At 43.9% G+C, this 72,089-nt stretch overlaps 1 protein-coding gene across 1 annotated transcript; it reads left to right on the top strand.

The window, feature by feature from the left end:
• Positions 1 to 31,228: 31,228 nt before the first annotated feature.
• On the top strand, positions 31,229 to 57,978 carry LOC146798478 (uncharacterized). The gene is made up of 3 exons (XM_085625742.1): positions 31,229 to 31,303; positions 42,477 to 42,562; positions 57,257 to 57,978. The coding sequence occupies exons 2-3, from the start codon at positions 42,526 to 42,528 to the stop codon at positions 57,796 to 57,798; spliced, it is 579 nt and encodes a 192-aa protein (XP_085481868.1). The 5' UTR covers positions 31,229 to 31,303; positions 42,477 to 42,525; the 3' UTR covers positions 57,799 to 57,978.
• Positions 57,979 to 72,089: the final 14,111 nt, after the last annotated feature.

Raw genomic sequence — 72,089 nt, 5'->3', positions numbered from 1 at the left:
CGACTTTCTTCAGTGCCGGTTCCATGAGCTCCTCGTTCTCGCTGGAGGTCATGCACAGAGTGAAGATTGCAGTGGCCTCTCCCATTTAGGAAGTATTTCGCCCCTCCTCCACTTCGGGAAATTCTGACGTCACACGCTCACCCTGCTGAGCATAGGTTTGCTGGTAGTTGCAGTCCAAACGGAAGTCATTTAAGTAAAGGGGACAAACAAACACCAAATAGTGTCCCGATGAAACGGTAAGGATTTTAACACCAGCTCGAGTGCCCAGGAGGATGACAAAGTTCACCTGCAGAATACCTTTATCAGGCAACACACGAAGCCTCCTTTCTCCCCTGTGCAGACAGGTAAGTCCATAATGGAGATAAGAACTGCTGGGGGAATAGCGCGTTATGTATACTGCAAGCCGAAGGTGTAGGTTCACCGCGCTACTCCAGACCGAAAGGGCGTGTCGAGGAACAGCAACCCACTTGCTGGTAAACATAAGAAAAGGGCTCAATTCTCACTTGGAAAAGAAAGCCCGACACAGCTCCAGGGTTTCACAGGTGACTTTATTGATATTTCTGCGTGATGCCGGTAGTCCATGAAACGCTTAGGCAGACGCGTTCCAGTCCCAATCGACTTTCTTCAGTGCCGGTTCCATGGGCTCCTCATTCTCACTGGAGGTCACGCACAGAGTGAAGATTGCAGTGGCCTCTCCCATTTAGGATGTAATTCGCCCCTCCTCCTCTTCGGGAAATACTGACGTCACACGCTCACCCTGCTGAGCATAGGTTTGCTGGTAGTTGCAGTCAAAACGGAAGTCCTTTAAGTAAAGGGGACAACCAAACAGTGTCCCGATGAAACGGTAAGGATTTTAACACCAGCTCGAGTGCCCAGGAGGATGACAAAGTTCACCTGCAGAATCCCTTTATCAGGCAACACACGTAGCCTCCTTTCTCCCCTGTGCAGACAGGTAAGTCCATAATTGAGATAAGAACTGCTGGGGGGGTAGCGCCTTATGTATACTGCAAGCCGAAGGTGTAGGTTCACCGTGCTACTCCAGACCGAAAGGGCGTGTCGAGGAACAGCAACCCACTTGCTGGTAAACATAAGAAAAGGGCTCAATTCTCACTTGGAAATGAAAGCCCGACACAGCTCCAGGGTTTCACAGGTGACTTTATTGATACTTCTGCGTGATGCCGGTAGTCCATGAAACGCTTAGGCAGACGCGTTTCAGTCCCAATCGACTTTCTTCAGTGCCGGTTCCATGGGCTCCTTATTCTCGCTGGAGGTCACGCACAGAGTGAAGATTGCAGTGGCCTCTCCCATTTAGGATGTAATTCGCCCCTCCTCCACTTCAGGAAATACTGACGTCACACGCTCACCCTGCTGAGCAGAGGTTTGCTGGTAGTTGCAGTCCAAACGGAAGTCCTTTAAGTAAAGGGGACAACCAAACACCAAATAGTGTCCCGATGAAACGGTAAGGATTTTAACACCAGCTCGAGTGCCCAGGAGGATGACAAAGTTCACCTGCAGAATCCCTTTATCAGGCAACAGACGTAGCCTCCTTTCTCCCCTGTGCAGACAGGTAAGTCCATAATGGAGATAAGAACTGCTGGGGGGGGTAGCGTGTTATGTATACTGCAAGCCGAAGTTGTAGGTTCACCGCGCTACTCCAGACCGAAAGGGCGTGTCGAGGAACAGCAACCCACTTGCTGGTAAACATAAGAAAAGGGTTCAATTCTCACTTGGAAAAGAAAGCTCGACACAGCTCCAGGGTTTCACAGGTGACTTTATTGATATTTCTGCGTGATGCCGGTAGTCCATGAAACGCTTAGTCAGATGCTTTTCAGTCCCAATCGACTTTCTTCAGTGCTGGTTCCATGGGCTCCTCATTCTCGCTGGAGGTCACGCACAGAGTGAAGATTGCAGTGGCCTCTCCCATTTAGGATGTAATTCGCCCCTCCTCCACTTTGGGAAATACTGACGTCACACACTCACTCTGCTGAGCATAGGTTTGCTGGTAGTTGCAGTCCAAACGGAAGTCCTTTAATTAAAGGGGACAACCAAACACCAAATAGTGTCCCGATGAAACGGTAAGGATTTTAACACCAGCTCGAGTGCCCAGGAGGATAACAAAGTTCACCTGCAGATTACCTTTATCAGGCAACACATGTAGCCTCCTTTCTCCCCTGTGCAGACAGGTAAGTCCATAATGGAGATAAGAACTGCTGGGGGGGTAGCGCGTTATGTATACTGCAAGCCGAAGTTGTAGGTTCACCGCGCTACTCCAGACTGAAAGGGCTTGTCGAGGAACAGCAACCCACTTGCTGGTAAACATAAGAAAAGGGTTCAATTCTCACTTGGAAAAGAAAGCTCGACACAGCTCCAGGGTTTCACAGGTGACTTTATTGATATTTCTGCGTGATGCTGGTAGTCCATGAAAAGCTTAGGCAGACGTGTTTCAGTCCCAATCGACTTTCTTCAGTGCCGGTTCCATGGGCTCCTCATTCTCGCTGGAGGTCACGCACAGAGTGAAGATTGCAGTGGCTTCTCCCATTTAGGATGTAATTCGCCCCTCCTCCACTTCGGGAAATACTGACGTCACACGCTCACCCTGCTGAGCATAGGTTTGCTGGTAGTTGCAGTCCAAACAGAAGTCCTTTAAGTAAAGGGGACAACCAAACACCAAATAGTGTCCCGATGAAACGGTAAGGATTTTAACACCAGCTCGAGTGCCCAGCAGGATGACAAAGTTCACCTGCAGAATACCTTTATCAGGCAACACATGTAGCCTCCTTTCTCCCCTGTGCAGACAGGTAAGTCCATAATGGAGATAAGAACTGCTGGGGGGGTAGCGCGTTATGTGTACTGCAAGCCGAAGGTGTAGGTTCACCGCGCTACTCCAGACCGAAAGGGCGTGTCGAGGAACAGCAACCCACTTGCTGGTAAAAATAAGAAAAGGGCTCAATTCTCACTTGGAAAAGAAAGCCCGACACAGCTCCAGGGTTTCACAGGTGACTTTATTGATATTTCTGAGTGATGCCGGTAGTCCATGAAACGCTTAGGCAGACGCGTTTCAGTCCCAATCGACTTTCTTCAGTGCCGGTTCCATGGGCTCCTCATTCCCGCTGGAGGTCACGCACAGAGTGAAGATTACAGTGGCCTCTCCCACTTAGGATGTAATTCGCCCCTCCTCCACTTTGGGAAATACTGACGTCACACGCTCACCCTGCTGAGCATAGGTTTGCTGGTAGTTGCAGTCCAAACGGAAGTCCTTTAAGTAAAGGGGACAACCAAACACCAAATAGTGTCCCGATGAAACGGTAAGGATTTTAACACCAGCTCGAGTGCCCAGGAGGATGACAAAGTTCACCTGCAGAATCCCTTTATCAGGCAACAGACGTAGCCTCCTTTCTCCCCTGTGCAGACAGGTAAGTCCATAATGGAGATAAGAACTGCTGGGGTGGTAGCGTGTTATGTATACTGCAAGCCGAAGTTGTAGGTTCACCGCGCTACTCCAGACCGAAAGGGCGTGTCGAGGAACAGCAACCCACTTGCTGGTAAACATAAGAAAAGGGTTCAATTCTCACTTGGAAAAGAAAGCTCGACACAGCTCCAGGGTTTCACAGGTGACTTTATTGATATTTCTGCGTGATGCCGGTAGTCCATGAAACGCTTAGTCAGATGCGTTTCAGTCCCAATCGACTTTCTTCAGTGCTGGTTCCATGGGCTCCTCATTCTCGCTGGAGGTCACGCACAGAGTGAAGATTGCAGTGGCCTCTCCCATTTAGGATGTAATTCGCCCCTCCTCCACTTTGGGAAATACTGACGTCACACACTCACTCTGCTGAGCATAGGTTTGCTGGTAGTTGCAGTCCAAACGGAAGTCCTTTAATTAAAGGGGACAACCAAACACCAAATTGTGTCCCGATGAAACGGTAAGGATTTTAACACCAGCTCGAGTGCCCAGGAGGATAACAAAGTTCACCTGCAGAATACCTTTATCAGGCAACACATGTAGCCTCCTTTCTCCCCTGTGCAGACAGGTAAGTCCATAATGGAGATAAGAACTGCTGGGGGGGTAGCGCGTTATGTATACTGCAAGCCGAAGTTGTAGGTTCACCGCGCTACTCCAGACTGAAAGGGCGTGTCGAGGAACAGCAACCCACTTGCTGGTAAACATAAGAAAAGGGTTCAATTCTCACTTGGAAAAGAAAGCTCGACACAGCTCCAGGGTTTCACAGGTGACTTTATTGATATTTCTGCGTGATGCCGGTAGTCCATGAAAAGCTTAGGCAGACGTGTTTCAGTCCCAATCGACTTTCTTCAGTGCCGGTTCCATGGGCTCCTCATTCTCGCTGGAGGTCACGCACAGAGTGAAGATTGCAGTGGCTTCTCCCATTTAGGATGTAATTCGCCCCTCCTCCACTTCGGGAAATACTGACGTCACACGCTCACCCTGCTGAGCATAGGTTTGCTGGTAGTTGCAGTCCAAACAGAAGTCCTTTAAGTAAAGGGGACAACCAAACACCAAATAGTGTCCCGATGAAACGGTAAGGATTTTAACACCAGCTCGAGTGCCCAGGAGGATGACAAAGTTCACCTGCAGAATACCTTTATCAGGCAACACATGTAGCCTCCTTTCTCCCCTGTGCAGACAGGTAAGTCCATAATGGAGATAAGAAATGCTGGGGGGGTAGCGCGTTATCTGTACTGCAAGCCGAAGGTGTAGGTTCACCGCGCTACTCCAGACCGAAAGGGCGTGTCGAGGAACAGCAACCCACTTGCTGGTAAAAATAAGAAAAGGGCTCAATTCTCACTTGGAAAAGAAAGCCCGACACAGCTCCAGGGTTTCACAGGTGACTTTATTGATATTTCTGAGTGATGCCGGTAGTCCATGAAACGCTTAGGCAGACGCGTTTCAGTCCCAATCGACTTTCTTCAGTGCTGGTTCCATGGGCTCCTCATTCCCGCTGGAGGTCACGCACAGAGTGAAGATTACAGTGGCCTCTCCCACTTAGGATGTAATTCGCCCCTCCTCCACTTTGGGAAATATTGACGTCACACGCTCACCCTGCTGAGCATAGGTTTGCTGGTAGTTGCAGTCCAAACGGAAGTCCTTTAAGTAAAGGGGACAACCAAACACCAAATAGTGTCCCGATGAAACGGTAAGGATTTTAACACCAGCTCGAGTGCCCAGGAGGATGACAAAGTTCACCTGCAGAATACCTTTATCAGGCAACACACGTAGCCTTCTTTCTCCCCTGTGCAGACAGGTAAGTCCATAATGGAGATAAGAACTGCTGGGGGGGTAGCGGGTTATGTATACTGCAAGCCGAAGGTGTAGGTTCACCGCGCTACTCCAGACCGAAATGGCGTGTCGAGGAACAGCAACCCACTTGCTGGTAAACATAAGAAAAGGGCTCAATTCTCACTTGGAAAAGAAAGTCCGACACAGCTCAAGGGTTTCGCAGGTGACTTTATTGATATTTCTGCGTGATGCCGGTAGTCCATGAAACGCTTAGGCAGACGCGTTTCAGTCCCAATCGACTTTCTTCAGAGCCGGTTCCATGCGCTCCTCATTCTCGCTGGAGGTCACGCACAGAGTGAAGATTGCAGTGGCCTCTCCCATTTAGGATGTAATTCGCCCCTCGTCCACTTCGGCAAATACTGACGTCACACGCTCACTCTGCTGAGCATAGGTTTGCTGGTAGTTGCAGTCCAAACGGAAGTCCTTTAAGTAAAGGGGACAACCAAACACCAAATAGTGTCCCGATGAAAAGGTAAGGATTTTAACACCAGCTCGAGTGCCCAGGAGGATGACAAAGTTCATCTGCAGAATCCCTTTATCAGGCAACACACGTAGCCTCCTTTCTCCCCTGTGCAAGCAGGTAAGTCCATAATGGAGATAAGAACTGCTGGGGGGGTAGTGCGTTATGTATACTGCAAGCCGAGGCTGTAGGTTCACCGTGCTATTCCAGACCGAAAGGGCGTGTCGAGGAACAGCAACCCACTTGCTGGTAAACATAAGAAAAGGGCTCAATTCTCACTTGGAACTGGGAGCAGCTTTTCTTTGGATATATTTTGGTCTTGCTCGGACCGAGAGGTGCCCCACGGCGGAAGAGCCGGTCCACAACGTAAAAGATGAAGAGACGCTGCAGTAACTCACGGCAACACCACTAAGAGAGAAGTCCAGTTACCATTATGCACTTGTTGCCCACGCCCATTGGGCGGAAATATTTAAATCAGCGCAGCTGCGCTGTGAACATTGTTGCCGTGCCTCAATGCTGCCTGTGCCAGTGATCAAGGGAGATCGCTCCCGAAACGCGTATGGAAAAGAAAACAAAGGCTGAAGTACAAGTTTGGCTGCACGCTGTTTTATCCCTGTGAAAGCTCCAATAAAGGGTATTCAAACACGAAGTGCGAGGCGCCTCAATGCTGGGAGCAGCTTTTCTTTGGATATATATGTATAATTGATGGTTATAAACAGACTTGACGCCATAAGTACAACATACATTAAGGTACATACGGCATCAATTTTGATGAAAACGGTCATCATCTTATCTGATATGGTTACCGCTTAAGTTTGTTCGGTTAAGGAATCGACAACTTAAATAGTATGTATTGTATTATCCGGGCCTTCAGATTCTTTTGTTGGCAATGTATACACACAACTGAATTGACATGTTACAAGATGGCATCACTAGTTTTGTAACACTGAAGCTGTCCTTTGTCTATGTTTATGGCACACAGAGATGTTTAAATGACGGCTTCTTACGGTGTGCCGGTAACACCGAAGAAGGCAGACCGCCGAAACGCGGTTGTTCTGGCAATAAAGACCCGTGTACACGCTACCCGTGAGTGCTTTTATTTCTTTACCAAACTAAGAGATACTGGAGCGCTAATATATATATAGAAAGAGCGGGAGGCTGCAGCAGCAATGATGTTTACAGACAGTCTACCACTAGCTATTAACACACGGGGGAGACTCAATACCAATGACAGTACCAGTAATAGTACACTAAAAGAGAAGTTCAAAATATTGGAAAAAAAGCTAAAAAACGAGCAGAGTAAATGGTGGGAATCTAAGTCCCTACAAGCCTATATTGACGTTAACAGGATCCCAAGAGGACTTTGAATTTTAACGGCTCCGAGCTACGAAAACCCCAATCCGGACCTCATGAAAGAATGGGCTGAGAGCAACTTGGAATCGTCAAGACGCCTTACTCTAATCCTCATCAAATACGCGGATATAGACAGAGCCAAATTGCTAAAAGAAATTGCCACAATACATGAAGAGTTGGAAACAATTGGTGAAACAGAGGAAAAAACAAAACTCACCAATGAAATGAATGCCAGAATCAAGAAAGAAGAGTCTGTGATCAGGGAAGGAAAAGCGTTCAAGTTTCAGCGAGACCGTAATGATTACGAGCTTGGCCAAATATTTACATTTTCAAAAAAATATGATGCCCTGCGTGGTCCTTCGTCCAAGGCATATTCCAAACACAAGGCGCCAAGAAATAAAGATCAAGCTGATTCAACTATATCTGATATCAGTTCAGCAGGAGAGAATGACTCAGATTCAGAGCTCCGTGGTGCGGATATGCAGAGTGGATTAGTGAAACCCTCTCCAGGTGAAGAAATTGTTTTTTTATGCCACGAGAGGATGCAATCGCTAAGACCCCGACCACAAAAGAACTACAACGAAAGCACACCAACTACAAACGCAGGCAGAGGAACAACGCGAGGAAGAGGGGCACCCTATCCCAACAGAAAGAGGGGCAGGGGCCAATGGCAGACCAACAAACAATAACGTGCAATGATTCCAACCGGACTATAGTTAACCTGACCCCAATGAACCTCACACAAGAAGAACAAAATATTCTTAAATTAGGACTTTCCTTTGCTCCTCAAACTAACTTGAACTATGCTTCAACCAGAATAGACATTTACAAAGCGGTTAGAAAATTAAAGCTCCACAAATTCCACCTTCTTAATAACTACAAAAAAACGCCAGCCCATATCCCAAATGTTACGGATACAAGCGAGGCTTCAAACCCAGGATTCTCTCAAGACATTCTGGAACTTTGGGAAACTGAAGGAGCAGGATATTCTGACACCCCAAATCAAGCAGTAACATCAACACTTCCCACTAAACAAATAGCACCTAAAACCTCTTTTAAAGTGCCATCAACCTTCAGCCCTATGATGCCACATGATGCAATAGACATTTTCCACGAGAATGTTATTGTTCAATTGAAAAATCTCCAGAGACGCATCATCAACAATAAACGACATTTCAACACAACCACTTATCAGTATGAAGCGTTAGTGGCCAAACTCAGCAAAGAGAAAAATATCATAATACGAGGAAGTGACAAAGGGGGCAACATCGTCCTGCTAACCAGAGCTGATTATGACAAGGAGGCCTACAACCAGCTCAATGACAGACAATGTTATGAACGTATCAATGTTACAACTTTGAAAACAACACAACAAGAGTTTTATCACAAACTGACCAGATGGAGAAACAAACAATTGATATCAGATGATGAATTGAAATTTCTCAAGAACAATCACCCAGTTACTCCATTGATCTACTTTATACCGAAAGTCCACAAAGATGAGAAGAAACCCCCCGGCAGACTCATCATTTCTGCAAGAGGGGGGCTGTTGGAAAAGGCTTCGCAGTATATTGATTATTTTTTGCAAAGTCACGTAAAAACTCTTGAGTCGTATATACAGGATACAGGTGACTTTTTACTCAAAATACAACAGATCACATGGATGAACGACGATTGGATGTTGGCTCTTGATGTGAATTGCACTCTATACTAGTATTATACACACAGATGGTATAGCGGCAGTGAAATACTACCTTACACGCAGACCTGAACAATATCAAGATCATAACTCCATGTTGTTACAGATGTTGGAATTTTGTTTATGCAATAACATATTTATGTACAACAATCTTCTGTACCGCCAATTTCAGGGTGTGGCCATGGGGGCCAGTTTTTCTCCAAACTACGCCTGTTTACACATGGGGGCTTGGGAGGAACTGGTCCTCAAGGTCCAGCACAAGCAAATTTTCAGTACCAATGTCATTGCCTGGTACAGATACATAGATGACCTTTTTGTTGTTTGAAGGGGTAGCAAAGAACAGGCAGAGAATTTCATCGCCATGATTAATGTAAATCAATTTAATCCAAAATTCACGGCAACTATGAGTCAATCAAGTATAGCATTTTTGGACACTGAGGTATTTATTTCCAACAACACAATCCAAACCAGGTTATACAGAAAACACACCGCAGGCAATACCATCCTTCACGCAGGGAGTGCACATCCCAATCATCTTATCCACAGTATTCCATACGGTGAGATGCTTAGATTAAGGAGAATATGCAGCAGCCAATCTGACCTAGAGCTCGCACAACAAGCAAGTAGAATCCGATTTTTGGAGAGGGGCTACAGTGCACGAGTCATTAATAGTGCCGTAATGAAAAGTATGCAAGTAGAAAGACAAAAACTCCTTGATACCTATAGAACCTCTGATTCACTGGTACCCGTTAAAACGAACACTATGTTACCACCAACAGCTAGTCCATTTAGGATTATCACGGGGTACAATAGACAACATTCAGACCTTTATAAAATCATCAATCGGAATTGGCCCATTATCCTCAGTGATCCAATCATCGGCCCTACTCTTCCTCACAAAGCTTCTATCACCTACAGTAGGGCCCCCTCCATGAAGGACCGTTTGGTCAATACCAGTCCCGAAACAATTGAAAGAACCACATGGCTTCAGACCAATAGCGGATTTTTTAAATGTAAAACCTGTAAATCCTGTATCCATGGTTCTAATACAAAAACTTACAAGGATGGCTGTAGTGACAGAGAACATCCCATTGATAAGGTTTTAACATGTAAAACAGAATTTGCCATATACGTTTTACAATGCCCATGCCAACTCAGATATGTCGGCTGTACGAAACTTGCCGTACACAAACGCATTCTACAACATCTCAGGGCTATAACAAACAAAGATAATACTTATCCAGTACCCAGACATTTTAAGGAGCACCACCATAGTGACAATAAGGGCTTAAAATTTTACGTCATTGATGCAGTGACGGCAAGCAGACGCGGAGGAGATAGAGAGCATAGACTCCGCCAACTTGAAACACGATATATCTTGCAGCTTGATTCAAAACACCCTGGGGGATTGAACATCACAGAGGATCTCTACACCTGCCTACCTTAAATACCATCCAATATTAGGTAGGCATCTGTGTCTTCACTATAGATTTTTATACCACTTGGCAGGACCTAGAGGTGACCTACGGCCCCTCAAATTCATTCATATTTATTTATTTATTTATTTATTTATGTATTTTAAACAGCCAAACAATTTGGTGAAGAAAACATGACCTCTTTCTGATATACATATATTATATACCCCCATCGTTGCTGCCAGTCTATATAGGGTGCCATTCGAATTTACCTGTTTCTAATACCAAGTCACACTAGCACCCATTGTACATACGATGCCCTTCTCCACTAGTTTCCCAAGTATTTACTCATGATATTATTTCATGTTAGGATGAGGGCTCTCACCATATAGTATTTTACCTTGAGAAAACATCTCTTAGTCCTCTCTTATTTTGTGAGTTGTTGGATATACCTTCCTTTGAGACCTGCCCACTTTTACCAGTGAGGCAGAGAACATTGAGCATATTTACAGGTCTCCGGCTGTCTTTTACATGTTTTTTACTTGTTTTGTACATGTGTTTTACATGCTTTTTACAGTCTTCTCAAACTTCAGTCATTAGATACATTGGGCAATGTCCTGTTATCCGATCTAGTCAGTTCTTTGATTTGAGTACACCCCCCAATATGTGATTATAAGATTATCATCGCTACTATAATCACATTTACATATATTTTTACTTTTTTATATTTCTTTATTTCACAGGTGCGGCTCATTGGTTACACATTTCACTTTGCACATTTGCACAAATCTTACATGTGACTGTACATATGACATTAGTTCTAATTTACGCAGACTTGCTTACAGCGTTACCCTTAGGGATTTATCCCGCAACAGGTTTACATAGTCCTGAATATGTAGATGGAAGGCTACTGTGATGTTTTCTGTTAATATGTTCCCAATCAGATTACACACAAGACGGGATTTTTTCATCGCAAGTAAGGTGCATTTTAAACATTAGGCCTCATCATAAGAATTGTATTATTGTAGATTCATGAAGTATTTCATCTCATGATCTTTCAGATGTCCCTATGTTTAGCACCGTATCCTTACTCTATAGCTGTGGAATAATTGACACACGTCGACAGGCATTGGCACTTTGAATTGAATGTGTCTTTATGATATATTTAGGTGGTTGCGCTAAGCAGTTATAACAGCAATATTTTGCACAAGTAAAAGAATATACATTTATTTATTCTTTGTAAAATTGATTGTTATTTGCACTTACATCGATTTTAAATATGTTATATTTATTTTATTTGATGTACATACCAATACAGGTTTTTAAATTATTTATAATTCAATTACCGTGCGCTTACTACTTTCAAATGCGTTGTTTTGCACTAATATATCAGTCAAGTCTGTTATCGATATTCATGTGTAGGCAGTCACATGATCAATTGAATGTTTGCACAGTCACTTTAAAAGCCAACTTTTCATTGGTTCATGTTGTCATGTGATCAAGGCTCGGAGGAGCCGAAACGTTATGGCGGCAGAAAGGCACAAAATAAAATAATCAGCACTCAACTTTGGTCCGTGTCCGTTTATGCTGTGACGGTGAGGAGTGGCATTCGCAGCAAGCTTACGGATTCATTCATATATATATATATATATATATATATATATATATATATATATATATATATATATATATATATATATATTATCTACTGGCGGTCGCCAGTAGATAGTTATAGTTAGGACCGTGTTTCCATAGGAAATCCGCAACATTGTATTTTGAATAACTTTGGTGCCGATTGACGAATCCTCGTGAAATTTTCAAAATAGGTGGGGCGCTCCACTCCGCTCCTACCCTGAAAGTCTCAGGGGGATTCGTCAAGCGGGGGCTGAGAAAAAGGGGGGTCCCAAAACGTGTTTTCCCCATGCATTTTTCCATAGGACCTTTAGTCCAAGCTACAGCCCGAACGGCTGAACAGAATTACTTGAAATTTGGCAGAGAGGTAGTCCTCAGGTCAGGGATGTGCCTTTTGCAGGTCTGGTGTAAATCTGGTCAGTATTTCCTGAGAAAATAGCATTTAAATCAATATATATATCTATAGGCGCTCTCCGAGCGAGTACGGTAAGCTTACCGTACGCGCACGCTGCCGTGCGCGACCTTAATTCTGATTGGTGGTTACATGACTGTAAACATTCGAATCGGTCGAAATCAGGAAGTGTCGGCCGCCATTTTGTGTGTCTCACACTGATAAACAAAGGTGTAGAACGTGAAAAGGGGGCAACGAAGAGAGTTGCAGATCCCCTAGCGTTTGTCAGGGGGTCCAAGAAGGTCCCAAAAGTATGAAAAATACATTTTAATTTTTTTTAAAAAAATTGCGGGGTGCGCGTACGGTAAGCTTACCATACGCGCACGGCAGAAAAAAAACAATAAAAAAATAGAAGTAAAAATCAAATTTAAGTGTTTAGATATTAGGGGGCTCTAAAAAGAGCCGTTGTGTTTATGAAGTGTTTTTTTTGTGGTACCTACAAGTAAGTACCGATGCAGAGTCTAAAGTTCAAAGGAAGACTCTGTTGCCTTCATCAGTGAAATGTACACCGTCTCCTCTATAAATGCCTTGCATGTTGTAACGCAAGTTGTTGTGGTACATAGAACCCATACCATAGTCTCTGAGGTAAGCAGAAATAGATTTGTTGACGTGCTTTCTTGCTTTGTCAATCTGTGGACAAAATTGGTTGGACCAGTTCCACTTTTGCCTTTGGCATATATTAGAATATACAAAGGCAGATTGAGAAAAAAGCGACATTAATTGCACAAAGGTGTCCTTAACAAGCATTTTCAGACCTACCCCAGTTAAAGTGCCTAGTTCATTTCCACCACAGTGCACGATAATAAGGTTAGGCTGTTGGAGGTGTAGAAAAGATTTCACCAAAGGCATTAATTGGTGCCACTTTAACCCTCTCTGACCAATCCATTTAATGTCTACATTTGGCAAAGCAAGGTCTTTCAAAATACCTCTTTTTTTCTGCATACTTTTCACTCCAGAAGACATAGCTATGACCTACAATCCACACTGTGAACATCTTTCAAGGAGATCTGGATGCACTCAGAAGGTGTCTTTCAGTAGAATGGCAATATGAAAAGAAAGATAGTTGTAAAATGGAGGCTAACATACTTTTTTTTTTTTTAAAAAGAACTGATTGGCTGATTCAAACCATTTTACAGTTAAAACTAGGCTGTATGTTTAGATTTTTACAAGCATGTTTTGTATTGGCTCAGAAAAATGTGTACCCACAGAACATTACTTTGGATTTGCTGTTAGGTTTGAAAAGTCAAGCACTCTTGCTCTAAGGATTAGAAACATTGTGTGCTGAACTTCTGACCTCTCTGCTCACAGCAGTGTTCCATGACCTGTTGCTATGGTAGCAGGCAGAAGTCATGTTGGGGGAAGGGATCATTTGGAAAGGGTTGAAATTTGCAACCAATAGAAATGTGTGTTTCCATTTGAAAAAAATGTGGGAAGGACTGTGATTTTACATTAACATGTATATGTGTGAAAAAAGGGAAACATTGCCATTTACTGGTTGTGGTGAGAGGAGAGAGGTGTACAGCTCTGAGATTCTGGGTCTGATAATCTGCTGTTTGAGTGCCACATTTCTTTCTCAACTAACTAATTTTAAAGGTGAGATATGAGTTTGAGAGTGGATGTATGTGGTGATTTTTTATATAAATATTAGAATTGTCATTCTTCTTTTAAAGTTGTGTTTTACATTTTGTGTTTTAGGAGATATTTAACTGTCTTGAACTTGTAAGATATTATGGCGTATGTCTTCACTGTAAGTTAAGGTGTACTGGTATCACTGAGGAATACTGTTTTGTGCCTAGAATCACATCATGAGTCTGTCTGCACACAGGATTTGTTGTCAGAGATTTAATTTGTGTTGCTCTTGTTTTGTTAGCCTTGCACTCGCAGAAAAGGGGCAGTTTGTTTTCTTAAAGTGTGATGGTTAGCATTCAGCAGAAATTAGTTACTCACAAATGAGAGGCAAATGCAAACACATTTGAAAATAGCATGGTACATTTTCCTACCACTTTAAAAGTTGTGTTTTACTTTTTATGTTAAGGAAGATATTTAACTGCCTTGAACATGACAGATATTATGGAGTATGTCTTCACCATAAGTTAAGGTGTACTGGTATCAACCAAAAAAACTGTTTTGTACCTAGAATCACACCATGAGTCTGTCTGTACACAGGAATTGTTCACAGAGATTTAATTCACTTCCGCGTAACGTGCGCGTGTAAGAAGCATGCGCTTACGCGTCGCGTAGGAAGTACGGACGCGTCCGCAAATTGCGTAAGCATGCGCACACGGAGTATAAATATTACGTACGCTCACCGTACATAAAGCGAAGCGTGCGCTTACGGTAAGCTTACCGTACGCGCACGGTAAAACATTTTTTACACAAAATTTAAAAAAAGATAAAGCTTTGGTGAAGATATTAACTATGTTATACAACTATACCTAACCATTTATTTAAAAAAGGTGAATCTTTCTATATTGAAGAATGCATTAAATCCATGAATATATACATAGGTAGCATAGTGTTTAAAGGAAAAAAGAAAAAGAAAAAAAATGATGTAAAAAACCAAGCAAATTCAATGAAAAAACCATAGGTTTCACACACATTATAGTTAGGAATTAGAATTTAAAAAACCATGCAAATTCACAGAAAAAACCATAGGTTTCACACACGTTATATTTAGGAATTAGCATTTAAAAAACCTTGCAAACTCACTGAAAAAACCATAGGTTTCACACACGTTATAGTTAGGAATTAATATTTAAAAAACCTTGCAAATTCACTGAAAAAACCATAGGTTTCACACACGTTATAGTTAGCTGGACATTTCTCTCGTAAAAAAACATTGAAATTCCCCCGTTATAGTTAGTTCAGCTAACTATAACTCACGCACCCGCAATCCACTGCTGATGACGTCACATATTACATCACTCATGACATGGTCAGTGACATCACTCATGACATCACTGATGACATCTCAAATGACATCACTGATGACATCACTGATGACGTCATCAATGTGAAAAATTACCACATCTTCTCACACCCTTATAAAACATTTGATATACCAACTCAAAATTACAGAGTTCCATTCTCATATCCATAAATAATGCAATACCAATAACTGCATACCCACATATTAACTTTTAGGTCTTCAGACACCTCCAGACACTCACCTGTAAAGTCACTCATACTTACAGTCACTCCATAAAAAAGTATCATATGAATTTATACACACACCTATATAGACACTCACACACTACCAATCATCCATAGAGGTACTCTCACACCTAGTCATTCATACAAATAATCACACTGCCATTTACTCACCTATGCAGTTATACACACTCAAGTTCCCTTGCTCACAAAAATAGTATCACATTTTTATGCTCTATTAGAATCATGGACAAAAGCACATACTCATCCATACAGTCACTGTCACAATCACACATTCTCACATCTAGCCACTTATATAATGCATTTCACATATGTAGTTAGTCACAAATGTACCACTGAGATATACATTCAATCCATAACACAGCCATACATACACTCACTCAACCATACAGTCCATCACAGATGCACTTTTAAAAACATCCACTCATAGAATCACCCACTCACTCATCTATGCACAGAGTCACACACACCTTACCCACACAAACACTCAGGAACTCATACAGATACTGAGACAAGCAATCAATAACTCATATAGACACTTATATAGCTATTCACAAAACCCTGCCGCCACTTATACACCAACACACAGACACATACAAACATTTATACAGTTTAGTCACTAGTCTGAAGTAAGATGCACTTAAACGACTCACTTATCGAGTCAGTTACGCAACACAGAAAATCATCCCTTTACACACTTGTACACCCACTCATTCTTTAACAGGCCTTTCCCTATATATATATATAAAAGATATTGAACATTTTAAGAAAATCACACATTCACTGGATGACGTCATCAGTGATGTCATGAGTGATGTCATTTGAGATGTCATCAGTGATGTCATGAGTGATGTCACTGACCATGTCATGATTGATGTAATATGTGACGTCATCAGCTGTGGATTGCGGGTGCGCGAGTTAAAGTTAGCTGAACTAACTATAACGGGGGAATTTCAATGTTTTTTTACGAGAGAAATGTCCAGCTAACTATAACGTGTGTGAAACCTATGGTTTTTTCAGTGAATATATATATATTATCTACTGGCGGTCGCCAGTAGATAGTTATAGTTACAACCTAGTTTCCATAGGAAATCTCAAAATTCTATTTTTGAATAACTTTGGCGCCGGTTGAAGAATCCTCACCAAATTTTCAAAACTAATGGGGCGCTCCGTTCAGCTCCTACCCTGAAAGTCTCGGGGTGATTCGTCAAGCGGGCGCCGAGAAAAAGGGGGGGTCCCAAAACACGTTTTCCCCATGCATTTTTCCATAGGACCTTTAGACGCAGCTACAGCCCGAACGGCTGAACAGAATTACATGGAATTTGGCAGAGAGGTAGCCATAAGGTCAAGGAAGTGCCTTTTGTGTAAATTTGTTCAGTATTTTCTGAGAAAATAGCATTTAAAAGCATATCAATATCTATATATCAATATCTATACGCGCGCACCGTGCGCGCACCGTGCACGCACCCTGCCGTGCGCGAGCGCAATTCTGATTGGTTGTTAAATGTCGGTAAACATTCGAATCGGTCGAAACCAGGAAGTGTCGGCCGCCATTTTGTCTCTCGCTGTCTGAGGGGGTGAAAAAAAAAGGTGGAGAACTTGAAAAGTGGGCAGAGTGGACAGTTCCTGACCCCCTAGCCTTGGTCAGGGTGTCACAGAAGGACCCCCAAGGCAAAAAAATCAATTTTTTTTTGTTAAAAAATCGCGAGGTGCGCGCACCCTGCGCGCACGGTGTAAAACCTGAAAAAAATAAAAAAAATAAAAACATAACTTAGCATTTAAAAAAACATACAAATTCACTGAAAAAACCATAGGTTTCACACACGTTATAGTTACGAATTAGCATTTAAAAAACCTTGCAAATTCACTTAAAAAACCATAGGTTTCACACATGTTATATTTAGCTGGACATTTCACTCGTAAAAAACCAATGAAATTCCCCCGTTATAGTTACTGCAGGCAACTATAACTCACGCGACCGCATTCCTCTGCTGATGACGTCAGATATTACATCACTGATGACATATGTGTCTTTCTGAAAAATAAATATTTGTAATATATGTATAGCTAAAGATTAATGGAAGAAGACATGGGTAAATAAGTGTCTAAATACAGTGATGTAATATCTGACGTCATCAGCAGAGGATTGCGGTCGCGTGAGTTATAGTTGCCTGCAGTAACTATAACGGGGGAATTTCATTGGTTTTTTACGAGTGAAATGTACAGCTAACTATAACATGTGCGAAACCTATGGTTTTGTAAGTGAATTTGCAAGGTTTTTTAAATGCTAATTCGTAACTATAACGTGTGTGAAACCTATGGTTTTTTCAGTGAATATATATATATATGCATATTATCTACTGGCGGTCGCCAGTAGATAGTTATAGTTAGGACCCTGTTTCCATAGGAAATCCGCAACATTCTATTTGGGATAACTTTGGCGCCGGTCAACGAATCCTCGCGAAATTTTCAAAACTAATGGGGCGCTACGCTCCGCTCCTACCCTGAAAGTCTCGGGGTGATTTGTCAAGCGGGGGCTGAGAAAAAAGGGGGGTCCCAAAACGCGTTTTCCCCATGCATTTTTCCATAGGACCTTTAGACACAACTACAGCCCGAACGGCTGAACAGAATTACTTGTAATTTGACAGAGAGGTAGTCCGCAGGTCAAGGAAGTGCCTTTTGTAGGTCTGGTGTAAATCTGTTCAGTAGTTTCTGAGAAAATAGCATTTAAATCAATATATATATCTGTAAGCGCGCTCCGTGCGCTTACGGTAAGCTTACCGTACGCGTACGGTGACGTGCGCGAGCGCGATTCTGATTGGTTGTTAGATCAAAGTAAACATTCGAATCGGTCGAAACCAGGAAGTATCGGCCGCCATTTTCTGTCTCTCGCACTGAAAAACAAAGGTTGATAACATGAAAAGGGGGCAACGAAGAGAGTTGCAGACCCCCTAGCGTTCGTCAGGGGGTTCACAAAGGACGAAAAAGTATGAAAAATAAATTTAATAATTTTTTTTAAAAATCGGGGATTGCGCGTACGGTAAGCTTACGGTTAAAAAAATTAAAAAAAATAAAAAAAATTAACAATCACATTTAATTCTAAGGACCCCCAAGGGAGAAAAAAACAATTGATATTTTGTAAAAAATGGCGTGGCGTGCACGGTACGAAATGCGCAAGGTGGGCGCTCGGTGCGCGAAGCGCACCGAGTGCCCACAGAGCGCGCACGGTGCTTGAAGCGCACCGTGCGCGCAAAAATTAACAATAAATAGATAACTTAGCATTTAAAAAACCGTACAAATTCACTGAAAAAACCATAGGTTTCACACACGTTATAGTTAGGAATTAGCATTTAAAAAACCTTGCAAATTCACTTAAAAAACCATAGGATTCACACAAGTTATAGATAGCTGTACATTTCACTCGTAAAAAACCAATGAAATTCCACGTTATAGTTAGATCAGGTAACTATAACTTGCGCGACCGCAATCCACAATGTGTCATTTGAGATGTCATCATTGATGTGATGAGTGATGTCACTGACCATGTCATGAGTGATGTAATATGTGACGTCATCAGCAGTTTATTGTGGGCGCGCAAGTTATAGTTACCTGATCTAACTATAACGTGGAATTTCATTGGTTTTTTACGAGTGAAATGTACAGCTATCTATAACTTGTGTTAAACCTATGGTTTTTTAAGTGAATTTGCAAGGTTTTTTAAATGCTAATTCCTAACTATAACGTGTGTGAAACCTATGGTTTTTTCAGTGAATATATATATATATATATGTATATATATATATATATATATATATATATATATATATATATATATATATATATATTCTTCTATTTAATGGTTCTAGTGTGATTGATGGCTTTGCAGTGTTATTAAAGAGAAAGATTGTATGTACACTTCTTTTTTATTGTTTTATTGTTTCTCTATATTAGAGATAAAGTGGTCTCTTAATCTCTTGGGGCCCTAACAATATTGGCCCATATATAATTGGTGGGTCCTGGCTACTACTGTTTTGTAAAAAATATTCTCTAATATTAGATATCTTTTAATTCGGGACCAAGCCATAAAAAGTTTGCATAAATAATAACGCTAACAAAAATCATCATATGTACAAACTTATTGCACATAGGGAGATACATATAAAACCATCTTAAAAAGGAAAAATAGTGGCTAACAATCATTATTAATACAGTCGATAATGGCCATATTACTGCTATATAATAATTCTGTTTCTTTATAAAATGAGAATATACCTTCTTGTACAACAAACAGTCTAAAAAGACAAGATATCACATTATAGATATAAAACATATTCATATGTCAATCTAAAAAACAGTTAATAAAAATACTGCATCAATCAATATCCTGAGTGTAAAAAAGGAGAAGGCAGACACTAGACAGCCAATTTGAGTTTTGCTCGGCAGTTTAGTTAATAGAATTAGGTTTTATCTATGGCCTTCTTTCTTAGTTTCCACACACAATGCAGATACAGAGATACTGTAAAGGCTAGTTGTTCACTAGTGTCACACTTGAAGAGTCTCATGGCTTACCGATAGTGTCTCAGACCCATGAGTTTACATACAGCTATGAGCCATTTATTTCGGGCGAACCAATATCAAGGGCAGAAAAACATAAAGTGGAACTCCGATTCTTCGATATTAGGGCAGTTAGGACAAAATTTAGATGGAGAAGGCAGACGGATCCATGCCGAAGTATTAATTCTCTGGGGTAGAAGCCCACATCTGAACTGAACATATAGGCGTTTGGATTGGAAAGGGTATATTCTATCCATATAGGGTTCAAAGCTTGGGAGACACTTATGATTCAGGAACTGGCCTGTCAGGGTACTAACTGGGTATGTTTCCAATGTTTGGATCAAAACTGCCTTCCAATATAGCTGTTTTGCTTTTTGCTCATCGCCCTTATGGATCGACTCAGGGGACGTCCATTGTTCATCCATGCCTATTCTACGTGATGTTTCTTTAATATTTTTCAGCCATGGAGTGTACAGTGACCTATCAACACCTATTGGGTCTCTAACGCAGTCTCTATAGGTTCCTAATTCTTGCATAGACCACAATCTAATCCAATATAGCAATAGGTTTTATTAGGATTGTTAGGTGTATGGGACTAACTGCTAGGTCAAGTTGTAATGGGGTGGTGGGCGAGCTTTGGGGAAGTTAAATAGGTTCTTAATGAACTTATTTTCACTCTTAGTTAGGGACACCGAAGTAGCATAGCCCCATATCTGTGCTCCAAATATCGCCAATGGTACCACGGCTGCTCTATATACCGTAAGAACAGGGGACATCGCACCTTCCGATGCGGCCCTGTATTTTCTCTCTATTGCTGAGGCTTTCTGATGGAGTATGACTTTGCTTTTTTCCAGCTGCTGGTCCCATGTTTGGCTGTTGCTTAGCCTCACCCAAGTTAATCGAAATGGGACACTTTTCCTAGAGGAAATCCCTCAATAAGCATGTTGCCTCTATATTTTTTGAGGGGGTTTATAATCATAACCTTAGACCTGAAAATATTTAATTCAAGTCCTCTGTCCTTGCAAAAACTATCAAAAGCATTCAATTCTGTTTGCAGGCCCAGAGGCGTACGAGAAACCAACAAGGTGTCATCTGCAAACATCAGGATAGGGGTAGGGACACCAGCTAGTTTAGGGGCATCATTCATGCATTCCTTCAGCTTCCTCGCTGCGCCATTAATAAATAAACCAAAAAGTGATGGATACTAGGACACACCCTTGTCTGACTCCTTGCTTGATCTTTATCCTTTCTGTCAGATTACCTACGTTGTTCCATCTAACTCTTGTGTAGGTGGTAGCGTGAAGCTCTATCAGTATTCTTAGTAGCTCTGGGGGGATAACATATCCTGCCAATACTTCCCACAGGGTTTTTCTTGGCACCAGGTTGAATGCTGCTCTCAGGTCGATGAAAGCGACATACAGATGGTCACGCTTCAAGGTGACGTATTTCCATGTTATCAACTTGAAGCAGAGGACCTGGTCCAATGTGCTGACCTTAGTTCTAAAACCTGCTTGCACCTCATCAAGGATGTTATTCTGTTTGACCCATTCGTTCAATTTGAAGAGGATCTCTCTGCAAAATATTTTTTGTGTAATGTCTAGCAGGCTTATGGGTCTGTAGTTGGAGGGGTTTGTCTGTTGCCTTTTTTATAAACAGGTATTATGATGACGCCATGCCACGTTGGAGGAATTGAATTGTATTTTAATATACTATTGAATAGGACATTCAAATATGGACACCAGATGTCAGGTTGGGAAAGGAAAAGGTCACCAGGGACACCATCCATTCCTGGGCCTTGTCTTTTTTTTTGTTAGTTTCACTGCTTGGTAAGTTTTTGATAGAGTAAAGGTAAGCTGAGCTTTACCTATAGCAGGATTTTCCTTCTCATATTGCATTGGGGCATGGCCATAAACCCCGTCCCAGGAATGATTATTACATTACTTTGTGAATGTGCGCCACTAGATCTAGAGCTTTTCCAGGTTTTCCAGCACCTTAAACTGGTTAGAGCACTCAACCTTAATAACTAAATGTTCCTTGTTCGAACTGGTGGGTCGTCACGGGACTTGGGAGGGTATGAGTTATCGCATGGGCTAAGATTTTCAGAGGCTGAAGCTATGGAAGGCACGGCTGAGTGGCAAAGTACGAAGCTATACTCTTTGATGATTTTTGGCCGTTCCCCATCCTGCTCTTCTTTTCCCCTTGGCTACTTAGGCCAATGTTCTTTGGCTTAGGGGCTCGCAAACCCTTGACCTCTTCAATGGGTTTGTCGATCTCGTCAAGGGTACAGTTTTCTGCAGCATGGCTAGGGATTTTTCGTAGGCTGCCTGCTCCCCGTTTTTCTCTGATGATTTCTCTACCCCATTTTGAGTAGTAAGGTGGCCCGACAAAAAAAAGTACAATTAAAGAATTAACAGTGTAGACCCCCAGTACTTACTGTTCATGGTGGAGTGCTTAGTGAAAGAGCCAAGGATGGTGGTCCTGCCCTGCCTCTTCCCGGTGCTGACGGGCGCAGGACGGGCCCGCCCTTGTGCCAGGCTTTGCCCGGGTTCGGCCTGCGCATGTCCTGTGTCTCTGGGTAACTGCAGCATTCAAGAGCGCGGTTGATGCTCCTCCCTCCAGAGAGAGTGAGGACTTGTGGGGCTTGAAGCCCCCCCACCGGACCCGTAGGCAACAAGGTAGCTGCAAGTGGCGTCCTGCGCCGCGGGGTAACTGCAGCGCTTAAGAGTGCAGTTGATGCTCCTCCCTCCAGGGACAGTGAAGACTTGTGGGGCTTAAAGTCCCCCCACCGGACCAGCAGGCAACATGGCAGCGGCAAGTGGCCTCTCTAATATTAATTTGGGTGAAAAGTGAATCCATTATTGTTGTTTCCCTAGGTACTTCCTATACCTAGCTGCCGCATGTGTTGCAAGAGCTTTCTCCATCAGGATGCTGAGGTCCGGCCTATTAGGCTCCACAGGCACCATCTAATCTTCTGCGGGCAGTGCCAGATATCTGAATTTGCCTCACTGCAAACGAGAGAGAGCATCCACCACTAAGTTAACAGTGCCAAATTCAGGCCCTGACCTGAGTTCAATGTTGGCCCCACCTTGGCCTCCACCATGTGTTTCAGCAACCCCCACCCCTTGGGCACGTTTTTGATACCCCATTGCTTATCAGCTGGACCTCTCCCTGGTTATGAGACCAGAATGTGATCTTTCTATTACACACCTTCTGGCTCCATAATGTAAAGATACCCCTGTTGGAAACAGTTCTAGCAGGTTATGCTGTTTATAATGCTTGAAGCGTTCCAGCTTTGCACCATTTATCTTCTGTGTTTTTTCCCTTTAATCGTCTCCGTTTATGCACATTAGGGCACCTTTGATCAATGCACGGGTATTTGCTTCTTCACTGGCATAAAATGTCTTAAATGTTCTTAGCACAAAATATTTCAATGTAGTGCCAGAGCATGTTATTGAGCCTTGCTTTACCAGTTTGTTTTAGTAGCATTTTATTGAACATTACACTGTTTACCTTTGAATTGATAAAGTGAGTGAGGTACTGATAAAAATAAGTCCGAAATAAAGCGTTACCAGAAAGAAGGATCCGGGAGTGGTAAGCACGAGAGCCTGTGCACCACAGCTGTTACGTCATATCGTCCAAATCAGTCAAATCAGCCCATGCCTCTGTGGGCAACACAGAACAAAGGGGCTTTGTTCTCAGTAGAATTGTTGAATGTAATTTACAATTTTATTTTATTTGCCAACGTTGTTTTACTTCCTTGCTTACTTTGCTGTGTGTGTGAAGCGCCCTCCAGCTGCTTGATAAATCGGCGTTCCCAGCACTGAAACATGATTTTAACTTCTGCAGAAACGCCTTGGGTATTGACACAGGAGGTTGTGTCACACTAAAGCGATGGGCGTTTCTGAGTAATCAGAAGTCAAGCCTCACACTTATCTTTGGCACTTCACCAATATAATAACAAGTACGCTGCATGCAGGGCCACTGGAATTGCAAGGCAGCGGGTGACCAAATTGTTCATTTGGGTTGACTAAAATATACAACAAAAAGCAAATTATATGCCATAATGAGCCCATTCTGCGGCACTATGTTTTCCCTACTCCTATCTGGGTAAGTTTCACCTGATTAGTACCAATTTGACACTATATTTCAGCAGCCAGCTACAGAAAGGCGACCTGTTGACATCTGCCAATAATTTGACAATTCATGGCACCATCTATGCCAGCTTTTTGTAGTACCTTTTGCTCAGTTTGAGCCAGAAACTATTTTAGTTGGAATCCGCTATTGACGGACTATGTGGCATTTACAGTAAACCCATAATTATATGGACAACTCAGCAACCATAAAATTGCATAATTCCTCTGTTCCTGATTATTTGTTACACTAACAGCATGTGAAGAGCAGATTTCTGACATTTTGTATTGTTATAGGGCTCTTGGTATACATGCCAACATTTGGAAACAAATAAGACAGGAATTTAGAAAAAATTATAACGGCAATGTCATCTTACCTTTAAGTTACCTAGACGTGGAAGACGTCTTAAGCAGGAGACAGCTGAAACTAGGCCATTTTTTTCATTTAAAAATCACGGGCCATATGTACTAATCCCTTGCGTTGCCATTGGTTACGCAAGGCGACAAAGGTCAATGCAAGAGCTTAAGTCAGATTTACTAATTCATACAGAGTCAACACATCATTCAACTTGAAAGAATATGAAGAAAAATAAGACTGCACCATGTATGAGCCCACCATATGTTTCAGTAAACGGGCACATCCTCAGAAACCAGCCACCCGCTGTAAATCATGAAAATAGCCCTAATATCACAGATCATGGCTGGGCTTCCATACAACACCTTTGCATTCAATGCATATTATATGAAGGAAAAGGCAATAACTCTATAAATACTCAGCTTCCAGGGGTACTTCTGACACTAGGGAGTCTTGCTTAAATCTACAACTTTTCTTTGTATATCATTTTACCGTTACTACTTTGTAAATATCATTTTTTCCTAAACCCATATTAGTTATACTGAAAAATACCTTTGAAAAAAAATGACAGCTAAAAAGAAACTCTGGTTTCTGAGATGGCAAACATCTCTCAGGTTCCAGAAGTAATGTTATCTATATGCCAACCCTATTATACTAAGAAGTGGCAGGAGACTCAAATTCAGTTCTTTAATCCAGAGTGGGAAGCTCTCCTTGCATAGCCTCTGTGTATAGTGCCTGATATCTTGGGTTAGACAAAAAATGCCAGAGTTCTGCTCGCCGCAATCTGTACATCAGACCGAGGCCTGACACGCAGGTGCCATGCATAGAGGCATCTGTTAAACAGCATTGAAATGTATTTCACCAAGGCACCTCCCTGTCAAATTCCCCTTGAGGGTCTAAGTTAGAGTACCCATCAACTGCTTCCTGCTATAGCCCCTCTTCCCACTTTGATGCAAAACCGAGCAGCAGCACCTTTCTCCAACACTGCACGCTCATGGCGCTTAAGCCAAGGACCGCTCATCTCTTAGTGCTTAAAGCTGGAGCATAATGCATCACACCGCACAGGTACCTAGAAAGAATTCGCTGAGAACTCTTTCCTTGACATGTAGTATGAAGCTCCTCCAGTCCAGGTAAAGAACAGTGCACACCGTCAATGTCTCTGTGACATGCTCTTCCTTGAACATGAGAGAATGTATCTCAAAACGGATGAACCACCACTCAATTTCCCAACCACCAGTTGAGTTCTCATCTGCAAGCATTGGAAATGGATAAAATATCCCTCTTGGACCCCAAAATTCCTCATTCTAACACTTTTTCTGTGTGTTTTTTTTCTGCTTTCCTGGTACACCATCACAATGCTAGTAATCCAGTCCTTCTCTTGTCGCAGTACTCAGGGCTACTTAATGCTGTATCTTTCTACATAGCAGGCTCTGGAACAACAAAAAATCTTCCTTCTTTAACCATCTAAACATCTTCTTTTTCACATTTTTTCAGTTGCTTTCCTGAGGACTCACTAGTAAGGCCTGCTTCACAATACCATACCAAGCATCACTGCCCTACTGGACAGGGATACCTTTTACGCTCCAATCTTCTGTGGAATTCCTCTCCCTAAAAACTGACAAAGAAACCTTGAAGGCTTTAGTTGCAGTTCTCATTGAGTTGGATGCAGCTTTCTTCTTCTGCAAGGCTGGCAGAAGGATGGTCACTGGTGGGGACTTTTCTTGTTTTTCTTGTCCAACATCTTCTCTTGGTCTTCAATTTTGGTTTCTTTAGTTCCTTGTTGTACAGTGCCCTTCAGTTCTCCCTGTCATCACTGTTGTATATGTGGTAAGAGGTTTTCACGTGTTCAGGTACAACATAGAGTGAGTTTATTTGTAGTTACAGGTGACATACACATGGATTCCATTTAACCCCATCAGCAGCTACCGAAGTTACCACATCCGTCTCTGGGTCCTTTCTGACCTGCCCAACAGACACTGGTGGAATGAGGGAAAGGGAGCATTCTATACACAGGGACTATTTCATGCACTAGAACACTAACCAGGGCAGAGACATGATATTATAATCACCCAGCTAAAGAACTGTATTACAACCACCCACCACCCAAGCACGGTTGTCGAGGAACTATCTCAAAATAAACTCATCAAAGACCAAACATGTACTGTTTGCAAATGATCGGGTCAGACATGGCTGGACGAATGGGACCTGTAAGACTTGACTTTAGGACCCATAGAAATTAAAAAATTTAAAAACTAAAAAACCGTCTGGAACTAATTCGCCCTGCTACGAAGAATAAATTAGTTCCTCCAAGAAAATGAATTTGGGAAGGTCTGTGCAAATATCCTTACCCTCCCACCTCTATAGTGGCAAGCCTTGCTTGTTGATTCCCGGATACAAACAGGCACTTCGTGACCCTGAGATTTAAGCGACAAATTGTCAATGTGTTTCTCCAAATTACCTTGCCATAACTCGGTTCACTGCCCCAACCTGCGAGGCAGGCTGCATTCTAAATCCTAATTGCGTTCCTGTAGGGCTTAACTCTCAGTCACTATACATCCTTTTGTCTGATCATGTCTCAGCTGATATTTAGATCCTTCTAACTTTCATAATTCACCATATGTCCTATAATGCTTTTTAACAACATAAGGAATTGGTATATAGTCTAGTTCTTTGCGTTGTGCCAACTTCACTTCTATCTCAGAACTTGATCACTCTGTCAATTGAACTCTCGGCTACTTAGCTTCAGTGGTCACCGATCCCATGTTGTTGGTAAAGTATTCCGTAATATCCACCCTTATTTCTTCCTTAAAGGCCTCGTCAAGTAAGGCATACGCCGGGTGGCGCAAGCCATCTCGGCTACTTGGCTTACTGCAATTAATTAAATGATGCTCTTTGGTCCACTGCTGTCCCGAATTGAGGTCTTCTTAAGCTGAACAAACCACGGTGTTCTGATTTTCTGAGGATTTGCTGAAATTAATATACACCGCAAGACAAGAAAAAAAGCACTGGTGTGTCATGAAAACAACGTGGACACAAAAATGAATATAAAAAATAACTTTAGTTGTAGAAATCTGAACTGAGTAAAGCACAAAGCACTTATTGCAATAGACCTGGGTAGTTCTCAAGAAGCAGTAGTCAGAATTGCTGATATACTCATGGCAACATCAACTTTTACTCCATCTGTCCCAGCTACCTGGCCTTTTTAAAAGAATTTCCATCTTTTTTATTTCCAACATTTCTACCATCGCTCACCATTAGAGCCCTTCCACACAGTTTCATCGCCAAATTTCTTCTAGCGTCAATCGCCCCCTTGCTCTTTTTTAAATCTTCTTCGGTGGAGGGAAATATCTTAAACCATTTAAGGAAGACATAGTTACCCTTCTTCTCAAAAGTCCGGCTTAAATTCTATGGGCCAGACGTACAAAGCATTGGCCCCAAAATAATGGCTGCAAACTACAACTAGTATTTTTATAACCAGTGTGAAATTTTACAAACCGACCTAAGCACCAATAGGTCCATTCACAAAATTCTGAATCATAGTGGGTTGCAATCTAATTTACCTCACCAGTATTCAGAAGCTAGGACGCAAATTACAACTCACTGTGATCGGTGGCCATCACAGACATGTCTGTGAACATTTTAAAAATATTTTTTAAATGCAGCCTGTTTTCCTTGAAAGAAATGGGCTGCATTTTAAAAAAAGTTTTAAATTTGATAATAGTTGGCTTGATAGTGGGCAGTGGTACTCTGGGCCACTGCCTGCTCCCCAGAAAACCTTTTGTTTATATTCACAAAGGGTTCCAATGGAACCCCTTCCCTTTTGCGATTGGTTTACCCCCCCCATGTTGGGAGTCAGTAAAATTTCAAAGTCTTCCAACTGGATTTTAGGCACAAAAAACGTATACATATTATAACAAATCAATATTAGAAAAGGGCGCCCTAAACACATACCCTCCAAATAGCAATTCCCTATGCGCTTCTAAACCCATTTTGCGGTTTGGTAACCTGTAACTGTATCAAAAATCGGTTTACTACATTCCAAAAGCCATTTAGCAAATTGCAGGGTTTGGGACTCATAAATGGCTTTGTACCTGGAGCATGGAGCAAAGCAACTCTGCACCTTCTTGGAAAACCTCTCAACCCTCAATGATGCCCATTCTGGATTCCACCCTCGACGCAGCATGAACGCCAAACCTGTTGCCTCTGTAGAATACTTTTGTCTTAAGGTGCACAAGGACAGTTTCAACACTGTTATTCTGTTATATCTATAGCAGCATATGACACTGTCATTCATGGGCTGCTGTCAAACAGGCTTGGTAAAATAAGTCTAGGCAGAGCATTGCAGAGCGGGTTTTCATATGTTTTGTTCAACTGCACAATAAATGTAATTCTTGGACATTTTTTGTCTTCTACTTCACCCATTATGTGCGGTGTGCAACAGGATTCGGTTATTTTCCTTTACCTCTTTAGCATGTGTGTATCTCCTTTTTCAAACCTCATTTGACTCTCAAGTTTGTAGCTACTCTACATACAACCATCTGCAATTCAGGCTCAGTTGTCATTGCCTGGGTGACTGGAGCTCTGTCAATGCATGCTTGGGGTCAAGAAGTAGATGGTAAGGCATTAGTTGAAATTGAACTGCGAAAAGCTGAGATCTTGGTTGTGGGTGGAAGCATATCTCCAATGCAACACTGACGTAGGCCTGTGGAACTTGGCTTCTGTCCCATTACCTTTCCTACTGTTAATCGGGCTTCAAGGTTGACTGCAACGCCTATAAGTTCACCTAAATAATTGCCGTAGAAAGTCAATTTGCACCTATCAGATGGGAAAGCTACCCAAGATTCTTCCCTTATTGACAGTGCGGGGTCTGTAAGATGCTGTATCCTCTCTTAAGACTAGACTACTGCAGTTCACTCTACCTTGGCATTTCAGATTGTTTTATGAGACACATTCATATCTTACAGAATGGTCTTAAATTTGCTTCACTGTCTACCAATACATGCTAGAGCATTCTTTAAGACCCCCTATTTGCTTCATCGCTCCATATACAGAAGAGAGCAGGAGCTTCTCTGTCCTGGCCCGCATCTTATGAAACTCTCTCTCTTCCTTGGTAAGGCTGGAACCTAACATCTGGAGGTTCAGGGAGGTTTTGACGGCCTGGTGGTTTAAGCAAGCTTTTGATTAGCCTGGGTCCTTGCTCATTTCCCTCCAGTGGCTGTATTAGCTATGCGATGCATTTTATTGGTTAGCGCTGGGCGCCCCAGGCAATTGTGCCATATTAGCATGAATGCGCTGCCCCCAAGGCAGTCGCAAACTTGTGTTGCCATGGGGTTAGCATATTCAGGTGAAAAACGGAGATGCTGCTTTGAAGCCACTCTGTTTTTATACAGTGCAGGTGGCAACCTACCTGCCCTTTTAGAGGAGATTAGAGATCCCTGTGCAGGTGGGTCCAGTGAGTGACGGCACCCGCCTACAAGGCGATGTGTAGGGAGTCCATGGAACCCTGATTGCAGAGGGCTGCAATCAGGGGGTGCACTGACATGGCGCCTCCTGAGAGCTTCATTGTGTCTTTGCCCGCGTCTCTAATATGGTGCGGGCGCAGAGACAAAGGGCTCCCTCATTTGCATAGGTTCACGCCCCCATGCAAATGAGGGAAAGCTGTCTTGAGGAAGCCCTGGCATTGTATGTGCGCCAGCGCTTTCAGTATTACAGAAAGGGCTGCACAAGAGTCTGCGGCCCCTTCTGTAATAACAAGTGCCCCGGTAGCAAGCAAAGCAGGTGCATATGCCCGTTGTGCCCCCTGGGCACTCCTATAATATGGCCCCTGGTTGTCACAAAGCCAAGAAACCCTTGTCTGTACCTGCTCTCTATAAGTTTTCATAACATAACATAACCTGCAGTTCTTTCAATTTTCTAAAATCAAAACCTAATCGGATACACTTTTTCCATATCTCTCTGCTATGAGCGCTCTATCATCCTTTACGTTCCATGCTTTAGGATTTCCTCCTTGGTGGTAGCTCCATTTTAGTTTTGGGCCTCTCCTCCTTCGGAGCAATGCAAACTGACACCTCTTCTGCTGTCTAGCAAGAAACTTAAAACTCTTCCCTTCTGCCAGTGGGTCTAATTCATTTTTTGATTTTTTGGGAATGTATTTATTTGTATTTTCTTGATCATATGCAAAACCACTTCAAATATACAAAGCATCTTATTTCTGGGTACATTACAAGTAGGGTCTAATTCATTTTTAAGTCTAGCCATTTACATCTGGCAAGCTCCCTAACGCCAAGAGACCTGATAGGTGCCAGGGGGCTTTACATGACTACTACAGCCTAACATAACATAACAGCATGCACTGGTGGAATCTTCTCAGCATACTATCCGTAAGATTGGAGAGTTTCCATTGCCGGGCTCTCTTCTAGACTTAGCACTTCTTGCAGGAATTGGAGAATGACCACACAACTCTTGTCAGGCCCTAAAAGTTTAATCAGCCTGTAGAAAGTAAGCTGTGTACACTATGCATCCGATCACACTGACACTAATTCAGTAGGCACGATTACGGGAATTTTATCAATGCGATAAAGCGATTGTGTGTACTTTTACTATCTATTTCCAGCGAAATATCACATCATTATTAATGGGTCAACAGCCAAGAAAATTCGATTGTGTAAGCATTGAGTAGTTTATTTAACATTGCATCTTCAAACAGGAATGGGCTGGGCTCTGCCTATAAAGCTCCCATGGATTTCCACTGAACTGGTGGCAGGTCTTCTCTCGAGCCTCCTGCTTTCAGGTGAGTGTCCTCCCTAATCCTGCTGCCAGCCTCACCTCGGCTGAAATTGACTCATTTAGCTGCCCTGTCTGACATCATTCTGCTAGGGGCTTCTGTGCTTCCATCCGTCACTGAATTCCCTCTCACTGTATTTAGTTGGTTTTTGGCTATAACTTTTCGAGCTCTTCCCGACATACTTTGAGGGGGATTTACTATGATTTTGCTCCGTGTCTGCATCACAAAAGTGGCGCAAAACGGCGCAAAATCTTTTTTCCTAATTAACTTTCCAGTGCTAAACTTGTTTAGCGCTGGAAATAGCGTAAAAGTAATGCGAAGCAGCGCATTGCGTTACTTTGCACAGTGGGGGCGTGCCAAGGGTGGTGCATGGGCGTTCCCATGCAACCACCCAGGCTTTGTCACGCTAAGCCCAATTTACTAAAAACAGTAGATTTGGTTTAGCGTGAGAAAACTGCGCCTTTTTAAACCAGGCGCAAGGAAGGAGAGTGCTTTAATTTCCCCTTCCTTTTCCGACTTTGCATGCGTGCTACACTGTGCAGCACGCATACAAAATGGTAAACGCTTTCCCTTGTGTCTAGGATAGTATTTTGTACAGGAAAGGTACCCTTCCTGTACAAAACCTATGCTGGTCCCACACACGCACACCTTAGCGCTATGGCGCTAAGGTGTGTGCGTGGTGCACAGCAGCTGTAATCAGCGCCAGCGCAAGGAAAAGGGGAGGAGAGAGCCATATCTTTGAAGATATGGCGCTCTCCTGCTCCCTCCATGTCGCGCAAGGCAGCGCAGCGTCACGGGAGGCTGCGTTGCGGGGAGATTTGTTAAATTTCCCCCACTGTGTTTTACCAAGTAAAATGTATCAGAAGTGCTTTTTGCAATAAAAAAGACAAATAAATATAAAAGTGCATGGGGCAACACTTTTCTTAGGAGCCAGCCAAATACTGGGTGTGCTGCCTACCAAGGGGGGTTCATCTTAATTTCCCCACATGCCACTGTCGCTCACCTCAAAACGCTTCCTCTCTTTTTATTTATCTCTAGTAGATTATTCTCATCCCTCCTTTCTAACTTTGCTTCTGATTTCCTATTTTTCTTTTCCTCCTTCTTTCTCCCTTTGTCTCTTGCTGTGGCTCAAAGTCTGATGATAAAAATCAATCCCTATACACAAATATTAGAGCTTGTGCCCACCACCTGAACAAGTTAAGTAGTATTAGATTCTTCGCTAAACACTGTTGGGCCTCATTTATGAAAACTGTGGCATAGCTGTGACAAAACAACGTTGCAGCAGTTTTCAGTGCACCCTCCTTGCGACACGATGGATGTGCTGTATTTAATGTATGGCGCTCCATGTCACAAGGATTCACAGATACGTCAGTATGTCTAACGTATCTGTAGGCGTAAAAGTGACGCATTGCTGGGGTGTGTCTGAAAATAGACGTAACTCCAGTAATGTGTCCTTTTACATGGGGCAAGCCCCAGGTGAAAGGGCCTGCGTCAGTCCTAGTGGTGTCCTAGAAGTGTCGCACTGAAATTTAATAGATTTTAATGCACCACTTCTACGACCCTTTATTGTGGGGGAAGGCCCACCCTTTATACATTGTGCCTGACACAGGTATAATGTAGTGTAGGCCTTGACAAAGTGGCGCATCTGCTTAGATGCGTCACTTTGTAATTATGGCGCAACGTTAAGCATTATTTACGCTGCTGCAGCGTCACAAAAAGTGATGCAACGGCGGCGTACAAGTGTCGTAGGCCTTCATAAATAAGGCCCTGTTCTGTTTAAAAGATGCCCTTTCACATTTTCTCACCCACACTGATTCTAAATCTTCCTCCTCTGATATCTGTATGATTTACTTTTTCGTTCATTCGTTTCCTTTCTTTTCGTCTACTTATGTGCTCTTCCTCTGCTGCTGAACGGTGGCACCTATTTTAAAATAAATACAGTCCTTTCCTTCTGGAAAACATCCTTAATCCACTTTGTCTTGCTAACTATTGACACATTAATCAACTGTTCCTCATCAGGGTCTAAAATTTTACACTGGGACCCTCATTACAAGTGGCCCGTGAAATGGGATGGATTTTCACCAACCCCTTGGAATTATTGATACCCCAGGAGGTACTGTTGACTCCAACGGTGGGGAAAATCTTGCCCATTAGAAGTTGTATCATCAAGGCCCACTAAGAAACGAGAAATTACCAGAAGGATTGGTAATTCTGGGTTCAATTCCGTGGTAATCCTTATTTTACGCTGGACTTTCACCCAAAGGTAGCCGAAAACTCCAGGTAAAAGTAAAAATCTCGTAATTATAATGGGGGCATTAATTTAGTAAAGCGTTTGTCACCCCGAGTGGGATGGGTATGCTCAGACGTGAGTCCAGTGCTCTCCATACCACTGGAATCAAGCTATCCTGGCTGAAGAGGGGTGAAACCCTGAAACCGGTCCTAGGATGCTTGTTTCCGGTCCAGGGAAGACCTGGCTTGGCAGTATGGGCTGGGCTGTTCCCATGAGGCCCAGGGTCAAGACTGATTTGTATATGGCTGGGTTCAAACTGGAATGGTATGTTGAGCAAAAAAACGATGGATTTAGGCCCAGATCTCTGTACTGGGGTGAATGTCTGACATTGGTCTGCATTCTATCCACCAACTGTTGTTTTTGCATGTGTCACCCCGAGTGGGACGGGAATGCTCAGACGCGAGTCCCGTGCGCTCCATGCCACTGGAATCAAGCTATCCTGGCTGAAGAGGGGTGAAACCCCGAAACCGGTCCTAGGGAGGACTGTTCCCATGAGGCACAGGGTCAAGACTGATTTGCATATGGCTGGGTTTCAACTGGAATGGCATGGCATGTTGAGCAAAAAAACGATAGATTAAGGCCCAGGTCTCTGTACTGGGGTGAATATATGACATTGTTCTGCATTCTGTCCATCCACTGCTGTTTTGGCATTAATTTAGTATTCAAAACCCGTTTTAGGCCTTCATTCCAGGACCAGCAATATCAAACAAAAGTAATCTTGATTTGGTATCCCTCGGTATGATATTTCCTCCCCATTTCGGGTTCTGCAGGTTGAAATGTGGTATCACCACCAACACCAGATTTTCTTCCAGAAATAGTGCAATTTTTGATCACACATTTAAGGAGAAATGAACGCTGGGGAAAAACAGAAAATCTGTGCGAAATTACCATACTACTTGAAATTCCCATTCTTGTGCAGCCACCCACTTGCGCGCATGGCAGAATTACAGCCGCTCTCAGAATGATGCCTTTGTGGGGCTAGGCACATGCCAATATTTCTTCTGAACGGTCATTCTTTTTTCAGCCAGCGCGAGTGATTGTTTATTTCAATATTCTATGGGACGGGACACTTCATGCTGCCCTCTTTTCTTTTCTCACCCCTTAAGCTTGTGCTCTGGTGCCCTCAATCTGGGTGCTGGTCAATTTAATTTTTAACCCCTTCTGTGCCCATGACGAGCTGGACTCGTCATGGGCCGCGGTTGCGCTGTGCCCATGACGAGTCCAGCTCGTCATGAACCCCGCCCGCTAATGCAACGCCCGGCACAGGGCGGGGAAAGGGCGTGGCACACAAGGGGTTAAAGAGATGAAGTTTTGCTTAACTATGTATTTATGGTAGTGAAACTCAAAATGACTACTTACTTCACCTTCACACTTGAACGTCCTCTTCCATTTTCTGTTTGAATGCAGTCAGATGTGCCCATTCCACTCCCTAAAATATTCTTTGTTGAGGAATAAATAGGTCAATTTATGAATACTTTTTCACTCACTGAGATAGAAGATGCCTTAGCCACAAGTCCTAACGACAAGGCCTGTGACAATGATGGCTTCCCAGCCGAATTGTATTAAATATTCACCATTGAATGGTTGCCTTTCTTGACTGAGTTATTCAATAATATTAAAGATGGGTGTGTAATCTCATCTTATTTGAAGGAATCAACTATCGTCAGCTTTTTAAAAAAGGTAAGAACCCTGAAAATGTTAATTCTTACAGGCCTATTAGTTTTCTTAACACTGATTATAAGCTCTTTATGAAATTATGGGCAACTTGTATTACTCAGCTTGTAGAGGTTTTAATTCAGAGAGCCCAGGCAGGTTTTGTGGCTGGCTGACTGATGGCTGTAAATATCAGCTTTTTATCTAGGCAAAGGATTTCTTCTCCGTTAACCAGACAAAGGCTGCAAATATTATAGTAGATGTGGAAAAAGCCCTTGATCTGGCAAACTGGACTGTTCTTTGGTCTGGAAAGAATTGGGTTTCCTCTTCACTTCCTCAGAATATTATCAAATGTCTACCATCGAGCCAATGCCCAAATTTTGGTCAACTCCCATCTAGCAGGCACTTTGCCGATATAGAGGGGGACCCGTCAGGGGTGCCCTCTTTTGCTTCTTTTATTTACATTTTTTATAGAGCCTCTTGCGATTAGGATTAGGTCTTCCCAGGCTATTGAGGCCCATCTTTCAGGTATGAACAAATGTTTTGCCGATGATGCTAATCTTTATTTGAAACCAGAAAGGGCAATATTATCCAGGTTTTGGATGAATTTGATCGGTTTAAGGACATCGGAGGGTAAAAAATCAATCCAAGAAAAACAGAAGTTCTGTTCTTTAACCCCTTGAGTGCCCCGCCCTTTCCACGCCCTGTGCCGGGCGTTTCATTAGCGGGCGGGGCTCATGACGAGATAGTCTCGTCATGGGCACAGCGCAACCGCGGCCCATGACGAGACCATCTCGTCATGGGCACTCAAGGGGTTAATTCTTCTGTTGATGCTCTTCCAGCCCTTCTCTATTTACAAGCCCGAGATCAGATGCTGATTCGGTATTTTGTGGTATATGTCACTCAAGAATGGGAAACGGCCATTACAACACGGCCGTTTCCACGCATAACATTAACCACGCATGCATTACAACGCATGTGTGGTTAACACGAATACCCTTTACCACGCATACCTTTACTACGAGATACGTAGCAAAGGCATGTGTGGTAAAGGCTAAAATTCAAAAAGGGTGCTATGGGGGGTGTCCCCCCCACAAAAAAACGCACCTGATAAAGTACCGATAACAGAGGCAATCGGGAGGCAATCAACGTCATTAGAGGAAACGGAAAGACACTTCCGTTTCCACTTTACGACGTGCTACGTCAACAAGGAAGTTCATGGAGAAGAGATAACGAGGAGAGGTAAGGGGAATTTTAGATTTTTTTAAAAACACAAGGGTCCGATTTTAGGGTGAAGGGCAGGGGAGGGGCATTTGTAAGAAGGGTTTAGGGGTGGTGGAATAACCTTTACCAAGAGTATTCCCTTACTATGCATGAATTTACAATGAAAATCATTGTAAAAATATGCGTGGTAAAGGAATATTCATGGTAAAGGTTATGCGTGGGAATGGCATTCGCGTTGTAACGCATGTGTGGTAAAGGCATGCGTTGCAACGGAATGCGTTGTAACATCATACAACCCTCAAGAATATTCAAAGCTTTTTCAATTGAATTATCTCCCCATGTTTTATTAAATAAAGGGGCTCGTCAATAGATGGACCTTGTACCCCCTCACCTTGGTCGGTAGAGTGGCTCACAAAGATACCTGTACTCCTGTTGTTGCTGTTTCTTTTCTGTAATGTCCCCATTAAAGTCAAAAGTCGTTATTTCGCTGATTTAGATGTGCTTTTTAGGTACTTCATTTGGAATAATAAAACCCCCTAGCTGGATACCTTACATGGTGGTTTGGCCCTTCCCCATTTTCAAAACTACTATCAGGTGGCCCTTTCGGATTTGTGTGCAAGGGTCATGGATGGAAGAGGCACAATTAGGTCTTTTTTTCTTGATAGAATGATGCATGATGCAGGCAACCAATTGCCAGTTTTTATTAAATTAAGGTTCTGAAATTTCCAGAAAAAAACAGATATAAGCTTTTACTAGATTTAAGTGTCAGACATTTGAGTACATATCATTCTAATAATGTTTGTTCAGGCTGGATGTTTCTCACACTCCAGGAATTAGGGCATATGGGCTTCATAATTTCCCCGGCTGTTGTTATTTTTTGGGATTATTCCCAGTTCAGGGAGTTGGGGCATTTTCTTCTTCAGAGTAGATGGATGACATGGATCGAGATTTCTGCTTGGTGTGGTGAATGGGCCGCAACTTAACCTGGGCTATCATCAGATCTTATCTTTTCTTAGGGCTCAACATTTCGATCCTAGTCTTGAGATTCACACTCTAGTTTGAGTATTTTCTTTAGGTCTTGGATGGTTGGGATAGGGAATTTGCATTGGCAAATATGGAATTCAGAGGTGCAACCAAATGTTATTAAAATATTTTACATAAAATTTGGTTAACAACACATTGCCATTTTCTCAGAGGGAGATTGGCAGACCATGCCACTTTTAGGCTATAAGTCGTTGAGAGTGGCGAACTTCAAAAGGATGTAATTCCTCTCGCGTTGGATGGCCTATTACACTCCAGCAGCCTTAAATAGAATGTTTCCGGCACTTGAGAATTGTTGCTTTTTTTGTAAGCACCAGGGTGAAGGGGACTGGCTACACATGTTCTACTGTTGCCCTAAGCTAATGTTCTTTTGGTTCCAGCTGTCCACGGTTTTAAGTTTGGCTATAGGTTAACAATTGATTTAGATCCTACTTTGGTACTTTTCGGTCTTTTAAAATATAGGCAATCTTTGAGTTTAGCATAATCAGGACAGAGGTTTTTGTCAATTGTTTTTATCATAGCCCGTTCTCTGATTTTGCAAATGTGGTGAACCTGCAGAGTTCCTGAGTATCAAGAATGATTTAATAAAATGATCAGAACAAAGCAATTTGAAGAAGCCTGAGCAAAGAGGACCAGGGGCTTAAAGCAATTAAATGCCTCCTGGCAGTATTTTGATTTAATCGAGAACCAGGGTTCTGTGGTACAGCATAGTCCGAGATCCCCTTACGGTGAATGTTATGTTACATCTTTAAGGTTGGGGCTGCAGTAGTTCTTTACTATGTCACAGGCCCGAGTTGGTGATCCACTTTAGTGTCATCAAAATATAATTGTTGCCTTATTTCACTTTATTGTTAAAGTGATTTCCATTTTATTATGTAATATGATCATGATGGATTGTGGCATCTGGTTACTACTGTCTTCTGCATAAGCACTTTACTGTATTTGCAGGAACCACAGTAATGAATATAACTCAACTTTATATGCACTTTGGTATGGATTCTGCCTATGTACTATATTGTATTTGTAAGGAACAGAAGTAATGAATATGTTTTAACTCCAGTCTGTCTATGCACTTTCATGGAACCTTAGTAATGAACTTTCGCTTTCTAGATCGCCTGCATTTAATAATGTCTTAAGTTGTCTTTTTATGAAAGGTATATTTTTTCCCTCTCTTTTTTTGTGTATATTTTGTATGTCAAACTGTGCCCTCACTCTGTGAATTGGAATTCATGCTAATCATGGTTGAAGATTGAAATGTTCCTCTCTTTTTAAGATTCTGCTCAAATAAAATAAAAAACTATAAAAAAAAAGAGGTATAAATAGAGACTGACAGCTGATTCCAGAACCTTCCAAAGCATTTCTGTATTTTTTTGTATAGCACTTAAATACGTTTATGTTCTAGTGCTTTGGAAAATTAGATTTTAGATGGGATGGTGATTGGGAGAATGTGCCAGAACCCCCAAAATCCCGGAGGGACTGATGCACAAAGGTAAACTTACCCTTTTGTGTCAGTTTACTATTTTTGTGGTATTCACAAACTGACTGCAGAGACTCTGCACTCATGGTGGAAAGTCTGCACATATAAATGTAGGCATGTCTTATCATTTGATGTGTGGGGTTCTTGCTCCCGAATGCAGAGCCTCCACAGTCATAAAATTACGATTAACTTGTAGTTTGTGAAAAGCACAAAAAAATAGTAAACTTACATAACAGTGTAAGTTTACATTTGTGAACCAAGCCCTCACTGTATACGTGCTCTTTCCACTTTCCTTTTTCACTCCATGATGAGGATTAAAATCAGATTTTTGCTATTAAGGACTACATTTGTTTTTGCTGTTCTTTCTGTACACTTCCAACTTCTTTCTGGTACCTTATGCGCTCTTGTTACAAGCCATGCAAATAGTTCCTTCTGCCTGCATAGCTCCTGCGCCTCGTGTCTGGGGAAACACAATCCAATTCACCACGGTGCTACTTGTGCCACCATTGGCACTGTGCCCATATAGAAGTACCTGGCTTGCAAGCAGAATAAGAGTGCTCTGACCTCCTTAAGAGATGTTGGATTTTGTCATCAGGGAAAGGGGTCAGCAGGAAAGTGAAGGGTGTTGTATTGAATGGCCTTCCACCTTCTTAGGTAGATAGGCATCCCAACGGACCCCTCTGTCAAGGATTGTTGTTGGGGTCCAGAAAAAAGCATGAAATACTAATGGGCAAAGGTCCCTTGGGCTCAACATCCACTGGTCTGGAGGCTTCCTTGCACTGTCAAGCTCAGTTCCCCACCTGGATGCGGAGACCTTAAGGCAGTTTTGCACCAAGTGGTCATACCAGTCTTTTCCTCCTTGCTAGCGCTGCAGGCCCGTTCGACCGTGAGGTTGAGGCCCTCAAGGAAGACGCAATGAGGTTGCAGGCCTCCCCATCAGGTGACTCTGAAGGCTTCACAGTTGAGTGCAACTCCTCCTGTGTGTACAGTTACAGTCTGCCTGGGCACTCCCCTCTCTCTTCTTCTGACTTCTCCTCTTCCCTTCTAGTTAAGTCTGATTTCTATGTTTTGCAAGAAAAGGAGAAGCACCAGTCCTGTTGGGGAAGGCTATTCTGACTCTGAGGCTTACTGCAACAAGGAGTATGTGGCACTGCTGTCTCTCTTCCTCTGATATACCTGATGTGGAGAAGTGTGGCTCACTGGTTAGAGCGGCAGACCCTGATGCAGAGGTCTGGCCCGGGACCAGGGTTCAATTCCCTGCCTCGGTGGGTCTTGGGCTCAAAATTCCACGGACCTGATAATTCTCGCCTCGGTGCCTATTCCAATCATGGAGTCCCACTCTGCAACTCTGGGCAATAGCTTGCTTAATCTCCACAACGGCCCCCACAACGCTAAGGATGCCTGGCCTCCACCTTGGGGGTGCCCAGGAGTGGACACCTCACAGGGAAAGCCAGGATGGGTTCCACAGCGGTATTCGTACAAGCGCCTTGAGACCCTTGCGGGTGAGTAGTGTGCTATACAAGTATCAATCTACAATTTACATTTACATGGATTCCCTGGCACATTTGGGCTCCCAGCTGGTAGTCCTAATACCAATGGTCCATCTCCTAAGGCCTTAGAGAGGATGCACTATTCCAATTCCAAACCTGGGAGGTGCAATTTGCAGTGAGCCCTATGTACAAATATGTCACATATCAAATTGTGCATTCACAGAGAGTCACAAAATGACCTGCCTAATGAATAATAATTAGGTAGGCCACAATCGGGGCTTCATTGAAGGGACAGCAGACCTCTGTCACTGCATGAGCTTTCCCAAACCGGAAACATTTTAAAAGTAGCCTGTGTTCATTAAAGACACAAGTGTTGCTTTTAAAAACAAATGTTTCTCCTTTGCGCCACTGACACTCCTCCTAAGGGGGAAGCAGATCTAGTAATCTTTGTGAATTAGTATCCATCCCAACTTGGGGATCAGTTACTGATCAACGGGTTGCAACCGCTTTTATGGTCACAAACAATTGAAGATACCTTTCCAAATCACAAATAGGAGGTGAATTTCCTTTCATGCCTCTTCTATTTACAATTCAGAAAGGGTTGCAAAACCTTTTTATGAGATACTAATAATTTTCCTACTCATAAAAGGGCTTTTGTACATTTAAAAAAAAAGTTTGCAGTCACAATCTATGTAGTTTTGGGAATTGAAGGGTTTAAGACCAGAAAAGTGCTTTGCACATCTGGCCTCTAGTTCCCAGTAGACTCTTCCCTGTCTCTGCTTCTATAGAGATTGTGGACTCCCTAGTGTACATATTGGATTGGGGTGAACCTTTGTACCAGGACCTGCTGGGCCCAGAGGTGCCAATCCCTACGCATGAGGAACAGCCCATAGCACAAGTTGCCTTGAACCAACTAGCATTGTTGGTCCTGGACCATTGTCCATGCCAACTTTAATCCTACCTGACCTACTTATCATACAAAGATTATATTTCTTCTCTGCTCCTCCACCTAGGACCTTTAACACTTAAAAGTAAATGCAGTTTTCTGTGAAGAATGCTTGGCTGAACAGTAAGAAACAGAGGACCCCGGAAGGAGCTAAATACCAGGGAAGAAAACAGACAATGCTCACTGAAAAAATATTCTGATTGGGGGCAGAATTGTAAAAAATGTGCATACTTTGCACCCCAGATCGGGTGTCTTTTTCCTTTACTGCAGTCCAAGACCCAGAATCTCGAAGGAGTCATGGAATGCAACGCAGCAGCCACAAATGTTGTGCTGCATGGCGGAACAGGGAGAGAGCAGGAGAGCACCATATTCACAGAGATGATTTTTGCTGCCGTGCACCACGCACACATCTTAGCGCCTTAGTGCTAGGGTGCGGGACTGAGTCTACCATATATTTTTTACAGGAAGGGACCCTTCCTGTACAAAATACTACGGCTAGACAAGTTTAAAACCTTTTCCTACTTTGTATGTGTGCTGTGCAGGGCAGCACACATTCAAAGTCGGAAAAGCAAGGAGAAATGAAAACATTTCTCCTTTTAACGCCTGCTTTTCAGCGGTGGTAATTTTTGGTGCTAAACTCTGTCCTCTAATGTTAGTAGATAGGGTTTAGCGTCAAAAAACATTGGTGGTTGCATGGGAACGCCAATGTGCCACCCATGTAACACCCCCTTGACTCAAAGTAATGCAAAGCAGCATTTTGCGCTGCTTTGCTTTTTTTCATACAAACCAACACGGATGCCAATTAGCTTTGGCTAGTTAATCCCCCAAAGAGTTTTGCATTAGGTTAGTGTTACAAAGGTAATGCTAACCCGGTGATGAACCTTTGGGAATCTGGGCCCAAGTGCTCCTTTCTGCTGTGATAGCTCGTCTGATCTCACCGGGTATGAGGATTGCCCATTGTTTGAGATTATCGTACATTGTATGGTAAAAGTATAATCCAACTCCCCTAACCACATTTCCTTGAGTAAAATGTCTTCTTTCTCTTTCTTACGTTTCAGACCTTTCAAGGAAGCAATATTGTGGCAGAAGAATCAGACACGCACGAAGATGAAGTTGCTTGTGGTAGTGATTGCCACGCTCTTCGGTGAGTCCAGAGTGCCCATCTTTCTGCATGTGCACCTTTCTCTCCTGTTGTCATGCCATCCATCGATCTTCCAGTACAATGGCATTAATTCCCCCTCCATGAGATAATTTTGAAGTGTAAAGCATTCCACAAGGAGCTGGAAGTGTAGACCCCTATGCAGCAGTCTGAATAGGCCTACCCTGTATCAAAATTAAAAGGAGCATGTCCCATTTCATATGCAACATCAATCGATACAGTGACACAAGCTTTCAGAATCTGGGTAGGCATGGCACTATGATATGAAAACGTAATCATTGGTGACAATGATCCTGAAGATTGATGGTATGTTGTCCCTTGTCGCAGGCCCTATTGAGGCCCATTACCGGACTGTCCAGAGCCTCACTCTGGGGCATATTTACGAGAAGATGTCGGAGCGTGGAGCTGCGCCACATTTGGCAGTGCGGCTCTCCAACATTTTCAAAATGCAGGGATGCGCCGCATTGATGAGAATACGGTGCACCCCTGTCTTTTCCCTAGCGCTGGTGCTAATTTTAGCTGCCTATTGCCAACGCAGGCACCCTTGCACCATAGTACAAGGGTGCCTGTGTTGCGGAGAATTACTGTTTATGTGCAGGGAGGTTTTCCTTCCTGCACATAAACAGTGACTAATGGCGATTTGTTACTTCTATGTGTGCTGCAGAATAAAACACACATATAAGTAGCAAATCATCATTATTTAATGATTGTTTATGTGCAGGAAAGGACACCTTCCTGCACCTAAACAATCATTATTGGCATTTTGCTCTTCTAGAAAAGTAAAACGAGGAGAAATAAAAGTATTTTCCCTCGTTTCGCCATTTTAACACCTACAATTGCATGGCATTGGTTTATGGGGCTGCCTCAGATTTACACCTCCTTGTGATGATGTAATGATGATGTACGCAGCTCTTATATAGGTGCCACCCCAGCATGCTGACGTCAGTTTCTTTTCATGACTTTCCACGCCAGAAGCGCAGAGCCACCAAGAACACTGACCCCTGGTGGATAAACTAGGGCCCCTAAAAGGGGAAACAACCCTTAACTCTGAAATCCGTCCGCAGAGTGGGGAGGATGGGTGGGTCAGTGAGGAATCTGTAGCTAGATTGAGTTTGTACCAGATAAGGTGTTACCTAAGGTAAGTACGTTGTTCATCTGATTGAGAGTTCTAGCCGCAGATTCCTTACCATACAGTAGATACCCAAGCGATACTTCCTCGGAGATGGGGCTGTGCTCCGGAATATACTGGAAAGTCCTGTAGAACTGAATGGGCAAAATGACCGTCAAGCTGGATCTGACTGTCCAGACATTAGTGCTTCGTAAACGTTTGCAATGAGATCACATTGCTGCCTGACAGATATCCAGGACAGGAACCCGTTTCTGCACTGGCCTCCTTTTCTTGGTCTAGACGTAGCCCACAAAGATTTGATCATCCACCCAGAACTCTTTTACATGGTAAAGGTAGAACAACAATGTTCTTTCTGAGTCCAACCGTGGGAGTCTGACCTCTTCTTTAAAGGGGTGAGGCAGAGCGCAGAAGATAGTCAGAGTGATGGACTGGCCTACGTGAAAGGGAGTTACCACCTTTGGTAAGAAGGATGCCCTAGTTCGGACGGCCAGTTTCTCTGGATAGATGGTAAGGTACAGAGGATGTGCCAATAGTGCCTGTAGCTCATTGACCTTTTGGGCATATGTTATCACTACCAAGAAGACTGTTTTAATTGTGAGGAGCCCGAGTGGACAGTTATGAAGAGGCTCGAAAGAAGGACACATTAGAAATGTGAGAACTAAACTAAGGTACCACTGTGACATAATAAAGGGTGCTGGTGGGAACATGTGTTGAAGGCCTTTCAGAAACCTATGAATAATAGGGAACTTGAACAGGGATCGCCAATCTGGCAACGGCAGAAATACTGAGATGGCAGAAAGATAGCCTTTCAACCTGTCCAAAGCAGAGCCCTACTGGGCTAACATAAGATTGAACAATAGAACTTGGGAAAGGGGTGCAGAAGAAGGTCAACTTGTCTGTCTGTACACCATGCCACAAACCTTGCAGACTTTGGGCAGAAGGTCAGAAGCTGTTAACTGTAATTGCTCAACCTCCACGCATGAAGAGGGAGTGTTTTCAGGTTCAGGTGCAGAAACCTACCCTACTGCTGCGATAGATGATCCTCCCAAGGAGGCAGCCTTGTCGGAGACTGCTGCTTCTACTGAACAGCTTGGGATAGCAGACTCTCTGTGCTCAATCCAGAACCACAACAATGACTTGGGCCTGATTATTACTGATCTTCTATCTTCTTGAGAACAAAGGTTAACAGATCTAACCAAGCTCTCCCCGTTCTTGGTAATGACCTTGCGCTTGCGCCACCTCTGGATTTGTGATCCACTAAGCATCAATGGCTGAGTTTGTCTGCTGTGCCATTCAGAGAACCTGCCACATGTTGAACCACCTGGAATATGCTCGGATGTTCTACCCATGTCAAGAGGCATAGTGCCTCTTGACAAAAGGACCAAAACCCCAAACCTCCCTGTTAGTTGAAATACCACATGGCGGTGGTGTCGTTCATGAATACTTGAACCAGCATTCCCTTGATCGAAGGAAGAAAGGCCTTCAATGCCAACCAGATAGCTTGGAGCTCCAACAGATTGATGTGGAGTCTGGATTCCGCTGGAGGCCAGAATCTTTTGATTTCCACCTCTCCCAGATAACATAACATAAATGGTGTATTTGTAAAGCGCACAATTACCTGAAGGTGTCCTGGCACTGAATAACAAATGTTTCTTGTTACCCAACTCAATGGTACTCATTTTATCGACCTCAAATGGATGAAAGACTGAGTGGACCCGCCGGGATTTGAACCTGTGACTGTGAGGTCGAACACAGGCCCCTGCAGTGGCTGCTTTAGTCAACTGAGCCACCAGACCCGGCTACCACTGCCCAGAAGTAATGCATCTGTCACTATAGACAGCCTGCTTTGGGAAGGGGTCTGCCACTGACCTAATTGCGGTTCATTAGCCACCACTGCAGATATTTTGCAGTCTCCTCTGTGATCTGGGCCATGTCGGAGAGATTCCCCTGATGCAGTGCCCACTGGAACTTCAGGTCCAACTACAAAGTCCTCATATACCAATGGGCATGTGTAACAAGAAGGATGCAGGAGGCCTTGAGACCCAGCAGCCACAGAGTCAGTCTGAATGAAATCCGGGAATGAGGTCAAAACATTAGAATCATAGCCTGAATGACATGGAATCGCCACTCAAGAGGATAGGCCTGAAACTGCAATGTGTCCAGAACAGCTCAGATGGAAGGGAGTGTCTGAGAAGGAGTCAGGTGTGACTTCGGCAGGTTGATAGTTCACTCCAGCGAGTGCAGAAGGTTCCCCGTAGTTTTAAGGTGGGAGGCGACTGCCTGGGGTGAGCCTGCCTTCAACAGTCAATCATCGAGGTAGGGACAGACTGGAATTCCTGACCCTCGCCGATCAGCTGCGACCACTGCCATCCCTTTCATGAACACCCGAGGGGTGCTGGTAAGGCTGAAGAGGAGCACGGCATACTGAAAGTGAACTTGGCCGACCGTGAACTGCAGTTAACACCTGTGGGCAGACAGGACAGGGATGTGAAATTTAGCATCCTGTAAGTCCAGTGATGCCATTGAGTCTCTTGGGTCCAGGGCAGAGAGGATTTTTGGGAGCATGATTATTTTGAATTTCTCCTTTTTCAAGAAAAGATTGAGAAGGTGCAGGTCTAGAATAGGACGAAGGCCTTCTTCCTTCTTGGGCGCCAGAAAGTAGCGGAAATAGCAAACATGACCTACTTCAGATGCCAGATCCTTCTCGTTAGCTCCCTTCACCAAGAGAGCTAACACCTCCTGACAGAACAAGGAGAGGAAGCCCTCTCTCAGCTTGTCGTAAGTAGGTGGCATAGGTGGGGGGGAGTGGTGGCAAAGTAGAGGGAGTAGCACCTTTGGACAGGCAACAAAACCCAACGGTCTGATGTTATTGACCACCAGTGGTGCATCCTGCCTCCCACTGAATGCCCTCGATGGTCTTAGGGCGTACTAAAGGAGTTTAGAGGCTGACACTGGTGGGGTGGTGGACTGGTTCAACCTCTGACTGTCTGTTTCACGTGGTCTGTGGGAACCGTGTCCTCGGCCATGAAATGATTTAGTGGTTTGCTGGTTGGGATTGCTGGGTGTGTAAAGAAGCAGTTGGAAGCCTCTTTGGCTGCATTCTTCCCATCAGCAATTGTTTGAGAGAGTATGGCTCGGGCCTCCTCTGAGACTGTGGGCAGCACTTGCACAACCGAGTCGCAGAAGGTATGGGGGTATTGTCCCAAGAGGCACGCAGTGTTCACAGACTGCAATGCCAGACTGACAGAAGAGAACCTCCTCTTCCCGAAGGCATCCAGCATTTTGGATTCCCAATCCACTAGAGTGGTAGGGAATGCGCCGGGGATAACTTTTGAAGTGGAGTCCCGGACCGCCAAGCTTTTGAATGGGTGTTGGGTGAGGAAACTGTGTTTCCCTGGGGCAGGGCGATGGCGGCGGGCAATTGTCCTGTGTACAGGAGGCCCTGTTCAGGGCTTGGCCCAGGTTCCGAATAGGACATCAGTAAGGGCTTCATTGGATGGAAATAATAGCTCAGTAGGGGAAAATCCCGGCTGAAGCACCTCCGTCAAGAGGTTCATCTTGACTACCATTGAGGTCTAGGATTTCAGCTGCCCTTTGCACCACCAATGTGAATGAGGCACCCTCCTCTATAGCCACAGTAGGGGAGAGACAAGGCCAGTGTCTGGGGAGGTGTCCAGTCCTATGGCATCAACCAGATCCTCATACTAGGTATTCTAATTGGTATCCCTAAGGGTCTGCTGACCCCTCCAAGTCATCAACCAGTCCTGGCCTGTCGTAATTATAAGCCACTGGGTCAGCAGCGGAGCCAGCGTCAGATGCCGCCTGCCTTGCTCTGTATCAGAGTAGGGAATGATGATGGGGCGGCACCACCACTGGGCGTCAGTGGCGCAGAGGGTGTCAGCACTGGAGCGGGTGCCAGGGAAGGTTGAGGTCACTCTGTCAATGGATCCTTGGGGGTCTAACTGATGCAGGGGGCAAACCTACCATTGTAGGACCATCAGGGGCCCCTCCCAGACCCGTGGGGCCTGAGGGCACCCCAGAGGGATTGGGCTACCCAAATAAAAGGTACTTGGCCTCATGAAATTCCTTAAGTTAGACGGTGGCTGCTCCAGCTCCCAGAAACTTAGGAAGGTGTGGAGACGGCGCAGGCACCGCCATCGACTTAGGCCTCGAGTGCCAACGGCCCAGCGACTTGTCTGAAGACTTTCGCAGTGAATTCGAAGACCACTTAAATTTCATTTTTTTTTCATTTACCTGACTTTCCCAACAACTTGCTGTGGACCGACGATTGTCTGACCTGACTTCACAAGCAATCTCAAGACCTTTCTCATGACTGATAACTGGAGCATCGTGGAGTTGCTCGTCGCCGTGCAAATGAGGAGCTTGAGGGACCACTCCCTAAAGTCCTCACACTTATCAGCATCGTGGTCACACTCCAGACACCTTAGACAGACCAAATGCGGGTCCGTCACCAACATCTGTCGCTGACAGGCGCCGCATGGCTTAAATCCTGCCTTTCTGGTGGACAACCTGCACACCAGTGGACAAAGTCTCAAAAACTTTGACAAACGGTTGAAAAGTGGTCAGTCAAAAAGTGAATGGGGGTAGCTGACTGGCACGGAATGAAAAGAACTGATGTCAGCACACTGGGGTGGGACCTATATAGGCAGCATTCACACCACTTCCGGCGCCAATGACACCACGCAGAGCAGAACGATGCCACTTACCTGGGGAGTACTGCTTATGAAAACATTTTTGGATTCAGTCTGATGCTTGGGGGTTATTCTAAGGTAAGGAAACAGTGGCTAGAAGTCTCTCTCAGATTCAAGCATTCCAGCCATCACTTTTTTGTATACTTTAACTTTCTCTAAGGGGCAGCGCACAAGGTAACAGGGACAGTGAATCATCAGCCTTGGCATACATGGCCAACTTTTGTTGTTCCAAACACTTCTAACTCACTCACACAACAGTCTTAACCATTGTCTTTCTCCTCTTGCGAGCAAATGGAGGGTAAATTGAGGGGGAGGAGAGAAGAAGGCAAAGGTATAGTTAGAGGAACGGCCATGGCTTGGAAAATGAGGACTGCACCCCCTATCCTTGTGATGCACCCCAAAAGAGACCGCATCAGAAGTGAATAACATTTTAGAATGCTGCATTGCCTTAGTAGGGGATACCGTTGTTCCAAACATGTATATTAATTACAATAGCATGCAATTATTGCCCATTCCTTTTAGTGGCAAATGTGTGGAGGGAATAATTCTGTGCTCTTATCTGGTGATAACTAACATTTACTACAAAGTGCCGGTCGACACTGATCCAGCGGTTATTTCACTGTAATTTCTCAATGCAAAACCTCATTTACTTCTAATTTACCGCTGTAAAGGTGTTGGACCCTTGCCACCGTGTATTACCTCCAGGAGACTTTACATAAACATGATAATCAAAAATGCAAGTTGTGAGTATTTTTAATGGGTTTTATTTTCTGGTTAAAAATTAAGGTTCTCTGACCCTTTTTTCATTAGTCAAATATCAATCAGGTTACATAATTGAAAATAGGAAAAATATAATTAATACAAACATATTATAGGTTGCATAGAAAGCACTCCATAAGGTAGGAAAAACCCCTAATTCAGTGTCAGTCAGAACTCTTTAAAGAGTTTCAGGAAAAATATAATTCAAGAGTGAGTTTTGCAAGGCTAATCAATAATTAATAGTTGGCAAAAATCTCCCATAAAGAGAAATAAACGCATAAGAAAAATAAAACTTTTTTCAAACTAGTTAATTAGTCGAAGCATTAACTTATAGTTTTAGCATCTCAATCTAAACCTGTTCTATCAGCTGCACTCTCTGCCCTGGTCTGTTCAATCTGCCTCTCTGTGCTTCACAGAGAGAGACAGCCAGACCTTCACAAGACCACAGAGGAATGTGATCTGCCTTGCCAAAAATATGACGTGCAAGGACTCTCTGAAAAACATATGATCAAGAACCCCCACCTCCCTCTGTCTCTCCTCGGATGCAATCTCCTCCCAGACTGAACCCGCGACGTTCACGTACCTCTCCCATATAATGTCTGGTCTCATCTGCTCCTTCTCCTCTCTCCTCCTTTCTCTTCTAGTCCTAAAGCTGACACGCCCCCTAAGGGGTCATTATTTATACTCTAATTCTTGGCTGACTACACTAATAATGTTGCAGTTTCAGTAGAAACTCGCACTGTGATTGGTTAGCCTAGGTGACATGAGGTTCTCACCATCCTGTTCTCATTGCAAATCCAACCCATTTCAGTTCTGACAATAGGGGCTTAATGCTAAGAACAAGATACATGACATGTATCAGTAAGAACATTTCTTGCAACTAAATGTATCTCTCAATTTCCTGTCTCTCTTTCACATAGCACACAGGAATAACACTTTACAACACACAGTGGTACATTGGCACGATAACAAGAATGTACAGTTCACTGTGGCCTTGGCCCATGTGTCTTCACTTGAGGCAAGCTGGTTCTGCGCATGCTTCTCTCATTCCGTACAATTCTCAGCCATGCTGGATTCCCAGGCAGCCATATTATGGTAGGCCAAAAACAAAACAAACAACAAAAAAGTATTAATTTATTAAATAAAATCTGTTATGTTTACCTCCCCCATTCTAGTTATTAACTAGCAAAAGCTATTAGTTTAACGCAGCTTTTCTATTAGTTGTGCACAACATGCAAAAATGTGCAATATACAACATAGCATAAACATGCACCAGTGCAAATGTTCAAAGCGCCAACAGTTAATACATCAACATGCTCTAATCTTTTAGATAGCTTTTCATGCAAAATGCTTTTGCCCCACGTGTAGTGTTGGTTGATTAATTAATACACATTATAAAAAGATGTGTTATGAACTGAATATGCATTGTCTAGATATGCAACAAAGCTAGAGTCTCTAGAGAGGGGAACAGGGAGTGTAGATTATAGGGGAAAGGAACTGGGAGGAGAGAACACATCCATTTTATCTTCAAAGCTAAAAAGGAAACTGCAATCACGAGTTTCTCTACACTGCAAAAATAAGCACAAGCATTTCAGACTGAAAGCATTTGACCAGGCCTCATTTTTTGCCTTTCACGCAACAAAAGTGCCACTTTTAAAAAGCATTTGACTAGCCTTATTTAATATTTCATGTTCCATGTATTTTCACTTGCACCAAAATCTGTGTGCCAATTTAAAGGCAGTCTGTCTGAAACACAAAACAGAGCAATGCTTAATCTTGAGAAATCTAGCTCTATCAACACCACAGAGATAATATGTACGAATGATAGTTTAACCCTCAGCCCCTCTGCAGACAACCACACAGAACCAAGCCAAAGAGTTGGTGAAGAAAGGTAATGTGCACCCTGTTCAGCCCTAATTGCACAGGGCCATGGATTGTAGACTGAAACTAAAGCATGGTGTACATCCTTGTCCCACAGTTTCTATAGTTGCCCGTAGTACAGCACTATCATGTCAATATTAAATACGAAGGGGCTTATTTACAAGCCCCTTGTGCCATTGGAACGTCATTTTGTGCCATATTAAAAGTGACGCGACGGTGGCACAACAGGTTTGTAAATAAGCCCCTTAGAAAATATAATCTTTCTGTGATAATCTCACTGTGATAATTGTGCCAGCAACTATCACAATTTTAAACTGTGATTTCGGCCAAAATGTTATATGGGGTGCCGCTCGTGTAGCGGGAAGAATTGTGGACAGTGTTTTTGGCCGTGCCAGGGGCACTATCAGCAGCGGAGCCCTTTCCAAGACTTTCTGCGTGGCCTGGGAGCATTTCGGCTCGGTCACCTCGGCTGGGGGAGTGCTTCAGACGCCACCTGCATAGGGAGCGGGACTGCGAGGTCCAGAAGTGCTTGCGCCGTCCACCGCGCGCACCTGGTTCCTCTTCCCGCCCCCTTCTCTCCTCCTCTACTTTAACCCCGCCTTGAACGCGTACGCGGGATGCGGGCGGACGAGGAAGCGGGCGAAGACCGGGCAAAGAGCGGGCCGTTTTAGGCCGTTAGAGGCCGGCAGAGACCGGACCGGGCCCCCCCTCTAACTTTGTCCCTGTCTCAAGGCTCTTCTCCATACTCCATCAGCCTGCGGCTTTGACTGTTCCTCTCGCCATGGCTACTAGAGTATCCAGGAGTAAGGCTGCCCAACAGTGCTCTAGCACACTGGAAAAATTATTTCCGAAGACCAGTGCTGCGGCTAGCAAAGGTCGCACAGTATCAGACACTCTCCTTGAGGTAAACTTAGAAAACGCGTCAGTTTCAGTGGACCCCTCGGACTCTTCTTCCATCGATGTTAGTACTCCAATACCCCTTGACGTCACCCATCTATCTCTCATGGATAGCATTGATCAGACAATCGAGTCAGTCCTCCAACAACTTAGGACCCCATCTAATCTACTGAGGGATAGCGAGTCTCTGCGTCCCTCGGGGGTGGTGGAGACCACTCCGTATATGAACTGTGCGGAAATGTCTAAGGCGCAGGATGAAGGGCAAGTTGCAGCGCCAACAGATCCCGTAGGCAGTAGAGTGGACCATCCTCCGAAAAGGAAAAGGTCAAGGAAGCTTAGAGGGGCAAAAAGGGCCAAAGTGGATAAAACCAACCCAACATTAGATGTTAGCTCAGACATTTCGGCTTCTCCCGTGGTTACTTCCCCGGGAATTGGGTCTGATCAACCAGACTCGCCATTAGCCACAGTGGTACCTGGGTGTTCCGGGCCGTTCATATTTGGTGGAAATCCTCCTAATGCGGCAGAGGCTCTAATTGGCTCTTTTAGGGACATCCTTAGGAGCCTGTTGGAGCCCCTGTCTGTAAAATTGGACTCCATAGCTGCTAGACTCAGGGCTATAGAAAACGCACATAACAGGAATAGTCCTAGCAGGGGGTTGGGTCCAAGTGCACAGACGGCTCCCCGGGAATCTGTAGGGAATAGACCATCTACTGCTGGAACAAGCATACAGGCCCCGGCTGGGGCACAACACAGTGTTACAGGTAGTCATGCTCCCCCACTGCCCTCTTCACAAATGTCTAGGCCCCCTGTCCCTGCACCTAGAAGATCTAAGCAACCAACACTACCCCTTCCAACGAGTGGGGGGCGAGTTAATAATGAACATACTGGTCGCCCCACTAGCCCCAACACTAGGCGCAGGGCGGTCAATCTGCCCTCTGAGGCTGTGCCCCACACAGCGATTATGGTGGGAGTTCCTGAGCTCACTGGCGACACCAGAGAGCCACAGGACTCACTCCGTAATAAGGTAATTAGCTGGCTTAATATTAACAGGCCCCTCCCCTCTAACATCAAAGGTGATGTGTTGATGGTCAGAAGGATCCCATGGATCGGAATCACCCCCAAAAACAGGGTAGGGGACTGTATCATAATTAGTTTTAAAAGCCCACTGGTTGCCCCTTACATTTGTAACTGGCTGGTAAGGCCGGATAAGTCCAACATAGAATTAGTGTCCCTCTCACACTTCTACCCAAATGTTTCCAACTTAGTAGTGGGGAGGGAACAGAGTTCGACCAGAGTGGGCTTCGCCGTAGATGGTTCACGGTACAGACCCAAGCACAACACACTGCCCGCCCATGGCAATTTTGTCCATCAGAATAGATTCTCCTGCCTGGACCAAGTAGATTGACCAATAAGGGGGGTCACTCCACAACACCCAGTAAATTCTGCCTATGGGTCTACACTCAGGGGGGAAGGTACATCTGTTCCCGTAAATGAAAAAAGGTCCCTGGCCCCTGCAAATGAGGGGGGGACCGCCCTGGGAAGCATCCAAGTTTTAGATGAGGATCCACCAAACACACCAACTGTTCTTACAACGCAATTGGTGGAGCTTGTTGAATTACCCACCCAGTCGCCCATTACTACTGGTTTGGGTGACTTGGGTAATTTTGCACATGACATCCCGTCTGCACCAAGTGAAGCAGGTCCGCAATTTCAAGGTCCCGGCCTGACTATCCTTTCCTGGAATGTAGCTGGCATCTTAAGTAAGGTGGATACCCCGGAGTGGGAAACTTTGGTCAGTAAAAGTGACATCCTCCTCTTCCAGGAGACATGGGCTAGGGCACCACAGCTTAGGAGGGGATATGACATTTTTGAAATCCCGGCAAAGTCGAATGGGAGGGGGAGACCCTCGGGAGGTTTAGCAATCTGGGTGGCGAGCCACATTGGGTGTCAGGTGGAAAGAATGGATACACTTTCACAGGACATTCAGTGTGTGCTCCTCAGATGGCCTGGTAAAAGTACATGGGCTATTGTTAACGTCTACTCTCGACCAGTCGCTGTGGGCAAGGAATCCCCAACCCTAGTTGATCTTTCATCTTTTCTAGGGCAACTGCCAGGTGACTTGAAAATAGTGATGGGAGGAGATTTCAACTGCCACTTTGAACCCCTGGAAGGTCTAATGGAGGGTACCTTTACTGCCGAGGATGACCACTGGGGAGTCCCACCTTCCTCCTCACCTCACCCCAAAGCTTTGTCTCCGTTGGCAGTACAACTTACCTCTCTCACTCTGAACTTTGCACTGAGGGCGTGTAACGGACGCACCCCCTCTGACACTCCTTCGGTGTGTACTTTCAACAAAAAGGGCCATGAGTCAAGGCTGGACTACATTTTTATAGATATTTCCCTGTGGCCCAAAGTTCAAGATTTTAGAGTGATCCCGAGGACAGACAGTGACCACAATTCCCTCTTGTTGGAGATCCAGCACCCAGCCCCTGCTATAGGGCTGCTAACTACCGATTCTGGAGTCGACCAGGGAGACATACTACTCACTACAAGCAGGCGCCGGGCGAAATGGGGGAAGCTAGTTGATAAAGAAGAAGCTATAAATAACCTCTATGGCATAGCACTCCCCAGGTTCCAGGAGGTGGATGCTCTCATCAATCAACCAAGACCCTCTGACTACAATGAGAGACTATTTGGCATTCACCAGGCCTTAGTGAGGGACCTTGCAGATGTCTTCAATCCGGCCCTGCCCACTAGAAGGAAAAAGACTCGCGCTCCGACTTGGTACACCTCCACCTGCAGGAAAACTAAGTCTGAGCTTCTTTCCGCAATTAAAGAGGGTAGCGATAAGGTGAAGATTGCAGCCCTTAGGAGGGGGTACAAGTTAGCACTGGCCAACGCAAGGGCAGAGTGGGATTGGAACCACTGGCATGAACTGACTGAAGCCCTCAAATCCAAAGACTCTAGGAAATTTTGGGCTCTGGTAAACAATGGAACAGGGGATCTGCTATCCGCAGTAGAACCCAATATTGCCCCCTCTATTTGGGAGGCCCACTTTGGGACACTATATCAAGAAACCACTCTCTGGCCGGAAGGGATGGTGGCGGAGTCCCCCTGCCTTCCAGATGTGGCCTTGGAATTTTCCTTGGGGGAGGTGAAGCTAGCACTGGAGCGCCTAGCGCTGGGGAAGGCACCGGGGTTGGATAAGCTACCCGGTGATTTGTTCAGATACCACCCTGACATCTGGGCCCCGTACTTTCTTGTTCTTTTTAATGCTATTTTGGGAGGTATGGCGGTCCCGTCCTCTTGGCTAGGGGCTGAAATAGTTCCGATTTACAAGAAAGGGTCCCCTTTGAGTCCGGCAAACTACAGGCCTATTAGCCTGATAGATGTTCCCCAAAAGCTTTTTGCGCGCCTTATTTTGAACCATCTATTAGACTGGGTGGAGGAAAATGACATCATGAGTCCCCTGCAGGCTGGCTTCAGGAAAAACACGTCGACCATGGACCAGATCTTCCGCCTCGTTCTCCTCTACTGGAAGACGGTGAGGATCGAGGGGGGGAGATTGTACATGGTCTTCGTGGATCTGAGGTCAGCCTTTGACCTAGTCCCGCGCAGGAAACTTTGGGAGGTGCTGGAAAAGTTAGGAATTCCCCCCCAGCTACTTAACATCTTAGCCAGGCTGCATGAGAACAACTATGCTCAAGTCAGGTGTGGGAAAGATGGCAAACTTTCATCCAGGTTTCCTGTCCGTCGAGGTGTGAGGCAGGGTTGTGTCTTGGCACCGACCCTGTTTTGCTTATTCATTAATAACGTCATCTCACACCTGGAAAACGTCAAGGACAACGACGCCCCCTGTTTGGCAGGTAGGAAGGTACCGGCAATCATGTTTGCCGACGACACCCTCCTCCTTTCAAAATCCCCCATGGGGATCCAGAGGATCCTGGATGGATTTGGTCTTTTCTGTCATCAGCATGGGTTGGAGGTGAACACAGAAAAGACCAAGTTCATGATCTTCAACCCACCAACCAAAACTAGGCCCAATCCCACCCTGGGGACCGCCAGCCTTGAGAGGGTGTCCACCTTCATATATCTGGGGGTAACACTGCAGGAAAATTTAGCATGGGACCGACAGATAGTACGATCTAAGGCCAAATTATCCCAACTGTCGGGTGCAATCCTGAAAGTGGCTAATACTTCTTCCTTCAAGCCCATAAGCCCGGCCCTTGAAACTTACAAGACCCAGGCCAAGGCTGCGGCCATGTATGGCAGTGAGCTATGGGGATACAAAGCGGTGAAGGGCTTATCAACAGTGGAAAATAGTTTTTTAAGGCGCCTTCTAGCCCTTCCAAGTGCCACGCCACTTCAGCCTCTGAGAATGGACATGGGTCTCCCCCCTATTGCAGAGGAGCTTGTGTCAAAGCCAGTGAAGTTCTGGCACAGGCTCTGGTCTACGGACGAACTTCATCATTATAGGGAGGATCTCACCCATGTCATGAGTTTAAACTGCAGTGGCAAAATCCCCTGGCTCACCTTTGTGGAAAATGAACTGTCTGCCATCAATCTCCGTGTCCTGTGGGAGGACCCAGCGCGAGGCTGCCAAACAATCTCGCGCAAAGCCCTGGCACAAATCTACAAAGCCAGGTCCCTTGCTCACTTGATGGTCGCTCAAAATAGCGGCACCCTAACTTTGCGATTTTTAGAATCCAAAAATTCTTATGTTTTTGAACCTTTTATGGATTTTATTTTTCCCATCCTGGCGAGGAAACTGTATGTTCAATGGAGGCTTAGCACACTACCTATTAATTCATACACCTGCAAGTGGACAAATGGGGGCGATAAAACATGTCCCTGCTGTAACAACCATGTGGAAGATGACCCCCACATCTTGTTTGTGTGCCCTGCATACCAAAGGCCCAGAAAATACTGGATAGCACCGCTCTGTAAGAACCTGGGGTTCAGAGAGTATGCACAGGCATACAGGATTTTGAAAACTAGCACCCTGGGCCACATTGTGTTCGCTGTTTCCAAATTTCTTATGGCCATATGGTTGATCAGGAAGAAAAAATCCTCTGAAGCCCCTTGAACTTTCTAATGTAATTTTAAATCACTCCTCGCTGGGAGAGCGGACTCTATTTAAATGTGTTTTAAAATAATGTTTTAATGTTTGTAATGTTCGCATTGCATCTTTTATGGTCTATATGGCCGAAATAAAGAATTGGAATTGAATTGAATTGAATATATTTTGAAATGTGCCTTTGTCCAACTCCTGAAACCTGTCTTCTCTGTTACTCTCTGCAGTGCTTTTCTCGGCTGCTCTTACCGAGGACTTGAAGGACGGTTCCTCACATCATTTAGAAAGTGGAAGCCCCCGAGATGTATCCGTCCCACTGCTGTCCCGGGCAAGAAGAAGTCATGGAAGAAAGGAGTACATCATGTACCATGGGACGTCTGTGAACGCTGCCTCTTCCATCCTCAGCAATGGTTTCACGCGATCTAAAAACGGCATGCTCGGCCCCGGAGTCTACGTTACCCGGGATATTAGAAAAGCACAAGCTTATCCACAGAATATACCTGCTCATGAGAGGGTCGTTCTGAAGCTCAAAGTCCGTGTCGGTAAAGTGAAGAAGATCGACAGGCAAGGCCACCCCTTACAGCTAACGTGGCACCAACATGGGTATGACACAGCCTGGGTACCCCCCAACTGCGGCATGGTACCAAGCGGTCTGGAGGAAAACTGCGTCTGGGATCCCAAGAGAATCAAAATCATCGACGTTGTTCAAGCTCCAGCTTACGCCATGCCATTTCTAAAGTCTAAACTTCCCAAAAGAAAGCATCACTGAGCTTACTGGCTGCCTTGTTAAAGTCAGATTTAAGTCTTAAAGTCAAGTCTGGTAAAGAAGGCGTTACATAAATCTCATATGTACTTGGCAGACGTTAATGCACCTGTATCACTACTGCCTGTTGCACAGAACAAGAAAACACATATGCAAAATAAAACAAACCCAATTCACATAGCAGAATACCTGAATCGTGTCATTCTGAGTCTAGCCTTGAGTCAGTGAAACAGGCAAGACTGTGGCTTAGTTCATCCCCTATATGTTTACACCCCATGAAGGGGCGTGGCCGCAGAAGTCCTAGGAAACTGAGCAATCATAATTTATGAAGTTTCCATGAGGAACGCTGTAGGCACAGGGAGGTAGAAGGGGGGAATGGGTCGAATTAGAAAAGGCTGAGAATGCTTTTTACATGGGTTTGCCGGTTGAAGATCAGTCCACCACAAAATGGTGGAAGAAGCTAAAAACAAGCTTTGGCAAAGGCAATAAGTTTCACCTTCTGTCTTTGCCAACATAGGCCTAGTGCTTTTGCAGATGCCGTACAGCAGTGGCCCCAAAAAATAAATAAATAACTATTTCTGATGCTGAACAGGTTTGGAAAAAAAGGTTTAAAAAAAGATGAGATGCTCACGCACACATATATGCGGCATGAGGCTCTGCGCTCCCGCTCACCACCCATGTGTTAGGACCCAGCAGCTTGGAATGGTAAATAACAAAAGTGCACTGAAGCATATTCCTCATAGATAGGAGCCACCCAGTAACAAAATGCAGCTGTTTATTTTTTATTTTTTTTATTAAATTTTTTTATTGAAGTCGAAAAATTGCAATACATAAAATCCATTAAAACCGATACATCCATAAAAACAGATTACCTTTAGGCAAACATGAAAATTCCCACAAGTTCATAGATAATACATAAAACACAAAATGCAGCTGTTGTGCCTTCTGATTTGTTTGCGAAGGCATTATAACTATGAGGGGGGAGTTTTGGAGCGGTACACGGGTGTGATCAGCAGGGGGAGCAACAAAGGGGTATGGGGGGGGTGGGTTTAAAATGTAAAAAAGGAGAGAAAAATTCTTCAGGGTGGGGGGTGAAGGAAAGCAACACATAGCAAGTAAGGGGGTGGAGTGGGAGCAATACAGAGAGGGCAGGGGAATTTCAGTAAGGAAGCAGCACATTATGGAGACAGAAAGAAAACATGAGCACTTGCAATGAGCGCTCAAAGAAAAATAACTAGTTCCCTGAATGCAAGCAGAGGAAACATACAAGTCGTCTAGTCCTAATGATGGTAACAAAGCTATGCTCCAGAAGGAAAGACAACTAATGATAAGCTAAAGCTCACTGTAAGTATTGGCACTGTCCGCAATAGGTCTTCGACAACAGAGAGCTAAAAGCTTCAGTTTGAAGTGGTGGGATGCATCACCCATTTTATTTTCAGATCTGCAGAGGTAGCACACAATTAATTGGTCATTTATAGCAGCTTATTAAATAAATAATGACTGTGATTTTCTGTCAAATAACAGAAGATCGAGTTCCTTAAAATGGACCAGCCCAGTCCTTTCGAGTTACCTAAAAGGGACAAAAAATATTTTCCTTTAGAAACTCGCATCTGAGTGCACATTTTGAGGTTAGAATGAAAAAAATATATATTTAGAGTGTTTAGTGCTGTAAATATGCTAAAAACCAATATTCCTTTATGAATTTTATTTTACAAATCTGACATCTTTAGTCATTTAGTGATTTTAAAAACTGATCATTCACTGCAGGGGTGTGAAGAAAAAAAATATTGTTTTGCAACCATTGAAAATAAATAGAGAGAAAGTCAACAATATGTTTAATTTGGACATTTGTCCTTAAAACCAAAACAAATCACCACCATATTCATAAAACACTTGCATTAAACCACCCATTCTATTTGTTGTGGGGTTTAAGTCAAAAGTGTCAATTTTTCTCATAGAACATTAAAGGCATCCTAGTCACACACTGTCTTCAGAGGAGTGAACACTGGTTAAAACACAATTTACAAAGACAGCATACTTTAAAATCCAATTAAATTATTAATTCATACAAATCCATATTTCTCACCGATCGTAAAAAGCGCCCAATCCTACAAGAATTATGTAAGAACTGACTGTTCACTAACACATCAATTGCAAGAAGCAGAGACAGTGCACCATGTTTTTAAAAAAAGATCTTAAAAACTTTAGATGCTTAATTAAAGGAAGTGAGTAATCAATCAGAATATGTATACTCGTACATTTTATATATAAAGTGCATATGCAATATCATTTGTTTTCCCAAAATGTTTCAGCCAAAATTGGGATGATCTTGAAGAGATTGATACCTATTCTGTTTTAAAAATTCCTAAATGAAGTAAGGGATCAGGCAAATAATAAATATATGAGTCCATATCCAAACTACCTAAAGAATACACTGTCCTTTGAATTGAAGGTTTGTTTGGATAAGTACTCTATCTTTCTGATGGGCCAATAATCAGGCAGCTTCCCGGGCTGACTTCTTGTGTGCGAAGGGCTCTCAGCTGGTAATCACTTCAGCAAATAAAATTGTGTGATCTTTTATACTTTGTACATTTCCTCTCAGAGCCTGAGCCCATTTTAACTCACTTTGTAGGACTTCATTCAATCCAATATACACATACTATCATTTTGGGACTATCTGTCTAAGAAAGAATATTTGAAAGTTTAAAAAGCACATTTTCATATATACCCAGGAGATGAGCTTTACTTTACATCTGATACTCTGCATCATGGATACTTTTAGCAGATTTAAAAGATTTTTTTTGATAAACATATTTTCCAATGAGTCTGAAATATCTCCTTAGTCTATCCATGTTATGTGAGACCCATAAAGTACTAAAGGAGGTATTTAATACAAAAAGGCATTTAAAAAGGTGTAAGTGACAATTGCCCCATACATGCCATTAAACTTCATCAAAGAGCCCACTGTAAAAAGGCCCTAGGTCTTATATCCTGCAGATGTTCATCTCATAACAACTTGGCATTGAAGTGCAGCTGAAAATACTTACAGGTCATATTTTCATCTATTTTTGTATTGTTATTATGCCAATTCAAGTTTGATGCTTTTTTCCACAAATTTGGACCTTTGTCTAATCTTTATTAGACTCAGAAGCACCTTTATTCGGACTAGCTAGACCATACAAGTTTAAAACCAATAAATCAACATAAATACGTTCAAACTGCAATAAAGTCATACAGCAGGCTGATTGCAATTAAAAGGCAATAAAAAGACAATTAAGAACAAACGACCATAAGATATTAGAGGCCCATGCAGTCACAAAAAATTAAAAAAAGTATACCAATTAATACATAATCAGCGTCGCCCTCTGCTTTATCACACATTGAATGAAAGTGGCTGTTAGAAAACAAATGTTCTCAGAAGAGAGAGTCTGTAAATCATTAAAAGCTGCTTTACAGTATCAAATGTGGGCTTCTTTTAAAAAAGGTAACAAATATTGCTTTCTCTGCAGTAAATGCAATTTAGAGAAAAACATAAAGTGAATCCTGCTTTCTGCTGAGTGATTGTCACAGAGATAGACTGGTAGGCAACGGAAATAAGAGCCTTGGCGAGGAAGGGCGGCCAGAAAATGCATTGTGCATAGTCTGAAGCTGACTAACAAAAATCTGTGGTACTCATTATACACCAGAGTGAGGTAACGATAACGCCAGTTTTTACACAGATCAACATATGCACCTGGAAAGTAGGCATATCAACCTCCCTCCGAATTGTCTCATCCGTTCGACTAGCTAGAAAAGTATTCTTGAGAGAAGTGTGATAGACAGCTGCCCCACTGCTAGGAGAAATTAACAAGTCCGCGTCCCAGACTAAGGCAAGTGTTGCAGATATACTTTACCCAGGGCATGGTCAGGCTTTGGTCCAGTTTCAGATAGTCAGAGAGCACAGCTCTGTTAAGTGAGGTCTGGCTTCTAGACCAACTTCTGAGCCACAGGAGAAATTATTACAGCCTTATGAAATTATTTATACACCCAATCCAAACATCAGAGTGGCAGATAAAAGAGTTGGTGCTTCTGGGGACAGATAAAAATCTTTTAAGAAACTTATTTTCAGTTGCTTCTAGGATTCACTGATCATTAATGCCCCCGAGCCCGGCCCCATAGGCGGCAACGGCACATCATTTGGCTTTGTCATTGGCCAAGTGTTTCTTGAATCTGCGGGCAAAGTTAAGAAAAGCCTCAACAGCTTTAGAGAAAGCAGTGGCTCTACTGGTCTTCAGGTGGCCCCATGCTAAGAGAGTGTCAAAAGGAATACCTACGTATGAGAACAAAGAAACAGTGCTGACCTTGGAGCTATAGACTCAAAAAGTGGTACTATCTTTTTTCTTAGTCCCAAAGATTATAACATACGTCTTGGCCTGATTAACCCTCAGATCTAGACTGGTCATAAACTGGCAAAAAAGGTCCAGCAACCGTGTAGGCCGATTGCTGTTCTAACCATTAGAATAGTATTGTCTGCATATCTATATTAATCCTCACATAGTTTAATGCACAGTATGCTTCTAATATCTCCTGGAGACCTCTTAGAATATTATGTATAATACCAAGGCCATCCGCAAACATCAGACAGAGAATATGAAATGCTCCCATTTTTAGGGAAAAATAATTGATTTAGTTCAGGCATCTAGGGAGATCTGCTACACAGACGATGAATAAGAACGGGGATGGCACACAGCCTTGACCAAGATCATTATTGATTTTTATTCTTCTGGTTAGTCTGCCCGACCAATCCATCTCTACCTTGGTCCAATTTCTGGTCTGTAGCACCTGGATCAGTTCCCTTGAAGCATCCCAGGAATGTAATTTCTCCGATAATCTTCCGCTATCTACCAATATTTCAAAGGTCATACGAAAGTTCACACATCAGCCGCACAGTAGTTTGTTGATTTCTTTAGATTTTTTATTTAGGGCCCATAGGGCAAAGCAATTGTCTGTAGTGGAGGACCCTAACCACCTTGTTACATGGGTAGTATTTTATTTAGGACCCCATCTTCAAGCCTTTTAAGAAACAAAATATTTTTGATGACACATCCAGCAGACTAATTAGCCCATAATTTGCCTTGATTCTGCCATCTTCTTTCTTTAGTAATGGTTTTATCACAGAGCCCCTCCAGGACTCCGGGATAATTCCCATTTCTGCTAAACGTTGATACAAATACTTCGTATTTTCTGCCCACCAGTTAATATTTGATTTCAGTACAATTGCTGGGATATTATCGGGCCAAACAGCTCTACTTAATTTAAACGCGGCTATTATTCTTCATCTGAAGAGAATAACTCAGAGGTCTCTACATCAGTGATATAAGCATATCTCTTATCATTGACAGGGGGTGGGCCCTAGATTTGTATTCACATGAAATACCAAGTCTTCTTCTGTAATAATGTGAGTGGGAGACATAGCATCTGTTTCAGCGATATTATTCACTAACCCCCAAAACCTTTTGTGATCCCTGGCTTGTCTAAGCTCTAGCATTTCAGTCCATTTTTGATCATAAAAGCTTGCTTACATATTTTTAATCAGGTCTTATATTGTCTTTGCAGCCGCCTGACTTTAATATTAGTACCCTCCAATTAACATGCTCTGTGGTGAGCCTATAATATCCCTAGCCCTTTTTTGCATGTCTTACACTCTTCATCTAATCATCCTCCAATTTGTTTTGTTGCATAGTTATTCCTAGTATTACCCCCATGTGTTGAAAAGCCCAGAAGAAAATTGAGGACAAGGTCTATTAAAAAAGCAAACAAATCTATTTTATTACAGAAAGCACTAACATTTGCATCAGGCAAAGATGTAATTTGAAGCTCACTGAGCTCTTGCAATTGCTTAGTGCCCAGTTGAGTACTTAATTCATTAGGGAAGTCAATAGCGAAAGTTAATACTGTTTTGTTTACGGGTGCTTCCCTTAGTGTTAAAGCCCCCTGCAAAATCCAGTGGTCACTGCCTTCATTGTGCAATATCTTAAAATCCTTAAATAATCAAAACTGATTGCAGGCAACAAACACATAATGGATTGGGCTAAGAATCAAACCTGACTGGCTGGCTTATCATAGTTTGAGCGACCATTCCAACTTATTAGGCTGCTCCAGCTTAGCCAATCACCATTACCATTCTCGTAACTCCCTGTGGGCCTGTTACATTCAATGGCATAGAACGGACCACGACCCACTACTTATATAACAAATTGGTTGACTTTGATATACATGCCCTTTCCAAGGTTCTTCGGTGGGGGTGAGATCAGTAGATAGAGGGTAAGGAACCACTACAAGCACGGCGGGAGTGTGTTGGGGTTACATCAGAGAGTTTTCCACCAGGGAGTACTTTTGTTTTTGACACAAGTACTTAAGATGCAACAGGAAACATCCAATCAGGTACGGCCCAAAGGAGGGCAAGCAGGTGCAGAACTGGAATATCACCATAGGGGGAGGCAGCGGGAGCAGCGAGGAGCACTGCCGGGCAATACTTCAATTAATTTGGATCAGTTGCTACATTGGTTCCAAGGTTGCAGTGAAATAAAGAGGGGTCAAGTTGGGATATAACGGCCAATAAAAGGCTAGATAAGTTTAGACTTCACACTCAGCAAAGGCGTAATATGGGCGGAGCTAATGAAGGAGGCGGAGAAAGGGAGATTGAAAGGTCCTTTTGCAGAATGGCCTTTGCAAAACCTGATCATTTTGCTGATTGGTGTTGTGCCAACAAAACAAACAAGGTGAATTTCATCTAATACAACACTCCTTGCCTGAGGGTAGCTCAGTCAATGATTATATCTCTCAGGAGTTGACAGCCGTGTCCTATGCTTCCGTGGATGTGGATTTTTAATTGGTAAGAAAGGCTGGTACAGGGGAAACCAGACATTAATTATTCCATCTTTAGGATCCTGCCCATACACCCTGCAGACTATAAACTGTTTGGCATACAGTTGAGAGCTGGTAATTTGTGCATAAAGAACTTCCAATGTAGTGCTCTGTCTCATGTGCGTGGCTTGAACATTTTAGTTCATTACTGCAATGAATATTTGAACATTACTCAGGGATCCAGGCGGTTACCCATTACCTGGGTGACTTCCTTTTGGTTGGTTCTGTTGAGCCATCAGAGCCTGTCTGACAGGAGTTCTTCTGTAGCTAACACACCACCAGCTCAAATTCAATGCAGAAAAGACTGAACTGCTTTTCTTTGAGGTTATGACCTTTAAGCCTTGGCAATCCTTTTGGCCGGCCAATGCTCCTCCTCTAGGTCACCAGGCTACCTCATCAAAGAATTTAGGCACTTCATTTAATGACTGTCTTTCTTTTGTACCTCAGGTCAATGTGGTGGTAGGGGCTTGTTTTGGACTGCTGCGTGTGCTGAAAAAGTTTCTTCACTTTCTTTCTTTCTTAGGGACCAATTACGATCTCGTTCGGAAAACATTCTGACCGAATCGGTTTCGGATGCTTTCCGAACTACTCGGATCGGGGGTGCCCAACCATGCGGTTTGGATGCATTCAGATGCTTCCGGAATCGATTCAGTTGGACTACCATTGACTTAAATGGGAGCCTGTGTTCCGAACGAAAACACAGGCTCCCCTTGACGAAAGGGGTGGCTGGGAAAAATTCTGCACCCTGTAGCAGGCACCACTTCTTGCCTGCCACACTGTGCATGCTTCGGAATCGACCCACAAGGGCCAGAATTCGGAGGGCCCTGGGTAAAGGGGGGGCCTGATATGGGCCTGTTAATGCAGATTCTGACAGCTGTTTCAGGCAAACGGAATCGGAACAGCTGTCTAAATCTGCCATCGTATTCGCTCGCTTGGGAAACCGTGTCCATTGAGCTGTTCGATTCAGCTCCGAAAGGCTCGACCTGTCCTAATACCTTTTGGAGTCAATTCCGACAGCCCTTATGGTTTCCGGGCATCGTAATTGGTCATTGGGAATTGTGTACGATTCGGTCGGAAACAAGAGTTCCGAATTGGATTCGGTAAACCCGAATCCGATTCGGATCCCTTCCGAACGGGATCGTAGTCGACCCTTTAGTTAGGAAACAGGTAGTACAGGCCCTAATAACATTGAGGCCTGACTATGGCAATGCATTATACCTGGGCCTGCCGGACTATCTCACCAATAATTTGGAGGTGGTCCAAGACACGGCAGCACGGACCCTTTTGGGTCTACCATTGAGAGCACGTGTCTCCACATTTGAGGGCGTTGCAATGACTCCCTATTAAGAAAATATTTTTTTAAGGCGTTGGTACTGGTACATAGGGCCCTCCATCAGTCTTGTGCGGGGTACCTCAGAGGAAGGATTATTCCCTATGGACTGTTTAGATGCCTTTGTTCAGCCAAAACTTTTTTGGCCAAAATTCCTCATATCCAGCACTCTAGAGCTGGAGGGAGGTCCTTTTCCTTCTTAGGACCCTCAGCATGGAACAAACTATCTTTGGAGTTGAGGGCCATTTCAGCCACTTCCACTTTTTGGAAGAAATTGAAAATGTGGCTTTTTAATCAGGATTAATGGTTTGGTCTTTTTAGTCAGTCAGCAATTGAGGTGCAGAGCATCAGGACACTCCTTGAAGCAACAAAGTGCTATGAAAGTTCCCTTTACATTACAAGAACCAATGACATCTTTGTGTGCAGAGATGTTGGCAACATTTCAGGAAGTGATGCAAACACTGGGAAAGGACAGGGGGTCCTCAAAAGGTCACATAATTTTTTTGCAATGGGATTGGTTCTGTCACAACGGAGGACTAGTAGTCAGAGGAGAAGTGTAGAGTTTTGCTTTAGATGCTAGATGAGATGCTGCACCGGAAAAAAGGCGACTATCTTCGAGATACATATCTAACTGGATTACCTGAACTTTGCTTGTAGGGTGAAAAAGGCGGGGCATTCTTTTTGCTGATGTTTGGGATTCATTTTGGTGGGTCACCGTCTGCTGCATCATACTTTTCAACTTGTTGTGGGGATAAAGGCAGACATGAAAGTGTAAAGAGTGCTCTTTGAAGCATTCGACAGGCATACTTTTGGAAGAAATTGGGGAAAAGAGCAAATGGTCTAAACAGAACTTCTTTGATGTGGCTGGAGGTGGTGGTTTTGAATTGGTTTGGCAAGGAAGATGGTGCGCAGAATTTTGAAGGTTTTTTTGGGGTTGTGGCAGTGGCCCTGCTGGGGAACAATTTCCAGAATAGGAAAGTGTCTTTCAATGTGGACAACATGGCAGTGATAAACATTGTAAATAGACAGCGAGAGATTTGAAGATACTCCAATTGTTACAAATTTTTTGTTGGCTTGTCTGACATATGATGTTACTTTTTGGGCATGGCATATACTTGAAGTCAACAATGACATTGTGGATCCTCTATCAACAAATAACACCTTGGGATTCTCCAACAGAGGGAACTAGAGGCTACGAATGTTCAGGGTGAGCTGGCCTCCAAACCTTTCATGCACACACAAAAGAAGGTACCCTGAATGGTTAGTCAGTAACAAAATGCAACCATATCCTTACAAAGCACTAAATCAGTAAAGTGCTAAGCATCTCAAAAAATGTAAAGGACTGTCCTCACACACCACCAGGTGTCATGTTTCATCATTGGCAGTCCTTGCTCTCTAAAGAACATATTTGATAGAGAGCTGGCCTACACCTGGAGACAGAGAGGCACTTCTAATAAGCTAATAAGCTAAGTGACGGCCCGTGAATAAGTGATTTTAAAAGCCAATGTAATAACCCAAATACATTTATTTGGTGGGTACTACTTGGTATTAAACACTGAAGTGTGGGGATTGGGGGAACTATTTACCCCATCACCACCTCTGTTGTCAACATGTTTCTGCCTTTGGCCAAATGAGTCCGTGGCATTCATCAGGACAAAAAAACGTGGCTCCTAGCTTACCAATATGGTCAGATGTTACCACTATGTTAGGGTGACCTGTGTCATCCTCTAACTAAACTGGTGTTTCTTAAACCTGTGAAACAACGATAAGTATTATCAGTGAAATGCGTAGTTACATAAAGAAGGAATAGGAAACATACACACCATGCATTTATCAGAATTGCATGTAAGTGTGAAACACGTGACAATGCAAACGTGGAATACATTGTCAAAAAGTGAAAAATGAATTTCATTAGTTTTGTGAGAACAGCTCACATTCTTACCTCAAATTAGGATCCTAATTACCCCACAGGAAGGGGGTAAAAGGGACCCCTGTAGTCACAGTTTATGGAAGGTAAAGTTGGTGATTAAAAGAAGTATATAATCACAAACATAAGCCAATCAGCAATCTTAGCATGTAATGCTCTTTTTGGGATGCTGATTGACTTCTGTTTGTGATTATATACTTCTTTTAACCCCTTCGCTGCTAGGCCTTTTCCCCTCCTGTGCTAAGCCTTTTTTGGGCTATTTGAGGTAGTGTGCGCTTAGGGCCCTGTAACTTTTTGACCACAGTAGGTATCCACGCCAAATTTGCGTCCTTTTCTTTCAACATCATGCGGATTCTAAAGGTACCCAGGGTTTGTGGATTCTCCTAGAGGGTTCCCAGAAATTAGTCAAAATACAGCAACATTTTGTTTTTTTTGTGAAAAATGGGGAAAAGTGGCTGCAAATGAAAGCGTCTGGGTTTTTCTCTGCAAATGATATCAAAAAGGGGTTTGTGGGGAGGAGGAGCCAAGATGGCGATCGGGACGGCAGCGTAGGCTCCCGGCTCCGTGAACCTCCACATCCCGCACAGATATCCTGCATGAGATCCTTAGCCTGCGCTATCTGCCCGTGTTGGTGGCTGAGAGCGGCAACCGATCGTGTGATTCTGAAGTTTCTGGCGGCGGTACCGCCGGAGAAATGTCCATTTGAAGTTTGCGGCCTGTGCAACCCTGGAACCGGGACCTCGGGTGGACAACATGGCCGGGCGGCAGTTCAACAACAGCGGCCATTGGTGACTGGGTGGAGTCGGAGTACCGGAGCGGTGCGAATATTGGCCTGAATTTCGCTGTGGTCATTCCTACCACTGAGCGTAGCGGAACGAGTGCATGCCCGGGGTGGCAATTCCAGGATTCTCCGGTAATTGCCTGAGCCTTCGCCGGTGAGCTGCCCGGACGCTGCCCGTAACGCGCCCCGATTTCCGCGGGCTGCTCCCGGATTTTCGCGGGCGCTGGTCCGTGGTGGGGATGACTGTTACCTGTGGCCACACACTGGATATATATTTTTGTCTGCCCCCGGAACCCTGTTTCCAGTGACATGGAACTTGATGCGCCTGTGCCTGAGTCCCGGTCCCAATCTGGGATGAACCTACCCGGCGGCCATCTTGCTAGGATGGAGTCTATCATCCTGTACACTGGGTCTCAGCAAGATTGGGAGAGTGTGCCTAAGAGGAGCGTAGCGGAGCGGGCGCCGGGAGCTGGGCTGGGGTACGGTGACCTTCTCGAAGCTCTCGGTGCCCTTCATTCCACCCTGGTTCACGGCGCCTCGGTATTGGGGAGAAAGCTTGATAGTGTTGCTTCAGCGTCGGAACAGTTGCGATCTGCCGGTCCCCAGGCACACAGGGACTTGGCACACTTCACACAGGAGGACAGTGTCGTGGCCGCCCCTGTGAATAGGGGAAAGCTGGAAACTTCGGACAATGTGCCAACGTGTGATCAGCTGGCTGTGGGTCCGGTCTGTTCCGGAGGTTTTGGATTTGAGCGGGGGGTGGTGGCTTTGTCCCACGCGCAACCTCCGGCGACCCAGGCAATATTCCAGCAACAGTCGCCTGCTCTGGCTGATTCCGCCTTCCTGGACCTTGTGTGCAGTACAGACCCTGGGGCAGTACTGGGAAAGATGGTCCTCCATAATGTTGACTGTGTTGGTGTTCAGAGACGTCCACCCTACATGTGTGTGTCGCTTCCTGGTCTTTTTTGGACGCTCCTCTTCCTTGTAACATTGGACATGGCACTGGGTCGATGGGTATGCATGGGTGGATTCGCAAAGAGTGGCCAAGGATAAGGCTGATCCTTCAGAGGTTGTCATCTAACAGGCGGGCGGGCACAGGGGTTGCGTGCTCTCACGACGTAACTAATAGTGTAATAGGTGCATAATGCTCCCCATTTTTTCTTTGACATGGTCGATTTTGTGTTTGTTTACTGTTTGCTTTGGGGAGGAACATATTGTGCGGGAGGGAGAAGCCGGGGGCATGTTTTGAAGGCCCTCCTCCAGTTTATTAATACTCTCTTTACTCCCCCGTCTGGTGGGGTTTCCTTTCTTACTCCATTTTCTCTGTTTCTTCTATATTTCGGGTCTGGTTCCGGGGCGACAGGCACACTGCTGGGGGGGGGGGGGCGTACTCATCTGCAGAGGTGCAGGGTGGGGGGTTGGGGGAGGGGATTCTTTAGTTTTTTACTTTGTTTCTATGGCCTCCTTTTTCTTCTCTTATTCTTCTTTGTCTTCTTTTCTGGGGTCAGCACGGTAGGTCTCCTTTGCTGCCAATCACTGCTTTTTTATGTGTGCCTCAATTTCCGTGGTGATTTCTGGGTCTTAGGGCAGGGGACTGCAGGCGCAAATGGCCGTGATATTCCTCCACATCCTGAACCTCCTGTTTTAGCGCCATTGCCTGGATAGATTGCTGTTTATTGTCGGCGTTTACTATTCTGCCTGCCATTTTTTGCTGCTGGGAAATTGTTTGGCACCTGATCCTTCTATCCCTTATTATAAAATGAAAACCTTTTGTATCCTGGTCCCTATTTGGGCTGTTCAGTGGCCAAGAGTATGCTAGCATGGAGAATCTGCTCCCCGAGGTGCTGCCTGTGATTAAAATTTGCTTCTGTTACTCTGACTGCTTAGCGGCCGGCCCCGGGGGTTGTAGGCCCATACTTGTCTTTTGTTGAAATGTCAATAAAGGTTTTTACAAAAAAAAAAAGAAAAAGGGGTTTGTGGGGCTTCCAGCTTTTAGGAAATGACAGATTTTTGTCAGAAATCCAACTTTTTTACACAGTTTTGACATTTTTTTGGGACATACCCTATTTTTGCAATTTTTTGTGCTTTCAACCTCCTTCCAGATAATGGTAGAAATGGGTAGAAAAGCAATAATGGATCTCGATATTGAAAAGTAGACAACATTCTGAATTCAGCAAGGGGTCATTTGTGTAGATCCATCAAGGTTTCTTTATAGAAACTAACAGTTAAATATAGGAAAAATTAAAAATTAGTTGAAAAAAGCAGCCTTTTGTGTCAACGTTTTCACCTGTAACTCCTTCTAATTATGACATCTCTTAGAAAGCACCGTTACATCCGCTGGACCTTCCTGGTTGTGGGGATATATAGGACTTGTAGGTTCACCAAGAGCCCAACGAACCCAGAGTAAAAAACTGAGCAGCATTTTGTAATGGGTTTTTTTTGGTTCCGGGTATATAGCAATTATAGTGTGAAAATGTATACATGGTAAAATTGGTATGAAAGACACCTATGTATTTCTGAAATGGGAACAAGTTACAGAGTTTAGAAACAGTGCATATTTGCACATTTTCGAAATTGGGAATACTCATACTTGTATGACAATTATTGGTCATTTTTCAAAATGACTTTTTTTTTACACAATGTCTTTCATTTGGAAGGGAGAAATGTATCAAAAATCAATAGGTAATAACAGTTGCTTTACAAATCTGAACTACCCTAAGTCTCCCGATAAAAATGGTACCTCACTTGTGTGGGTAGGCATAGTGCCCACGACAGGAAGTGGCTCAAAACCTAAGGTGAACGCACCACATTTTCACACTGAAAATTTACACATTTTTTGCGAAGAGTCTAGCTGTAGTTTTTGAACCCTAGCACTGCCGGCACCTAGGGAAACCTAGCAAACCTATACATTTTTGAAAACTAGACACCCAGGGGAATCCAGGATGGGGTGACTTGACTGCCTCCCACCATGATCTGTTACCCAGAATCCCTTGCAAACCTAAAAATTGACAAAAAAAACAAATTTTCCCACATTTCTGTGATGGAAAGTTCTGGAATCTGCGTGGATCCCCAAATTTCCACCCACCCCGCGTTCCCCAAAGTCCTACGAGAAAAATGGTACCTCACTTGTGCGGGTCGGCCTAGTGCCCGCGACAGGAAACGGCGCAAAACGCAACGTGGTCACACCTCAATTATGCAGTGAAAAATGACCCTTTTTTGGCAAAGTGACTAGCTGTAGTTTTTGAACCCTAGCCCTGCCGGCACCTAGGGAAACCTAGCAAACCTGTATATTTTTTAAACCTAGACACCCAGGGGAATCCAGGATGGGGTGACTCGAGTGCCTCCCACCATGG

Source organism: Triturus cristatus, chromosome 9 (assembly GCF_964204655.1).
Source record: "Triturus cristatus chromosome 9, aTriCri1.1, whole genome shotgun sequence".
Taxonomy (NCBI): Eukaryota; Metazoa; Chordata; class Amphibia; order Caudata; family Salamandridae; genus Triturus; species Triturus cristatus.
This window is presented reverse-complemented; position numbering and strand designations above follow the sequence as displayed.

What these genes read in the sequence shown, in the direction of transcription:
- LOC146798478 (XM_085625742.1), top strand. Translation starts at nt 42,526, where the DNA reads ATGAAGTTGCTTGTGGTAGTGATTGCCACGCTCTTCG. An exon ending in AGTGATTGCCACGCTCTTCG is followed by an intron (nt 42,563 to 57,256) that starts GTGAGTCCAGAG and finishes TACTCTCTGCAG; the next exon opens with TGCTTTTCTCGGCTGCTCTT.